The sequence below is a fragment of the Onychomys torridus genome, chromosome 8 (genome assembly GCF_903995425.1).
Source record: "Onychomys torridus chromosome 8, mOncTor1.1, whole genome shotgun sequence".
NCBI lineage: Eukaryota > Metazoa > Chordata > Mammalia > Rodentia > Cricetidae > Onychomys > Onychomys torridus.
Window position 1 is genome coordinate 73,039,611 of NC_050450.1, and position 60,521 is coordinate 73,100,131.

General features: G+C 47.4%; 3 protein-coding genes and 1 pseudogene across 10 annotated transcripts; 2 read left to right on the top strand and 2 right to left on the bottom strand.

The window, feature by feature from the left end:
• Positions 1-4,566: 4,566 nt before the first annotated feature.
• Positions 4,567-8,656, bottom strand: Pigw (phosphatidylinositol glycan anchor biosynthesis class W). 3 transcript variants are annotated; one of them, XM_036195912.1, is made up of 2 exons: positions 8,571-8,656; positions 4,567-6,382 (listed from the first exon to the last, which is right to left on the bottom strand). In XM_036195912.1, the coding sequence occupies exon 2, from the start codon at positions 6,366-6,368 to the stop codon at positions 4,857-4,859; it is 1,512 nt and encodes a 503-aa protein (XP_036051805.1). In that variant the 5' UTR covers positions 6,369-6,382; positions 8,571-8,656; the 3' UTR covers positions 4,567-4,856. The 3 variants fall into 3 exon arrangements, with proteins under 3 accessions (XP_036051805.1, XP_036051803.1, XP_036051804.1); XM_036195910.1 differs by having other exon boundaries at positions 8,119-8,656; XM_036195911.1 differs by having other exon boundaries at positions 7,952-8,656.
• On the top strand, positions 8,283-41,162 carry Myo19 (myosin XIX). 6 transcript variants are annotated; one of them, XM_036195905.1, is made up of 26 exons: positions 8,292-8,869; positions 9,489-9,623; positions 10,902-11,045; positions 13,842-13,980; positions 14,282-14,430; positions 16,516-16,629; positions 21,710-21,842; positions 22,944-23,013; positions 23,582-23,684; positions 24,280-24,376; positions 24,498-24,574; positions 26,462-26,552; positions 26,907-27,078; positions 28,938-29,011; positions 29,728-29,849; positions 30,038-30,151; positions 30,410-30,586; positions 30,828-30,980; positions 32,020-32,127; positions 33,189-33,259; positions 35,892-35,995; positions 37,608-37,774; positions 37,880-38,009; positions 38,550-38,635; positions 39,331-39,630; positions 40,429-41,162. In XM_036195905.1, exons 3-26 carry the CDS (start codon positions 11,031-11,033, stop codon positions 40,555-40,557), a joined length of 2,895 nt encoding a protein of 964 aa, XP_036051798.1. In that variant the 5' UTR covers positions 8,292-8,869; positions 9,489-9,623; positions 10,902-11,030; the 3' UTR covers positions 40,558-41,162. The 6 variants fall into 6 exon arrangements, with proteins under 6 accessions (XP_036051802.1, XP_036051799.1, XP_036051800.1 ...); XM_036195904.1 differs by having other exon boundaries at positions 8,290-8,869; positions 39,331-40,496; XM_036195906.1 differs by lacking the exons at positions 37,880-38,009; positions 38,550-38,635; positions 39,331-39,630; positions 40,429-41,162 and adding an exon at positions 37,227-37,264 and having other exon boundaries at positions 8,288-8,869; positions 37,608-37,741.
• Positions 25,635-25,762, top strand: LOC118590562 (annotated as a pseudogene).
• Positions 41,163-41,287: 125 nt separating the features above from the next.
• Positions 41,288-50,210, bottom strand: Znhit3 (zinc finger HIT-type containing 3). Its single transcript, XM_036198374.1, has 5 exons — positions 50,064-50,210; positions 49,874-49,905; positions 47,155-47,283; positions 45,708-45,788; positions 41,288-41,690 (listed from the first exon to the last, which is right to left on the bottom strand). The coding sequence occupies exons 1-5, from the start codon at positions 50,147-50,149 to the stop codon at positions 41,509-41,511; spliced, it is 510 nt and encodes a 169-aa protein (XP_036054267.1). The 5' UTR covers positions 50,150-50,210; the 3' UTR covers positions 41,288-41,508.
• Positions 50,211-60,521: the final 10,311 nt, after the last annotated feature.

Here is a 60,521-nt window from a genome sequence, read left to right on the forward strand (position 1 = left end):
TTAGGGTAGGTGACATAATAAACTGGAAGAACCATTGTGTGTTCCCAAAGGTGTGATTATCTAGTAAATATGTCTTTGGGCCATACTAAAAGCAGAACAGTGTGATCCTTAGCTTAAATCCAGTAAGCATATGGGGTATGGGGTTTGCATGCACCTGACAGGTGAAAGTACACAGTGAAAATACGGACATTTTTAGAGAATCTTGTGTTTTATGTCTACAACTACTATAATCCATGTACCTGCTTTAGATCATCTGAATTTTAGGTTATGCTTGGTAACTAATATTGAGCCAATACATAGATAGCTGCTAACTTTAATTTTCACTACTAAATACATACCAGGTACTAGCAAAGACCCAAGCTCTGAAGAAAACGGCCGTTGATTAGCTGGAATACCTTCTGCTGTCACTATAAGGATAGGATATACTATTTGATACGGCAGCAAAATCAGTGGCAGACTTACTTAAATTAGTATGTCTGAAAATATGAAAGTTGGATTTTTCTTTCATGATCTGACAATAGGAGATTCTGTTTTAGCAATTAAAAACAGAAACACAAACCCAGTGTGGTAGCACATACCTTCAATCCCAGCACTGGAGAGGCCAAGGGAGGGAGTTTATCATAAATTCATAAATTCAAGGCCAGCTTGGATTGCACAGACCCTACCTCAAAATAATAAAGTAAACAAATATATTAGGTATTTCTTTAAATAAACGTAGGTTAAAATGTAAACTCTTTAAAGGCAGGGACTTTGTCTGTTTGTATTCCTGGCACCTATACCTGACACATTAGAGCTCAGTAAATCATTGTTGAATGATCTTTCTCTTCTGAAAAACAACAATCAAATCAGAGGGAGTTTTGGTAACTAATTCTGATTTTATGAACTCATTAGCCTTGCTTTAGGGCCTTGGGAATTAGAAAATGGAAAAAAGTGTACACTTTGTCCTTTTTAGTTGATACTGTAATTGTCAAAGATAGAAACTTAGACTAGAAAAGAATGGAGAGAAAAGGATACAGTGGTAGAACACTTGGTCTAGCAGGCTCAAAGCCCAAGGTTCGGTCTTCAGTACCACAAAAAGTAAATAAATACCATCAAAATAAATAAGATGCTAGGCAGCGGCGCACACCTTTAATCCCAGCACTCGGGAGACAGAGGCAGGCAGATCTTTGTGACTTTGAGGCCAGCCTGGGCTACAGAGTGAGTTCCAGGAAAGGCTCCAAAGCTACACAGAGAAACCCAGTCTCAAAAAAATAAATAAAATAAAAAAGACAAAATAAGTAAGTGCCAGGTGTGGTGGCACATACCAGCATTCCAGAGGCAGAGGCAGTTATATCTCAGTGAGTTCTAAGCCAGACAGACAGACAGTGACAACATGTCTTTAAAAAAAAAGCAACAGACCAAATGAGACACGTTCATTAAGTCACAGAATAACTACTTTCTCTCAATGACTGTAGTAGCTGAGCTACTCTGCCTTCTGGCAGCTCCAATAGATAAAATGTGGGGTCCTGGTACTGTGACACAGCAGAAAAATTAATCAACTTTCCTAGTCACGTTTAATTTACATACTATAATCTTATTGGTTAAATTTCAAAAGCCTTAGACTTTTTAATTGGAAATATAATCTGATGTAATTGTAGTTAGCAAATACAACATCATCTTAACACAAAATTAGCCATCAAGAAGCTGAAGTAAACACATTTAACATTTAGTATATTTACATTTAAAAAATACATTCTCAGAGTTAGGGGTGTGGCTCAGTACAATGCTTGCCCAGCAAATTTGAAGTTCTGGTTTAATCCCCAGCACCACTAAAAAATAAGAGTCTACAATCTGAAGTCAACTAGTTCCAACAGCAAACCTGTACCAGGAGGCTCCACCTGTTCTAAACTACACAAATAACTTAGATTGTTAGTAAATATCAAACACAAATAACTTAGATTGCTAGTAAATATCAAATATCCCTCACAAGCAAGTATTTCTGATTTGTCCTTGAAACCAGAAAAGCAAACTTTCATTCTCATCCCCCACCACTACACACACACACACACACACACACACACACACACACACACCACACACACACCAGGTCTAGCCTGGCTTCTACCTCCTGATCCTCCCACCTCTATCTCCCAAGTCCTAGGACTACAGATTTATGTCACCACAGCTGGCCAGTATTGTCCCTGCCTTAAAATATATACATTGGCCAAGCATGGTGGTGTCCACCATTTATTCCAGCAATTGGGAGCAGATCGATCTCCATGAGTTGGAGGCCAGACTGGCCTGTATAGTTCCAGACCAGCCAAGATTACATAGACTATCTCAAAAAAACAAAACAAATGACATACACATTGAACATCAGAACTGGAAACTAAAGACCCTGTGATTTTTAAATCTTTAGACTTCACAGCCGATTCAAAGATCTGCTTGAAATTTTTAAATCGTTCCAGTTCTCAGCAGACTATTAAGCCTTAATGTAACCTTATTTTTATTAGACTACATGCTTGAAGATTTCATTTCTCACTGATTTTCTTGATTCTCTTTCCTATAGTTGAGGCTGCCTTATCTGGTCCCTTCCTGTTTCTCCAGCTTACATCCCACACTCCCCTTTTTCTGAGTTACATAGGTTCCCTCCCAACTTACAACTCTTGCTAACAGATTCATCATACACGGGTACTCTCTGCTGTCTGCTCTTCCATCCCCAGAAACACATATCATTCATTAGGATCGCCTCAGAAATATCCATCTGTGGAGAAAACTTGTTTCCTTCCTAGACTGCTTCTTGGTTTGATGCTTGTAACAATCCACGGGTGTTTTTTTTCCCCTGTGACTCAGTATTCATATTCATGTGTTTCCCTTCACTAGACTGAAAGCTCCAAGATACTAGAAATTTGTTTCATCATCTGAGGCAGGATCTATGTAGCCCAGGCTAGCCTTGAGCTCTAGCTCCTTCCACAGCCTCCTGAGTGCTATGATTACAGGATGCGTCCCTTGGCTGTGTTTTATTATTGTATGACCAGCACAGAGTAGGCGGCAATGAATCAGTCTTAAGACTTACATAGCTGGGTTGAGGGTGCACAATCCTAGCATTTGAGAAACTGAGGCTGGATGAACATAAATTCCAGACCAGTTTGAGCTACAGAGAGAGTTCAAAGCTAGTGTGGATTATATAGTAAGATCCTGTATCAAAACTTAAAGATTTAAAAAAAAAAAAAAAAAAGTAAAATGTATCAGGCTCCTGAAAAAAACTTGTTTTAAGTAATATATATATAAGATCATTCAATTCAATCATTATTTATTGCACTTAACTTTTTTCTGGTTTCAAATGTATCTGGTTTTAAACACTTGCTTCTTAGTCCTATGCTTTATTAAAAGATGAAAGTTGAGTAGAAAAGATGTGTTGAGGGCTGGAGAGATGGCTCAGTGGTTAAGAGCCCCGACTGCTCTTCCAGAGGTCCTGAGTTCGATTCCCAGCAACCACATGGTGGCTCATAACCACTTGCAATTAGATCTGGTGCCCTCTTCTGGCCTGCAAGGACACATGCAGAACACTGTATACATAATAAATAAATAAACCTTAAAAAAAAAAAAGATGATGTGTTGAAGGAGCAGGAGAAATGGCTCAAATGGTTAAGGGCACTTATTACTCTTGCAGAGGACCAAGGTTCGATTCCCAGCACCCACATGGTCATTTACAACCATCCATCACTTGATCCAGGAGATCAAATGTTCTTATAATCCTTTAAGACACTAAGCACGCTTGTGGTATACCCACACACATGCAGGCACAACAAAGAAGAAAGAAATAAATCTAATAAAAAGAAAACCTAAAAAAAAAAAAATATATGTATTGAAAAATCTATAATTTTCAGGGCATGGTGGTACATGCTTTTGATCCCAGCTTTCAGGAAGCAAAAGATGACAGATCTGACTTTGAGTTCCAGGTCAGCCAGGGATACATAGTGAGATTCCCAACTAAAAGAAAATAGAGGAACTTGAAAAATGGCTTAGCGATTAAGAGTACTTGCTTCTCTTCCAGAGGCCCCAGGTTCAATTCCTAGCACCCATATGGCAGCTCACAACCATATGTAATTCCAGTCCCAAGGTATCTAACCCCCTCTTCAGGCCTCTGTGGGCATTGCACACCTTGATGTACATTCATGCAGGCAAAATATACACACATAAAAACTTTTGAAATGACAATTCATAAATATCTTAATGCAAACATAATGTAACAAACATAATCATACAATTATATATTCATATAAACCATCACAAATACAATGGCATAATGTTACATGAAAAGTAAGAAAATCTCACCCTCCATCTTGCAGTGTCAAAACTACCAGTAAGCTGGGTGTGGTGGCTCATGCCTGAAACCTCAGTGCTGAGGCTGAGGTATGAGCATCATAGTGAGCTCCAGACAAAAACCGAAATCCTGTAAACAAGTTCTTTAAAATACTGGCATTTTATAAGTTCCAATAAGTCACAAGACTTTGTTTCACTTTTTTTTTTCCTGAGGGTCTCTCTACATACATAGCCCTGGCTGTCCTGAAACTCAACATTAGTAGCAGGCTGGCCTTGCACACACAGCGATTTGCCTGCCCCTGCCTCCCATGCTCTGAGATTAAAGCCACGCACCACTTCTGTTGGCTTGTTTTACATAATGTCGAAATGTATCACACATCCAGGTAGAGTGGCAAGAGTCCTCCTCAAAAAAAGTAGAGTTTAATTTCTGTCAGAGGATTGAACTTGATGATAAAATATGGTGAAGCCTGGATTGCTAAGAGCACATCTCCTTCACACCTACTTTCCTCCCTAAAATAATGCTGTTCAAATATATACAGCCTACCCATTCATCACCAAAACTTTATGGTTTTACCTTGTAAATCAAGGACATATATAACCAAACAGTTGGTAAACATATAAATACCGAGCACAACTAAGGTCCAGGAGGCACTACTGTGTAATGTATCCACCATCAGGTTAATTAGACCAGTTGTTATATTTGACAGTAAGAAAAAAAACAGCTGGTTTCTGTTCAGAGCTGTGATTAAACAAAGGCTGGGTTCTTTTTTGTCAGCTTCTAGGATGAGAGATTCAGAATGTTTTTTATTTGTAGCAGGAAACTGTATAAGTTTCCAAGAACATGGTACTAGAGCCCCTTTAATTAGAAATTTGGCAAAACTCAAAATTATATCACTCAGTAACAGACAGCTAAGAAGCAGCAGGCTAGAAGCAACCACCCACATACAAAAGGCTAAATTGGCCATTCTTCGAGATACGGCTTCTATATTTACTTGAACTATATAAAGGGAAATGAAGGAGCTAACAGCCACGACAAGAATACAACAAGCAACTTTTATGCAGTCTCTAACATGTGTTCTGTTCTGAAGCACATACAACCCTGTCTGCACGCCAGCCATGTGGATTGTCACGTACCCCAGAGTGGAAATGATTCCTTCTCGGTTGGCGTTAAAGAAACCAAGTCTCGAACCACTGCCGTCAGTGCCGTACAAAATGACCCTCTTGAGTGGGGTCAAGTCCAGAGCTAGCTGGTACAACACGGCAATGCCGACAGCCACGATCCACGACTTATTTAAAGGGAAGATAACCAAAAGAAGGGAGGTTATTAATTTCACAACTACGATGGTAAAGAAAAAATTCCAGTGAACGCCATACTCAGTTAAATGCTCCTGATAGCCTATGGACTTTATAACGACTAACCGTCCCATTCCTAAGAAGACGAGCGGCCAGACAGAATACAGTGATTTGCTAAGGTAGTTAAACCTGGACCCTTCTACAGATTTCCTTCTAAGCTCTGGACAAACCATTGCAGCCCCAAAAATAAAACCACCTACTCCATAATCCATGGCCCCTGTCCCATAAAGCTCCGTTTTGGCAAATCTTCTAGGGAAAAGTGGGAAGTCCACAGCCAAAATGGCAATAGCCGTGAATACACTGTTAATGACCCGGTAACAGGTGATGGCTGGATTGTACTCTGACTCTAGGCCGATGTTCAAGAAGTTTGCAAAGACCTTCTGGACAGGCACTTTGGCACAGCAAGTCCTCCTCTGGTATATCTGATACAACAGCCACGAGCCGCAGGCGATCACCGCGAGACTCTCAAGGAGAATAAAGGAAGACAGTATAGTCAGAGTGACCACCAGGGGCACTATGAGAACAACGAAGTCCATGAAGAATCGGGAGCGCCGGTGGTGTGAGAACGCACACAAGTGCTCTGAGAAAATGATCAAAAGGCCTCTGCACAGGATACAGAATGCAGGAAAGCACAAGCCCTGGGTCACTTCCAGCACGCTGGTTCCATTGAGGTTACTGACAAAAGCTTCCTTCATCTGCTTTTGAGACATTTTTTTTTTCCTTCCTGTGAAAACAAGACCAAAAAAAAAAAAAAAAATGGATTTGAGGAAAACAACATTGCTGTAAAGTTGGTAAACAGCTACCTACCTCACTTGAATTTACATATTTCTCAGTTTCAAAACAAAAGTTTAGGGGCCGGAGAGCTGGCTCAGAAGTTAAGAGCCCTGTCTGCTCTTCAGAGGATCCGGGTTCAATCACCAGCACCCACACGGCAGCTCACAACTATCTGTAATATCCAGATACCCTCACACGGACATACAAGAGGCCAGAACAGAAGTTTAGGACCACCAGGAGGTGGTAGCACACGTCTTTAATCCCAGCACTCAGGAGGCAGAGGCAGGAGGATCTCTGTGAGTACAAGGCCAGCCTGGTCAACAGAGTGAGTTCCAGGACAGCCAGAGCTACACAGAAAAAGAGGTAGGCATTTAGGCCCTAGTGATTTCAATTCCGGGCAGAATTCCCCTCCGACCCTACTAAATGCTAAGATTCTAGGGGAAAAGTCAACATTGATACAAAGTTGCATCTTCACTATAAGGCAAACGCAAAAAGGAAAGTTGGAGGCTGGGTGTGGTGAAGCATACATATAATCCCATCCCTTAACACACAAGATGGTCCTTGCTTACATACTGAGTTCCCAGTCAACCTGGCTTACATGAAACCTTTTTTTTTTTAAGCCTGGAACTCAATATGTTGGCCTTGAACTCAAGAAATCCACCCACCTCTGCTGGCTGCACCACCCCTCCTCCCCCACAAATGCTTAGATTAAAGGCATGTGCTACACATCCAGCCAGACCTGTTTTTTTGGGTTTTTTTCTTCAGTTTTTTTTCTTTATTTTATGTGCATTGGTGTTTTGCCATGGGTGTTGGGTCCCCTGGAACTGGAATTACAGACATTTGTGAGCTGCCATGTGGGTGCTGGGAATTGAACCCAGGTCTTTTAGAAGAGCAGCCAGTACTCTTAACCACTGAGCCATCTGTCCAGCCCCCTAGACATGGTCTTTAAGAAAGTAAATTTGGGGGGGGTGGGGATTTAGCTCAGTGGTAGAGCGCTTGCCTAGCAAGCGCAAGGCCCTGGGTTCGATTCTCAGCTCCAGAAGAAAACAAAAAAACAAACAAACAAACAAGAAAGTAAATTTGGGATATGAATCCAAATGGCATCACAGTCAGGACTTTCTATTGCGAAGCATAATTTCTGTCTCTGTCTCTCTCCATATATATGTGTGTGTGTATGCATATATATAATTACATAGAATTAGTTATATGTGTATTGTGATATAGACTGATGTTATGAAAAACTTCATGAAAGCTGCACACACATTGCCAAGAACTTTAAGACTTCAGGAAGGAAGAGAAATTCTAAGTGTATTTTAAAGTCAGGGTCCTTGGTTTCTGTTCAGAGCCTCAAAACCTACTACAACACTGGACACCTACAGGTGAATGCATGAGACCCAGGTTGTTCTTTTCCTCCTATACACACACACACACACACACACACACACACACACACACACACACGGCCGTATTTTCAGACTGAGGAGCAGGTGGACGGAATGGATGCATACATAGCACATACCGGAGCTAATGGCTTCTTTTTACGCAGCCTACAACCTCCTGTCACAAACATGTCTGAAAAGTTGCACACTGAGAGAACACATCCGTCGATCAGATATGACACATAGTGTATAATGCCCCCGAAGGTAGACCATTATGGTCCGTTTGGCCCCTGCATCAGCATCTCACCGTCAAGCGGCCCTGCTCTTTTGGCCTTTAAGTCCTTTGCCTGACAGACTTGACAGCCACAATCACGTCCTGCCCCAGATCAGGGTCTCCGGCGTTGACAGAACAGGCTCCCGCCGCACCTGCCGGCTCCCTCCGCTTCCGCCTCGCGAGCAACGCTTCCGGCCGGCGCGGCGCAGCCTGTTCTTCCGGGCTGGCAGATTCCGCGCGCCCCCACCGGGGATGGCGACAGTCCCCGCCCCGCCGGCTCCCCACGCCCTTCAGTGTGTTGGGCTGGGTTCTGGAGACCGAGCCGTGCGACCTCGGGCCCACGGCGAGGCGGGTCAGGTAGAGGGTCCGAGGAGCCCGCGCCAGACTCGGCCACGGCGACCTGCAAGGAGATCAGCCCCCGGGGCCCCCGGAAGCCGCGCTTTCCCACCCCGAACTCGGGAGGCCACGGAAACACCACACCTTACCCCCGAGTCTCAAAACATCGCACCTCCGGCGTAGCCCGCCGGCCAGAGGCAGCGACCCGGGACCGGCCACGTGCGTCCAGCGCCGCGTGTGCGCGCCCCGCCCCTGGGGAGGAGCCGGCGGGCCCCGGGCCACTCCGCCAGAGCTGCTGCGGGCGGCGGGCCACCCGGAGTTGCGGGCTTTCTTTTCCAGCCGCTCCCGCTCCCTCTGCTCTCTTCCCTCCCCGGGTTCTTCCCATCTTCTCACCTTGCCCACCCGCCCGGGCCAGGACTGCACGCTGGGCGCCCAGGTCGTGGGACCGGTGAGTGCCACTCCCCGTCTAGATCCGAAACCCTGCACGGCCCGAGGGGTTAGGGAGGTCAGAAGAGCCAAAGTAGAAGGGAGCATTTCTAATTCAGCATTTCTCTTTCTTCCCTCTTGGAGGTAGCACAGCTTTTGCCCAGGACAAGGACCTTCACGGTCACTTTCCAGCTTGCCAGCAGGGGGCCACAAGGGGGTGTTTCTGGCTGCCCGGGGCTAGACGCCTGTCCCTTTCCTTTTCTCCGTCCAAAGGACGGAGAAAGAGGCATAAGGAAACTGCGCCCTTGACTAGGGTCATATCCACCTTCCCGGGAAGGACGTAGTCTCTCAGTACCAGGTGCTTCCGGAGTGGCATCCCAGCCTTGGGCACCGTGGGCGCGTTGCCAGTGCTGGGAAGTACTGGTTCCCGCCAGGAATCTGGAGAAAAGAGGGCTGGACCCTCAGGACCCTGACCCAGCTCTTTCCCGCATAGCCCTCCGGTCGTCCTTCCTGCCAAAAAAAAAAAAAAAGAAGCAGAGTTGGAAGAGGAGGGGGTTGTGATCTGGTTGTCACTTGCTTTGGACTTGGTCTTTCACCTATTCATTACTCTCTTCTGCCCACTGTGGTCACACCCTTTCCAGAAATTCTTGGTGGTAACCGCGAGAGGAGGGTGCAAGAGAGCCCGGAGAACTGGAGAAAACTGCTCTGATCTGACTTGACTTCAACCAGGAGCTGACACCACATAGTCATAACCAGCATTTACTAAGCTCTCGCAGGTACTTGCCCATACGAGCCATAATTTTGCACTTTGTGCTATAGTATTATACCATTGGCAGTTGTTTGAAAACGAGGCTTGGAGAGCTCCTGCCATGTGTTCTAGGAGGGTTGTGAGCTTTGGATTCTAACTTAACCCTGCTGCGGTCTCCCTGTTGGCCTTCTTAAGGTGAGCTTCCAGCTGAGTCACCAGAGACCCTTGGATGATGGGTAGGTACAGTGTACAGAGTGAGAGTGTCTAGCACAGTCCTGATACTCTTTTCTGCTTGGTTTTTTCCTCTTCCTGTTTCCATGGAAGTCCCTGGTCCTGGTTCTTCAAAGACTAGGTGTGTTCAGAGCCTCGGAAAGTCTATATCAGGATTAATGCATCAGTCCCATATAGATGCCCCTCATCCTCTTCCCTCATTGCTCGGAAGGGATTGAGGCCTGGGAAATTACAAGTCTGAGTGAGGCTCACCATTTTTGAGCTCCTGCCCAAACCCTGCCTCTCCTCCCAGATGGATTCCTCTCTCCTGGTCTCACCTTGTTTGTTTGAAGCCCAGACAGGCCTCAAACTGAGATCCTCCTGCCTCGGCCTCCTGAGTGTTGAGATGACAGGCAGGTGCTACTAATCTGAATCTCACCGTTTGGGTCTTCCCCACCTGAATAGTGTCCCCGGATGGCTTATCCACTCTATAGTTAATGCTAGTGTTCATGCTCAGTGATATTCAGATTTGTACTGTGCTTTTAAACCTCGACCTCATTGGCCTTCATAGCCTCTCAAAATAAGGTAGCTTTAACTATCCCTGCTTTCAAGGTGAGGATTTGGGATGATAGGGTTGCCCTGGGGTTACATACCCATCCAGTGACTGAAGTATGATTCCCTTCTCATACAGTAGCTTCCCAGGAACTTTAGGCCTACTTGCCATCAGCTGCTGACTACATTTACATATTTCTTTCTAGCGGTGATGAGTGGGCCAAGGTTATCCCCTCTGAGTATCTTCATCCTCCATAGCATACTGACCCAGAAGCTTTTGAAAACCTAGCCCTTCACTTACGTACCTTAAAACTGCCCTTGGTTTACTGTAAGAGAAACGTCAGAAAGTGTCCTGGGTAATCTCTGGAGGCTCTCACCAACGTTTCCTTACTTCCTAATTGGCAAGGGAAAGCACAGACTCACTCTCTGCCCAGGCCTGCCTGTTTCTCATTTGGGTTCCTCCTGCTTGGTGGGAGGAGTAGATGTGAGTCACCCGAGAGATGCCCTCACCCGTGTGGCCCTTGTCTTCTGTCTCACGCTACAGGTTCCGAGATGACTTGGCTGAGATTCCGACACACCTGAGTCTGCTACTGAAGCAGTGGTCTCATGACCAAGTTGATAGACAGTACTGCTTGTGTCTATGACACAGAACTCTGGCTGCCCACACTAACGCATGATGCTTCGGCAGGTAAAGCTGATGTAATAACCAAGCACCAGAGACACTTTTGTGTTTGCCTGTCTGAATGAAGACTGCAGTTCTTTTAGCTGGAAGGACAGGAAAGACCCCCTTCTTCGATAGTCTTTCCAGTGCTCTTCAGATACCTAACTGGAATGTCTTCCCTTTTTGTGCTTTTGTGGCTTGGAGTGGATAAATTAAGCTAGGTAAAGGAGTCTAGGTCTCTTTGATGACCTTAAATGGAGCATATCCTCACAGAAGTCCTCGCTGGGCTGTTTTATTGAAGCACAGTGGAAGTTTGGGCCTTCCAAGAATGTTCACTGAAGCTGAGCCTTTAAGAATAATAAAGAACCAGGCGGTGGTGGCGCACACCTGTAATCCCAGCACTTGGGAGGCAGAGGCAGGCGGATCTCTGTGAGTTCAAGGCCAGCCAGGTCTACAAGAGCTAGTCCAGGACAGGCTCCAAAGCTACAGAGAAACCCTGTCTCGAAAAACCAAAAAAAAAAAAAAAAAAGAAGAAGAATAAAGAATTAGCTAAGTAAGCCAGGCATGGTGGCACATACCTTTAGCCCCAGCACTTGGGAGACAGAGGCTCGCAAATCTCTGTGAGGTCAAGGCCAGCCTGGTCTACATATTGAGTTCTAGGACAGCTTGAGAAGGATCATAAGCAGTCCAGACAAAAGATGTCTGCCTGTGCAAAAATGCAGGAGAAGGTAGCTTATGTGGGAGTCCAGCATTCTGCCTCTGAAAAGGCTAGTATCCCTGGCCTGCAAGATGGGACCACCTTTCACTGTGGAGCTCCGCCTCATACACCTGGTAGCATCCTTCACAAGTAGCTGAGATCCCTTGAGCACAATGGAATGTCTTTGCTGGAATTTGATTTTTCTAATTTTGTCCCACACTAAGTGCTCAGGGAGTTTGTGCTCTGGTGAGCTCTAGCAGGATAACCAAGGTGGGATTTACCAGGCTCAAGAAAGCCATGGCGGATGCTCCTGGACCATCCTGCTGTTTCATAGGAAATGAACTTTTACGCTACAAAAAAGCAGGCATGCAGGACAATTGTCTACTCTGAGGTTTTTTGTTTTTTTGTTTTGTTTTGTTTTGTTTTGTTTTTTTTTTGTTCTTTCTTTTTCTTTTCCTTATTCCAAAAGCGATTATTTTTACGGCCGCCATCCTCGTGACTGCTCTGCCCAGCCCTTGTTATGTAGTAGGCACTACGTTTGAGTATTTTGTTTCATCTTCACATTGCAGTGAAAAAAAAAATAGTAGTATGTACTATACAGTGCTGTTATATCCCGTTCTGGAGATAAGAACCAGGTGAGTTAAATGGCTGACTCAAGGTCACATTCATTATCAGGAATTTGGAAAAATAAAGGCAATCAAAAAGGTCATTAAAGTTATCTAGTCATCATGTCTTAACACAACATTTTAAAGAGTGTTTAGAATTTTTCGCCCTAATTTTTTTTTTCTATTTTTTTCTTTTTTGGTTTTTCGAGACAGGGTTTCTATGTGTAGCCCTGGCTGTCCTAGAACTCACTCTGTAGACCAGGCTGGCCTCAAACTCGGAGATATACTTCCTGAGTGCTGGGATTAAAGGCATGCACCATTACACCCTAGTTCTTGTTTTGTTTTTTGAGATCTTTCTGAGTAGCCCAGGCTAAGCTTAAACTCATGGCAGTCCCCTACTTATCCTCCTGAGTGCTGGGATTACAGGTGTATATCACCATACCCAGCAATAACTACTTTTTGGGGAGGGGTTATTCCACATACCTTCCTAAACCCTTTGTATTTTTAATGAGTACCTAAGGGGTAGGCAAGTCACCATTCCCATCTTAGTGTTAATGAAAACTGAGATAAAGTCACTTAAATAAATACAGGTGTAGTGACATGACTTCTCCATGGAGCCCTGGCTGTCCTGGATCTCACTCTGTAGCCCAGGCTGGCCTCGAACTCAGAGATCCGCCTGCCTCTGCCTCTGAGTGCTGGGATTACAGGCGTGCGCCACCACTGCCCGGCATATTCTAGCTTTCTAACCCAAGCTCTTGGTCACTATACTCAACTCCCAATTGATCAAAACTGTTCCTAAATTGCAGCTGGTTTTGTGAGTGGTCCCTTCCGCCTCTCCTTCCCCTCCTCCACTCTTTCCCTCCTCTTTCCTTTTTCCGTTTTTCCCTCGGTCCTTGCCCTTCCATAGATTCAGCTGTAGGCTGTAGCAGGTGCCCTCGAGAATGAGAGCCTGCTCTGTATATTATGATGGGCCTGAGCCTCACGATATTTAAGAGAAACTCGTTTCTGTGCTCCTACATTGGCTTGTTCCTGAGGGACGTATTCGTTGAGGGTTCACCAGTCCCATTAGAAACAAAAGCCATACCAAGACTTTAGCCTCCTATGCTGATTCCAGCTAGACGCCTGTCTTCTCTTCTCATTCCGTCCTGTGCTGTACAGACAGCAGCTCTGTAAGGCTGGTAGCCTGTAGCCTAAAAACTGCCTTAGCTGGAGCTCACAGCAGAGGAGAAAGGAGGCTATTGATTATTAATACGTACTATCAAGGCCTTGACTAAAGTGCTCTGTGTGATTTTTTTCCCCTATAACCTGGGAGTTGAGTTTACCCCCACCCCCAAACAACAAACCAACACGGCTCATAGAGGTGACTTACCCAGGCGCTCACACTAATAAGTAGCGGAGCTGAACCGTGAGCCACCCGGATCTTGTGGAAACCTGTTCTTTGGCCTGTGCAGGCTCCCCCCTCGTTAGCTGCCAACTGGTCTGAGATCCAGGTCTCATGGCTCTTGTGGTATTCCCCTGCAGGTGAATGGCCACACTTCAGGCTCTGATGCCCAAGGCAGGGCATCCCTCAAGGGAGACCTACAGGAGTTCCTGGGTGGGGAGGCTCCACTCTACCAGCTGGATGACCTCACCAAGGTGAATCCTGTGACACTGGAAACAGGTACGAGCCTTCATCTCCTCCACACTGCTGCTCCAGAACTGTTTGCCCAGTTCAGACCAAGCACGGAGACTCCTGACCGGGCCTCTGCCCCAAGGAACCTGCCATTGCACCTGGGCTCCCCAGGGCAGGCTTTGCTCTAGGTTTGGGACTCGTCTTAATTAGATCTTCTATCTATTCATCAGGGAGCTACAGGATTCTAATGGCACTTAGCTAATTACAGAGGGAGGGCTGCTTAGCAGATGTGTGTCTGGGTTTCTGTCTGCATTTGAGCCAGACTTGGCTAACAGCATCTTTGCCTCAGTCCTGAGGTGCCTGCAGGCCCGGTACACAGAGGACATATTCTATACCAATGCTGGCTGTACCCTGGTAGCTCTGAACCCCTTCAAGCCCATCCCTCACCTCTACGCAGCAGAGCTGATGCAGGAGTACCATGCTGCACCTCAGCCTCAGGTAAGGCTCTCTGGCTTCTGCCTAAGCCTCCCTGTGGCTTCACCCTCCTTCTTCATCTCTGCCCCAGTAATACAGTCATTCAAAGCCTGCTGGTGTCGTGTCCCTGCCCAACAGGAACTCTCAGAAATTGGACCCATCACTGAGGTGCAATGTGGATGATAAATATTTAACCGAGATTGAAACCTAAATTAGAAACATAGAACAAAGGTTTTGATTATTATTATGAGAAAGGATTTACAGGTGTGGTTGTGTCTCTATCTTTTCAGACAAGAATAAAAGTATATACAGTAGGGATTGCCCTTGAGCAGTCAGCACGTGTCCTTCTGTACTGAGACTAAATTATTTGAGGGATGGGAAGTAGTGATGCAGGCTGGAAATGGACATGTGTTCAGGGAGAGGCAAGAACAAGCTGGCTAGCAGGAGGAAGCCTGGGGCGAGAGGTGGTGGACAGGGGTCTAAAGATGAGCACAGTCCCACCGCAGGCTCTTCCTGAGGTCCTGAGTTCAATTCCCAGCAACCACATGGTGGCTCACACCATCTATAGTGAAATCTGGTGCCCTCTTCTGGCCTGCAGGCAAACACGCAGGCAGAACACTGTGTACATAATAAATAAATAAATATTTTTTAAAAAGAAAGAAAGAAAGATCGTGCTGGAGAGATGACTCAGAGGTTAAGAGCACTGACTGCTCTTCCTGAGATTCTGAGTTCAATTCCCAGCACCCACATGGTGGCTCGCAACCATCTGTAATGAGATCTGATGCCCTTTTCTGGCATACAGGTGTACATGCAGAGCACACACATAAAATATAAATAAATGAAATTTTTTTAAAAATCAAAATTGTGCTGTGGGCAAACCTGTAGAGTACTGTAGGGTATTTTCTTAACTAGTGATTAATGTGGGAGGGCCCAGCCCATTGTGGGTGGTGCCATCCCTAGGCTGGTCCTGGGTGCTATAAGAAAGCAGTCTGAGCAAGCCAGTAGGTGGCACTCCTCCAAGGCCTCTGCATCTGCTTCTGCTTGGGGTTCTTGCTTCCCTAACTTCCTGCTCTGACTGCCTTCGGTGATGAAGGGTGATGTAAGCAAAATAACCCTTTCCTCCCCAAGTTGCTTTTTGGTCATGGTGCTTTGTCACAGCAGTAGAAATGAACTAATACAGGCAGTAACTTAAGAAGAAATTTCCTTCCAAATTCTAAAGTATAATAAAATAAGCAGCAGACTCAGACCATTAGAGAAAAAGGCACAGGCAGCTCAGTTGGTCATGTGTTCACCTAGCATACATAGATATGAGTTCCAACCCTAGAACCAAGTGTGGTGGCACTTTGGAGGAACAGGCAGAAGGAACAGAAGTTCAGTGATATCCTCAGCTACATGGCAAGTTCTAGACCAGGCTACAGGAAAACCTGGTGGGGGAGGGTAGGTGGAGAGATAGCGGCCTTGAAGGCTAGAGAGATAGTTCAGTGGTTAAGAGCAGAGCACTTTCTACTCTTCCAGAGAACCAGGATCCATTTCCTAGCACCAATATGTTGGCTCACAGCCATCTTTAACTTCAGTCCCAGGGAATCTGACCTCCTGTTCTGGCTTCCAAGGACACTGCACACATGATACAGACACACATGCAAGCAAAACATCCATACACATAAGATAATTTTTTTTTAACTTAAATACAATCAGAGTCGGACAGTGATGGTGGACACCTTTCCAGCACTCAGGAGGCACAGGCAAGTGGATCCCTGTAAGTTCAAGGCCAGCCTGGTCTACAGAGCAAGTTCCAGTACAGCCAGGGCTACACAGAGAAACCCTGTATCAAGAAAACAAAAAAAAAGAAGAAAAAGAAAATCAGATGAGAGCATAAAGTATTAAGTTCACAGAGTGCTGGAATCTAGCTGCATGCATGCTGAGAGAACCTTGGTGGATGAATCAACCATAAGAGTTTTGCAGTTGGGTCTTAACTCTGTGACATCCGGGCAAGGTTTTTTGGAGGAAGCATGCTAGCACCACTTCTGGTAGCCTCCCAATCTAGGCTGTCACTGGATCAGCCACTCTTGAAAACAGCTGCTCATGTGACCATCCACTCTGATATTTCAGAAATTGAAACCCCACATCTTCACAGTGGGTGAACAGACCTACAGGAATGTCAAGAGCCTAATTGAGCCAATCAACCAATCCATTGTGGTCAGTGGAGAGAGTGGAGCCGGAAAGGTAAGAGCACCAGTTTTTTTTTTTTTAAATCTGGAGCTGAGGACCGAACCCAGGGCCTTGCGCTTGCTAGGCAAGCACTCTACCACTGAGCTAAATCCCCAACCCCGAGTGCCAGTTTCTTATCCTATCCCTCATTCCTGGCTAAGTGAGCAGAAAGGCGAGGGCCATTGCCTGTGGCATCATTGGCTGCCTAGTCATTCACAGAGAGGCTGCCTGACTGAACCAGGGTGTCTGTGCTGTGGTCAGCAAGCACCACACTGGGAGACTGGGCTCTGGGGCAGCCCCCACTGCTGGCTCTGCTGCCGCCCCGGTGAGATGCTTTTCCCTTGCACCTTTACTTCCTCACTGAAGGTGCTTGGGATCTCTAGAGACAACAGTCAGATGTTGGGGAACCCAACATAATGTCCATCAGGTAGAATACCTCAGTCCTTTCACTTGTGAAATGGAAGGGAGTGGAAGGCCAGCACCTGCGTGGGACTTCGGTGTGAGCATACAGGAGCCTGTGTTGTTTGACATGACACACCTGTAATCCCAGGACTTAGGAGAATCACAAGCCAGCCTGGACCACGTAGTAAGACTCTTATCTACAAATAAATGAAGTAAACATAATGTAAAATAGGAGCTAGTGCACATAAGGCATTTGGTAGCATGCTTGGCACATGCCTTATGTGCACTAGCTCCTCTCCTCCGAAAGTAGCTGGGTTTACTATATGGGAAAGAGACCAGAGCCTGCTGGAATTGAAGCTGGAGGAACAGCTCAGCTGTTTAAGAGCACTTGTTGCACTTAACAGGGGATCAAGTTCAATTTCCAGCCACAATGTGATGGTTAATAACCATCTAAAACTAGTTCCAGAAGATCCGATGCCCTCTTCTGACCTCTGTGGACATTGCACACATGTGATGCAGACATACATTCAGGCAAACACCCACATACGTAAAATAAAAAATAATAATAAATATTTTTTAAAAATTAAAACCCTATTGGGGTTGTCAGTGATAGCAAGGGCAGTGTATGAGAAGCTCTGGGATAGCCAGAGGGCCTTATAGATAGCGGGACCTCAGCAGGTGAGACATGCTGCATAACAAGGCCTTTCACCTTGAGTGAGAGGACGCCTCACTCAGGCCTCACCCAGGCCTCACCCAGCTGCCTCTCCCTTTCCACAGCACAATATGAGGGATTCTTCAGACTATAAGCCCCTTTTGCCTATAGTCACTCACCTATCCAAGAGATACTGAGCATTAAGTACCTCCTGGGTGCTAGACCGAAGGCTAGGAGTAGACAGATGTCATGAGAAGCAGCCCAGGTGAGAAATGCAGTGTGGGCACTAGACAGCAGGCTAGGAGCAGACAGATGTCATGGAAGAAACGCAGGTGAGAAATGCAGTGTCTAGTTCTGACCTTAGTATCTAAGCAAACAAAGGAAGACAGGAAATTGGGTAGAGAGGCCATAGGTCAGCAAAGTGCCTGAAAACTCAGCTCCTGGACAAAGAGAATTGTTGACCAGAGAGTACTCTGGGGACTGGGGCAGAACCTGGCTTAAGACCAACACAAGCAGAGCTCAGTAACCCTTCACTGAGTAGCCATTATGGCCATTTGACTAGGCCTGCTTTTTGTTTTTATTTCTTTTTCTAACATTCAATTAGTTAGTTGTGGGTGGGGCAGCACATGTACACAGTGCATGTGTAGAGGTCAGAGGACAACCCTTGAGAGCTGGGTCTCCTCCACCATGTGGATCCAGGGGTAGAGCTCAGATCATCATCAGGCTTGGCAGCAAGAGCCTTGACCTTTGACCTTATTGGGCTTTTTGTATTTTTTTCTGTACTGGGGATTAAACCTAGAGCCCTGAATGTGCTGTACAGGCATGCTACCAGTGAACTATAATTTATCCTCAGGCCTTACTTTATTTTTCAATTTTGAGACAAGGTCTAGTAAGTTGACCAGAATGGCCTCGAACTCACTTACATAATTCAGCTCTCTTCTGGCTTCCATGGGCACCAGACATACCTGCAACCAAAACCCGTATACACATAATAAAGTAAAATATAACTTTTAAAAAGACCTACTTTTCTGTGGACAGGATGTAAAATAAATAAATAAATAATTTTTTTGCAAAAAAAAAAAAAAGTAAATAAATAAAAAAGGACATATTTCCAGGTATAGTCACAATGGGGAAGAGGTCATTTCTCTCCCTATGCCTCCATATTAATTGGGTGAAATATTTCAGGCCAAAGTATACCTTAAACAAAAGGGAAAAATAAGTTGCCTGGGTTTGGTCCCCAGCACTGGAAACTGAACTTGCTTGCATATTGGGCTGGGGGTATGACTATGTGGTAGACTGCTTGCCTGGCATTCATTCACAAGGCCCTCGGTTCAGTTCTTAGCACCACCAAAGTTAAATAACTAATCAAACCCAAAGCCAATAGTGAAAGATAATAAAGTAGAAAACAGAATTAAAAAAAAAAAAAAAATGAGTGAGTTCCAGGATTCTTTTGTTTTTGAGGTGTGGGGAGTGAGCTGCAGACAGACCATGTATATGTGAGTCTGAATTTGTTAAGAGAAAGGGGTGGGGCAGGTGCAGGAATGCAGCTGAGCTGTAAAGTGATTGCCTGGCATGAGGGGGTAGAAGTAAACTGTGTTATAGGTGGCCCACACCTATAATAGAGCACTGGGGAGGCGGAGACAGGAAGAACAGAAGTTAAAGGTCATCCTTAAATTCTAAGTTTGAGGCCAGCCTGAGCTACAGGAGACATTGTCTCAAAACAAAGGGGAGGGAAAGTGGTAGAGTAATTTATCAAGGTGACAGGACACGAAGTCCATGTGTAAAGATCCAGCTGTGTTCTTTCCCTAAGGAGACTAAAAGACAGAGATTTGAGTTCAAGGCCATAAAAAAAGGTCTCAAAAAAAAAAAAGAGTAGAGAGAGGCATAATGGAGAGCTGGAAGGAAGAAATGATGTGATTATAGAGGCAGGCAATCTCTGAGTTCCAGGACAGCCAGGGCTACACAGAGAAACCTGTGTTGGGATGGGGGGCGGGAGGAGCGTGGAGATAGATATAGTTGGGCATGGTGATGTAAGTTGTTGTTGTTGTTGTTTTTAATGGGGGTATTTGGTTTTTTTCAAGTCTTTTTTTTTCTTTTAATTTTTAAAAAATACTTTATGGTAAGAGTGTTTTATGTTTTGCTTGCCTGCATATATGTCTGTGCAGCACATGCATAATTTGCCTTGGGGGTGGGGGAACATAAGAGGGTGTTGGATCCTCTGGAACTGTAGTATTGATTGTGAGCCACCATGTGGGGCTGGGAATTGATCTCTGATCCTTCAAACCACAGAGCCATCTCTCCAGCCTCTCAGATCTGCTTCTAATATACTCCAAATACCTTCTTTTCTGGGTATGGAGGCACAAGCATTTAATCCAAGCATTTAGGAGGAAGAGGCTAGTATATCTCTGTGAGTTCAAGGCCAGCATGGTCTCCATAGCTAGTTTCAGGCTAGCCAGGCCTACATAAGTGTGATCCTGTGTAGACACACACAGAGATACAACCAAACATACACACAATCTAAATACTTTCTTTAGTCATTATTTGCTTGTTTTTTGTTTTTGTTTTTTTGACAGGGTTTGTAGTTCTTACTAGCCTGAAACTCACTATAGAAACCAACCCTGGCTTTGAATTTACAACAATCCTTTGGCTTCTACCTCCCAAGTGATAGGATTATACCTGGTTCCAAAACTCAATTTTTGTTCTGCTATTCTTTGAGAAAGGGTCTTTCTATGTAGCCTTGGCTGATTGGAACTTGCTAGATAGACATGCCTGATGGAGAATTTACAGAGTCTCTGCCTCACAAGTACTAGAATTAAAGGCATGGGTCATGATTGGCCAGCATTCAGTTTGTTTTTATTCATTTTCTTTTTTACACTTATTTTGTAGTCATGGGTGAACATGCAGGGGTACATGGATATAGAGGTCAGATGACAGTTCTAGGTGTCTGTTCTCATCTCCATGTGGTCCTAGGGATTGAAATCAGATACTCACCTAGATAGATGTAGCTGGCCATGGTGATGTAAGTTGTTGTTGTTGTTGTTGTTGTTGTTGTTGTTGTTGAGGCAGGGTTTTTCCATGTAACAGCTCTGGCTGTCCTGGAACTTGCTCTGTAGACCAGGCTAGCCTTGAACTCACAGAGATCCTCCTGCCTCTGCCACCCGAGTGCTAGGATTAAAAGTGTGGGCCACCACCTCCAAGCTAGGATAGTATGTCTTTAAGTCACTGGGGAGTCAGAAGCAAGATTTCTGTAAGCTCAAGGCCAGCCTGGTCTACAAAGAAAGTTCCAGGCTAACAAGGAGTAAGATTCTGTCTCAAAAATAAAGAGCTGGGCATGGTGGTGCATGCCTTTGATCCCAGAACTCAGGAGGCAGAGGCAACCTGTTCTACAGAGCGAGTTATAGGACAGGCTGCAAAGCTACACAGAGAAACCCCATCCCTAGCTGGTTGGTGGTGGCACGCGCCTTTAATCCCAGCAGTCGGGAGGCAGAGGCAGGCGGATCTTTATGAGTTTGAGGCCAGCCTGGGCTACCAAGTGAGTTCCAGGAAAGGCACAAAGCTACACAGAGAAACCTTGTCTTGAAAAAAAAAAAAAAAAAAAAAAAAAGAAAGAAAGAAAAGAAAAAAGAAAAAAAAAATATATATATATATATATATATAAACTAGATATGATAAAGAAATAAAAACAAATATAAACCCTGCATATCCAGGGTTTGTAAAACAAAAACAAACAAAAAAAAATGTACAAAAACCTATTCTAGGATAACAGCTGTGAGGGTCTCAGAGATGCCAAGTAGCCTGTCAGGCCTGGGCTTGGGGTGTGGGGAGGGTGTTCCTCCTGAGTTCCAGCCTCTTTCCTTAGTGCGTCTCCTGAGCTGAGAGAAACAGGAAATGCCTGGCCCAAGGCCACAGCTGAATTGAGCATCCTTCAGGAATTTGGGCGGGCAGCAGCAGGAGATGGAGGAGAGTACTGTAGAACGCATCTCTCTGCAGTGGGAGGGGTGAGGAGGAGGACACTTGTCTACACAGCCGTTTTTGCTACAGACGTGGACATCCCGCTGCCTGATGAAGTTCTATGCTGTGGTGGCTGCCTCACCTGCTTCCTGTGAGAGCCACAAGATGGCAGAGAGGATTGAACAGCGGATCCTGAACTCTAACCCTGTCATGGAAGCCTTTGGTGAGCTTGGTGTCCTTTGCACTGTACTCCGGCCCCATTTCCTCTGGGATTCGCCATCTTCTGGGAGAGAGGTAGAATGACTGTCCTTCACTACCTGATCCCAGCCTCTTCCCAGATTTCCTCAGCTCCCTTCCATCAAAGGTGCTATCACATGGGGATATAACTTGTTGGTAGAGCCTAGCCTCTGCAAGACCCACTGCCCCTAGAGCTGGTGTCATTTGGTTCATACAAAATAGTCAGAGAGTGTCTTGGGCTCATCTAGTCCAAATCTTATCTCTCCATTCAGTTTCCTAATGTTCCAAAAAGGAAATCTGTCAAAGGTAGCATAGCTTTGGGGCAGGGGGTAGGGGTAGGGGGGTTGGAGGGCATGTTTTGGTTTTTTATTTATTTTTTGTTTTGGTTTGTTTGTTTTTGAGACAGGGTCTTGATATGTAGCCCTGGCTGTCCTGGAATTCACTATGTAGATCAGGCTAGCCTCGAACTCACAGATGTCTGCCAGCCTCTGCTTCTGATTAAAGAAGTATGCCACTATCCCTGGCTTATGGTGGCATAGCTATTAGTGTCCATGTTGGGCCTGGAGTCCACATGTTGTGTCTGTGTCTAAAACCAATAGTGACAGCTTGCTTTTACCACCTCTTCTTATCAAAGCAGAAAGTCCCTGACTAGGGCTGGAAAAATGACTCAGTGGTTAAAAGCAGTTGTTGTCCTTGCCCAGGACCTGAGTTCGGTTCCCAGCACCCACATGGTGACTCACAACCTCCTATAACTCCAGTCCCAAGGGATCAGCCACCTCTTTGACCTCTTGCAGGCACAGACATACATGTGGTACACATACATGAATGTAAACAGAACACTCATACACATAAAAGAAAAAACGCCCCTCACTGCCCAGGCTTTCTCATTCCTGTTTCTGGTTGGGAAAAACTTGTGAATCTCTTGAACCCCATGTGCCAAAGCCCGCGAGCCCATTCCTCAGTCCTGACACCCTGACATGGGAATCAGCAGAGGGACTTTGGGTGACCTGGGACGGGAACATAACCACAGCAGCTGGTGAGAGCTGTGCCAACCTGGGAGTGGGCGTAAACATGGTGTGGTCTCTAGGGAACGCGTGCACACTTCGGAATAACAACAGCAGTCGCTTTGGGAAGTTCATCCAGCTCCAGCTGAACAGGTAATAGCTCCTGCCATCCAGCACATGGCATAGCAGAGATGGGGACTGGAGGCAGCTGGGGCAGTCACCCGCCTGGGTCATCCCCATGGGCAAAACTCTGCTCATAGCTTTTATGTTGGATGTATGGTTTTCTTGAGCTCAGTGAACTCTGGGGGTGTCCTTTTCTAGCTCAGAAAGCCATCGCTACTGTGACCTTGAGCTAGTGCTCTTATGGTTCAGAAATGTCTTGTTAAAATGCCTCTTTGGGATATAACCCTGAACTAGGGCATCAAATCCTACCTTGAGATGGGCCAAATGATAATGCTGAGGTGTTTGCCATGCATATCTGATCTACATGCAAGAGAATATCCCAGAATACTCAAACACATTTTGAGTTTTGTTATTTGAGACAAAGTCTCATAGAACCCAAGTTAACCTTGAACTCCTGGCTTCCCAAGGACATTGTGAATGTTCCCAATCCAAGAAGAGCTTGGAAGGGATTTGCTAGGTGGCAGTCTGTTGTAAGCTAGTGCTAATAAATGGCCATGGGATGAAGGGATAATAATGGGGCTCTGCCTCTGTGTGCCAGAGCCCAGCAGATGACGGGAGCTGCAGTCCAGACCTACCTCCTAGAGAAAACGCGTGTGGCTTGTCAGGCCTCCAGTGAGAGGAACTTCCACATCTTCTACCAGGTCTGTGCCAGGTGGAATGCACTGTGCCGCAAGCAGGACTGGGTGGCGCCCCTTCACTCCAGCATGCTCCACACCTGGTCTCTTCCCTTGCTCTCAAGCAGAGCTGCTCACCAGGCACAGTTTGGGCCTAGAAGTATGATTTTCTGCCTCTTTCCGATCAGAAGGTCCTCTAGGCAGGCACTCTGTCTTCTAAATGGAAACTGTCACCTGCATTAGACTGAGGAGCCTTCTAGGGTGGAAACTATTTCCCACAACAGCATGATGGTTGCTCTGGGATTGTGTTCCTTCCTTGGACTGGGCTTCCCCAGGGCATTGGTAGGGCCCAGACTAGGAGCTTCTTTAGGTAAGGGGATGTACCTCTCTAATCCAGACAAGGACTCCCAGCAAGAGTCTGCATTCTGCTTCAGACCAGACGGTTTTTGTCCATCAGGCTGGAGACACTCTGGACAGTGATGTTTCTTTCATTCCGTTCCCTGTGCTTACTTTGGGGGGCCTCTCAGCCTTGCAATGTTGCTGCCATTTCTCTCTCCTCATTTGAACCTCAGGCCTGAAGGCCCTCCCAACCCAAACTCATCCTCCTACACCCCTTCCACAGATTTGCAAAGGAGCCACCAAGGATGAGAGGCTCCAGTGGTACCTCCCTGAAGGAGCTGCCTTCGCCTGGCTACCCAATCCAGAAAACAATTTGGAAGGTAGGAGGAGCCTCCTTAGTACCCTAGACTGCCCCAAAGCCCCACCCATCCTGCCCAGGGCCTGTCTCCCCTCCTCCACTGATGCTGCTGACCACTGGGCTGTGACATGGATTCTTTTCAGAGGATTGTTTCGAGTTGACCAGAGAGGCCATGCTCCATTTGGGCATCGACACCCCCACCCAGAACAACATCTTTAAGGTCAGAAGAAAAGCCATGCTACTTGCACTTAGAGGTGATGGTAGCCCTTCTCACAGACTGCTCCTGGACTTGGGACTCTCTCCGTGAGTGTCTAGGACTTCAGGCCTCACAGGACAGGACCAAGGAGCTGGCCGGCACTGTGGGGAGCCTGGAGACAGGTGCTGGACTGGGCCATAGGGTCATTGACACGCCATAACAGTACCTAGCAATGAACCTGGCACAGTGACTTGCACACCCAGAGCACAAGGACTTTAGGGCAGGTTTTTGGTGTTTTGTTTGTTTGTTTGTTTGTTTGTTTTAAGATTTATTTATTTATTATGTATACAGCATGTATGACTGCAGGCCAGAAGAGGGCGCCAGATCTCATTACAGATGGTTGTGAGCCACCATGTGGGTGCTGGGAATTGAACTCAGGACCTCTGGAAGAGCAGTCAGTGCTTTTCACCTCTGAGCCATCTCTCCAGCCCCCGGGGACAGGTTTTATTACAGTGACAATAATAGAGAAATAATCTTTCCTGTTTGTCTTAACACTTTAAAGCTTAGAAATTATGTTCACACCTCTTTGGTCACTTGATTTTTATCAACAGTCTCTTATGCACGGAGATTATTTCCATTTTATACTTGAGAAAATCAGAGGTAAAGAAACCTACCCAAGACACCACTATATGATAAAGTTGCTTCCAGGCGTTGTTATTCCAGATGCCCACCTCTTCCTCCACTCTGTCCTCTGCCTCTCGCCCTGGGAGCCCAGTGAGCTAGCCTTCGCTTGGTCCCTGCCTTTCTGCCTTTGCTGAAGGCCAGCTGCTTCCATTACTTCCTCATCTCCTAGAGCAACAGCATGTAATGTACAGGGCGGGCTGGGGACAGAGACAGGGAAGCCACCAAAGGAAGATGGGGATATTGATAGCCTCCGCGTGGTGTTTAGGAAGCTAAGGTGTCACACCCAGTATGGACCTTGCTAGGTAAGAGTTTGTGCAGAAGAACAGTACATGGAGACAGGCTAGAGGAATGGACAACCCCAGGAGTCTTGGCGTGGGTGCTGGTTTGAAGGTGTTAGGACATACTTATCTGGCGGGGAAGACATCATGATCAGAAAGGTGGTTTTCCCAGGGCAAGGCTCATCCATTCCACTGAAAGTGTTATGACCCTATGCCACAGCCATGCTGCCCATTGGGCACAGGTGCCCTCTCCTGGGGTAGTTTGGGGCCAGAAGACTGGTAGCATATGGAGATTATCTGTCTGGGACCAGACAATAGCAGGAGAGGCTCTGTTCTCTTAATAGGAGGTCCAAGGGTTTCCAAACTTACTGGGTCTACCAAGTGTTCTGCTTGCCATCATACTGGAAGTTACCACTATAGGTCACTGAAGGCAAAGGCAGAAGGATAGTATCTACTGTAGAGACCAAGGTCACATTTCCTCCCCGAGACTGGACTATCACAGCCCAGTAATGCCAAGAAAGGGTTCCAGGAAGCCATGACCAAGCCCCATCAGGCAGAAATGACACTGGCCCATAACTAAGGGAGCAAGCAGTACTCCACAGGGACTGTTCCTGAAGGTGAGGAATGGGGACCGAGGATGAGTGGGTAAGGTCTACTGGCTGTTCTGGGAGGCATCTGAAGTCTTGATGACTAGACTCTAATCTTGCCTTTCTCCTAGGCTCGACATTAACCTCTCCCATCTCTGTGATGGGCATCATCATGGCATGTGCCTCATAGGATGTGGAAGAGATTGTCTTGGGATGCTCTAACTTACATGAAATCTTGTCTGACAGAGGTAGACAGTGGGACAATCTCCAGGAGCTCCTTTCTTCCTCTGTTGTTGTGACATCAGCATAAGAACTCATCTTCTTCAAGCTCCTGATTCCTGACCATCCCTTCTGCCCCTCAGATCCTGGCTGGACTGCTGCACCTTGGCAATGTCCATTTTGCTGACTCAGAAGATGAAGCCCAGCCCTGCCAACTGATGGGTGGTACCAAGGGTGAGAGACAAAGATGCGGGGAATGTACCTTGCAGGAAAGTGACTAGTGTTATTGAGGTGTGGTGGGAAATTGCAGGGTGAACTTTTCAATCTGGCACCCTTGGATTAACTATCTGCTGTAGGGCTTCAGCCTCTGGTGAAGCCAACACTATTGTCTCCATCTTACAATGAGAAAATTAGTCAAGTGGTTTAGAAAGTTATTTGTCCAGTTGTAACACTGGCTTCAAGTCCTGCCCCTGCCACGTAACTGGGGGAGGCCTTTGGCAAGCCTCTTCACCCATCAGTACCTGTGTTTCCTCCATCCACTCAGTTCCAATGGAGGGTGTTTGCCTAAGGAGGACTCTCCTCTCCCAGTCTCTGTCAGGACCTCAGCCTCACTGCTGCAGCTCGCAGAGGACATGCTGCTGGAGACTATTCAGATTCGAACCATCAAGGCAGGCAAGCAGCAGCAGGTGTTCCGGAAGCCGTGCTCCCGAGCCGAGTGTGACACCCGAAGAGACTGTCTGGCCAAACTGATCTATGCACGGTGAGCAATTTACTCTGGGCCTTCATTTCCTGGTGGGTTCTTAACAGGTCTGAGGTTGGACTAAACACTTGTCAGGCAGTAGATGGAGGCCCAAGATGGAGGTACTGAATACAGCAGACCAGTTGCTGGGACTCCAGGAGATGGCAGGGCATGGCTCCCAGGTTTTCCCTAAACACTACCTGTATTGAATGGAGAAGTTGCCACATTCCTGACCTAGATTCAGCTTGTACAAGAGCCTGCTTTGATCTTGGCCATAGGTGAGGAAAGCCTTCTCAGCTCTCTGTTGGCAAACAGGCCCCAAAGGTGATCTTCGCCTTTACAGTTCTGGTTCAGACTATTGAGTAGTGGATAGGCTCCTGTCTCCTGTACCCTGGTTCCTAAGGTCGTTCACCTGGGGAGTTGGAGAGACAGCAGTGGAGCCAGAAGCTCAGCTCAGCGTCAGTGCCAGCAAAGCCTGCAGCAGGCAAGGCAGCACGCAGGGAAGGTGGGTCCTGACCTTGCTTGGGACGTGACGTGGGCACCTCCATCCTCTGAACCACACGGTCAATGGTTATCTCAAGTTCTGAGAACCTTCAGAGTACCTTGTAAAGGCTGTCAGGGGCTCAAATTATGACCTGAGAGTATCAGTGACCACTGTATATGTGTGTGCGTGTGAGATCCTGGATACATGTTCAGAGCCAAGAATCTGAAGTCTGCCTGAGCCCATGGCAACTAGAGACAGAGATACTACTGCCTCAAAGCAGGTTTTAGGTCAGAAGTTGGGGGATTTTTGTTTTGCGGGGGTTGAGACAGGGTCTCACTATGTAGCTCTGGCTGGCCTGGAACTCACTATGAGTACCGTGACTAAAGGTGTGTGTGACTACACCCAGCAGTCAAAAGATTTCTAATTCTTTGCTATAAGTTACTGCAAAACAAAGAGTTACAGATAGAATGAGCTTCTAGCCATAGGCCATTTTACACCTGGAAACAGTCATGTTACACTAGTTCATTCATTTTACTATCTTACCTGAGTGTTTTTAAAAAAAGTCTGAATTAAACTGGTTGTAGAGTAATTACTTAAAGAGAAACTGAGGTGGCCCCCTGTGGCCCCAGCACTTTTTTTGGCTGAAGCAGTGGTTTCTGGTTCCATCCCAGTCTTTCTGTAGGCCCTGTTTCCAGAACTGGGACAGGCAGGAGAAGACAGTGTGTAGGAAAGAAGGCCCTCAACAGTGTCGTGCTGGGTGCTCCTTGTATAGAAGTTTCATTTTCCATGGGCTAATGACAGTTCAGAGTAGAGCATGCCATTATTCTTGTGACTTGGGACCACTTGTTTGGGACTGATTAGGCTGTGGCAGCTCCTTAAGACTTTTTTTGGGATTCAATGCACTCAGCTCCTTTCTAACCTAACTGGGACCTGCCAATAGTCTCTTCTGGTCACAGCATCAGCTGGCGATGGGCTACATGACTAATGTAGAGCCAGGAGCTAACCTAGCTACCCTGTGCTGTCCTGTATGAGGACAGGTCAGGGCTGTGTATACCTGGAAATGTATATACCCAGAGTCTGCCTCTGCAGTAGGTCAAGAGTGCATAGGCCAGGTGGTGGTGGCGCACACCTTTAATCCCAGCACTTGGGAGGCAGAGGCAAGTGGATCTCTGTGAGTTACAAGGCCAGCCTGGTCTACAGAGTGAGTTCTAGGATAGCCAGGGCTGTTACACAAAGAAACCCTGTCTCAAAAAAACCGAAATGAAAAAGAAATTGCATAGGCCAGAAACGAGAGACTAGCCTTGGGCCTGGTAGGTTCAGAACACAGGACCTTCTAGCATGTAGCATCCTTCCTGGGAGAGCAGTTTCCCCACATTCCCCTCTTTCCCATCAACAGGCTGTTCGACTGGCTGGTATCAGTGATCAACAGCAGCATCTGTGCAGACTCCAGCTCATGGACTGCCTTCATAGGTAATAAGGTTCACCCTGCCAGGACCCCTCCTGGGTGGAGGGAGGGTCCCTGAGTCACCTGTGTGCCTCTGAGCAGCTCCTTTCTCTTCTCGGCCGGTGTCCTCGTCCATCCATCCAGGAGTTTGGTGATTTGATTGCCCACATATGACATATCCATGGCTCTCTAGACAGACCAGTTTATGCCATGTCCCTAATGGTGCTTTTTCTCCGAGACTTAGCTCCAATCCCAGAAGGGTAGTCAGAGCTGGATGGGGAGACACAGTTGAGATCAGCATTGTTGTAACCTTGGGTTAGGGGGAGAAAGTAAAGCCTAGGGGTGCTAACACAGTTTGCTTAAAGAGGGGCATCAGCTAGGCTGGTGAGATAGAGGTCCCTGAAATCGGTTGTTTTAGAGAACATTTCCTGGTATCACACAAAAAAACAGGACCTGATGTCCTCAAGGAGGAGCCTGTTGGGGCCAAGGATTCAGACTCAAGAGTGTACTGATGCCTGGGCTGCCCTTCGTTCACATTTTTGGCTTTCTGCCTGCTCTGATGTGGGATGGGGCGGGGAAGAGGTCCTGGGTCCCACCCTAAGTGGGTGATGGGAGCAGGCAGTCACTCAATCTCATCTCAAGGCTTCTAAGTGAGGCCTCAGCAAGGGTCCAGCCACTGGGGCCCCTGGAGTTGTCATCTCTGCCACCTGTGGTAGCCTCGTGGTCTCTCCTGTCTTCGAAGGTCTGCTGGATGTGTATGGGTTTGAGTCCTTCCCTGACAACAGCTTGGAGCAGCTGTGCATCAACTACGCCAATGAGAAGCTGCAGCAGCACTTTGTGGCTCACTACCTGAGGGCACAGCAGGTGAGGTGTGGGCAAGACAGGTTGTCCTTCCAGGTCCTCCGCCTCTTCCTAACTCCGCCCAGCCGTGACTAGGCACCTTTGTTCCTTGTCTTATTAATTGATAAGTAATAACTCCATAAGAAAGAATTTTGTCCCTTCCTTAATGCTATTCTGGAACTTGCTTTCTCCCACTGCGCCCCTGCTCCTAGGAGGAATATGCAGTTGAGGGCCTGGAGTGGTCATTTGTCAACTACCAGGACAACCAGACCTGTTTAGATCTCCTCGAGGGGAGCCCCATCAGCATCTGCTCCCTCATAAATGAGGTAGGGGAGGTTCAACCAGCGAGCCAAGCAGCAGAGTTGGTCCCCAGGCTTTTCTGGTGTCTTGGTGACTGTTTTGTGTGCTCTTTAGTCTGTCTCTCTCCCACATCTGCAAATAAGTGTGCTAACCCCTGTGCTGTCTCCCCGGAGTTGCTGTAGTGACTGTGTCACAACTCTGCGGCCATGGGGGCCCGACAGTGAGGACACTGAAGATATGGTGAGACCTCGTCATTGTGGTGACTACCTGCTCCCACCCCACAGGAATGCCGCCTTAATCGGCCAAGCAGTGCAGCGCAGCTACAGACACGCATCGAGAGTGCACTGGCAGGCAAGCCCTGCCTGGGCCATAATAAGCTCAGCCGGGAGCCCAGCTTTGTGGTCGTGCACTTCGCAGGACCCGTACGATACCTCACAGAAGGCCTGGTGGAAAAGAACAAGGTGCGCCTGGGCCATAGCATGTAGGTCCTGGGTAAGAAAGCTGAGTCCCTGCTGTACACACAAAGTAGTTCATAACTGGCATCCTCTCTCCTAAGTCTCCTCAAAATCCAGGCTCACCTCTTGAGCCCTGCCTGAGATCTTTGCTAATCCATCCTGACCTGTGCTTGGGTAGGGGTGCCAGAGCAGTGGCCAGCACTAGGAAGCAGCTCACCTGTCTGCCACCCTTGCCCTTTCCCAACAGGACCCTGTTCCCCCTGAGCTGACTGGGCTCCTGCAGCAGTCCCAAGACCCTCTGCTCATGATGCTATTTCCTGCTAACCCTGAAGAGAAGACCCAGGAGGAGCTGTCTAGCCAGAGCAGGGCTCCTGCGTTGACTGTGGTGTCCAAGTTCAAGGTGGGTCTGGTGGTGCTGATAGGAAGTGCTCAGTTCACCCTAAGTGTCTGTTGAGCACCCCTCGGGGTTAGAGCTGTTCACTCGGGGTCAGTAGTGTGCCATGCAGGAATGGTCCTGGTCCCTTCAAGTTTATGCTCGAAGACCATAGGAAACAAATGACACACGGGATATGACAGGACGGGGGCTCTCACCCTGCCAGTGGGCTGGTCACGGAAGAGTAGCACTTTCTATGGAGCTCTGACTGCCCTGTTCTAACCCTGTGGTGGCCGGCCCCCAACTGCCACCTCCTGGCTGTTACTGCTTCCTTTCTGCTATGTGGAACTTGCATGGGCTGCTCACCTTCCGGGGATCTCTTGACCACTGCCCTTCAGCAGCTTGGTCACCCACCCTGCCACTTTTTTATTTGTCCCTGTCCCTATGTTAACCCCTACTTTACCATCGCTTGAGAGGGCACCCTGGGAAACCCAGGTTTATTGTCTGAGGAGCATGCTCCAGCCACAGCGTCAGACACTCCTGACAATACCTGCACAGCATGGGTGTGGTCAGGCTGAGCTGTGACATAAGTAGACTGTCTGAGTCACATCTCTGGCATATAGTAGAACAGCAGCAGTGGTGTGCAGCTGTTCTGTAGGAAAGAAGTGGGGAAGAGGAAAGGGACAAGCCCCAGACCAGAGGGTCAGCCAGTGAGAGCCACTGGTCCCGAAGCATCCCTGGAGAAAGGGTGAGAAGTAATGGGTGGTTAAACTCTGCTTTGCACATGTTCTTTAAAAAGCCTCCAAGCCACCTGGTGGTGGTGCACAACTCTAGTCCCAGCACTCAGGAGGCAGAGGCAGGCGGATCTCTGTATGTTCGAGGCCAGCGTGGTCTACAATGCAAGTTCTAGGACAGCCAGTGCTGTTTTACAGAGTCCAGGGTATGTGTGGGTCCTGTTCTCAAGGCTGGGAGGACCACCAAGGTCATAATATACTCACTAACCAGATCCAGCTTATGACCCGGAGCTGCCCCAATCCTGCCTTACCCCAGGTTTCTCCGTCTGCAGGCCTCACTGGAACAGCTCCTGCGGGTCCTACATAGCACAACACCCCACTACATTCGCTGTATCAAGCCCAACAGCCAGAGTCAGCCACAGACCTTCCTCCAGGAAGAGGTAACTAACCCTGAGTTACAGACACCTAGCATCAAACCCCATCTGGCAAGGCCTAAGGGGAGAGCATCTCCAGATGGAGTTATCACAGGTAGTCTGTCGGGCTGGGCCTGACATTAAGGAGGGCTTATTTCCCTGCTCTGGCTGGGCAAGCATGTGTTGTATGTTCTGTACACTGCACCAAGGCCTCACCAAGGTGCCACATGGGGCCTCTAGAACATCTTGCTCCCTGCTCACCTATCCTATCTGACAAGAGACTGAACCTGCTCAGGACAATGGGTGTTTTGTGATTTAACATCTCTACAGTCCATGCAGTACCTGTCTCTGGATTGTTAATCTCTTTTTCTAGTTTACACAAAATCATTCCTCAAGGTTTCAGGTTCTGAGACTGTTATAGATGATGTTGAGTGCTGGACAGCACTGAAGAATGTCCAACAGTCACCTGGTAAATGTAGCTGTGTAGCCAAGATAACTTGGCTGTGTGGTAAAGTTCTGGGCGCACGCCTTTAATCCGAGCACTCGGGAGGCAGAGCCAGGCAGATCTCTGTGAGTTTGAGGCCAGCCTGTTCTACAGAGTGAAGTCCAGGACAGGCACCAAAACTACACAGAGAAACCCTGTCTCAAAAAACAAAACAAACAAATATATATATATATATATATTTATCTCAAGAGCTGTCACTATTTTGGGCAAGAGATAGCAAGCAAGTTCTGGGTTCAAATCAAGTAAGCATTTTCGCAGTGTAACCTTCCTTGCCTGAGCAGCTCTGACACCGGAAGAGAATAAACAGTTCTGTATTGTCAAGTGGTATCAGCCCTGGACAGGTGAGAGACAGCCCAGATCATTGCAGACCTTAGCTATAGAAGGAGCCAGGTACCAGACAGGGCCTTTGCGGCTCCCATCTTCCAGCAGGGAGATCTTCAGCCCCCTTGGTTTCTCATGGTCCCTCGGAGACAGACATCTCTGTCAGCCAACCCTGCCTGTCACTGAAGGTCAGGACCAGAGATGTGCAAAAGAAAAGACTTTTCTAGTTTGTAGGTGCTTTCTCTGTCTTGCACCCCTGCAGGTCCTGAGTCAATTGGAGGCCTGTGGCCTTGTAGAGACCATCCACATCAGTGCTGCTGGCTTTCCCATCCGGTAAGTAAGCCACAGTGCGGTAGGGCCAGAGCCTGGTGGCACTCAGAACTTGGGCCAGACAGAGGGAGGTAGGGCTGAGGAGAATGGCAGGTCTGTGGCAGTCCACCCGGAAGGCAAAGGGATGGCACCTGTCCATCTACTCAGTCACTCATATAATCTCTGCCTGTGTAGGGCTTACGTTCTGTAGAAACAAGAAAATTAAGTATGAGCCTATGACCCCAGCACTTGAGATGCTGAGACAGGAAGAGCAACACAAGTCTGAGGCCAGCCTGAGCTGTGCAGTGAGTCTGAGGCCAGCCTGGGCTAGAGTGAGGCCCTGTTTCAAAAATCAACAAGAGGGCTGGGTGGGTGCCAGAGAAATGGATGACTGAGCTTAAGAGTACATACCCCTCTTGCAGAGGACCCAAGTTTGGCTCCCAGCATCTACAACGTAAGCAGATCACAAGTGCCTGTAAGTCCAGCTCCAGGACAGTCCAACCCCTCTGGCCTCCACTGACACCTGCACTTACAGGCACATATCCACACACACCCACCCGCTCACCCCCACCCAGACACAATTAAATATAATAAAAATAAATCTTTTTTTATTTTCCTTTTAGAAAGGGTCTGGGCCTTGAGAGATGATTCAGGGTTAAGAGCACCAGCTGCTCTCCAGAGGACTGGGGTTCAGTTCCAGCTCCTCCGTGGCAGCTTACAACCATCTGTAAGCTCCTCTGTGGCAGCTCACAACCATCTATAACTCCAGTTCCAGGGCCTCTGAAGCCTCCTCTGGCCTCCACAGGCACCAGGCATACACATGGTACACAGACATACATGCAGGCAAACTCTCATACACATAAAATAAAGTTTGTAAAAATCTACAGATAAAGTAGGGTGTGGTGGCACATGCCTTTAATCCCAGCACTAGGGAGGCAGAGACAAGCAGATCTCTGGGTTCAAGGCCAGCCTGGTCTACAGAGTGAGTTCTGAGACAGCCAGAGCTGTTACACAGAGAAACCCTGCCTTGGGGGGAAAAAAACCAATAAGCAAAAATAAGTGCTTGCTGAGGATCCAAGTTTGGATCTCCAACACCCCTGTTAAAAGCTAGGTATGGGGCTGGAGAGATGGCTCAGAGGTTAAGAGCACTGACTGCTCTTCCAGAGGTCCTGAGTTCAATTCCCAGCAACTATGAGTTGGCTCACAAACCATCTGTAGTGAGATCTGGTGCCCTCTTTTGGCCAGCAGGCATACATGCAGGCAGAATACTGTATACATAATAAATTTAAAAACAAACAAACAAACTAGGTACGGCCCGGACTGGAGAGATGATGACTCAGTGGTTAAGAGCACTGTGGGTTCAGTTCCCAGCACCCAGGCTGCCCATAGCTCCAGTTCCAGGGGATCTGGCACTTTACAAACATATGTACAGGCTAAACACCAACGCACATAAAATAAATAAAAATCTTTAAAAAAAAAAAAAATATATATGGCAACAAGCACCTGTAATCTCAGCACTGGGGAGTAGACACAGGATTCCATGGGCTTGCTGGCCAGCCAGCTTAACCAGTCAATAAGTTCCAGGTTCAATGAGAGACTCTGTCTCGAAAAAGAAGGTGGAGAGCTATAGAGGAAGGTTTCCAATGTCAAATTAAGGCCTCTACCTGTGCAAGCACACACTTCCACAGATAACACACACAAGTGCTAGGAAAGAAACAGAATTTGTTGTTGCAGGGAAAATGTGTGGTCTGGTTATCAGTGCAGGCCCAGAGAAAAGGAAGGGCCAGCCTGGAGGACTTAGAACAGAGAACAACCATAGTGCTGTCAGGAAGTGAGACACCTGGGACTGGGCCACAAAGAAGCAGCAACAGGGAATGGAAGGAGCCAGACACAGCTGGCCATGGAAAGCCTTGACTGTTTGCCCTGGTGTGAGAAGGAAGCGAGAATTCTTGCACTGCTCACTGGAGGTTGGATGCAGGATGCAGGCTTAGGACAGAAGGATGGGTGATGTTGCAGATGTCTAGGAGGCAGGATTAGCCGGGAAAACTGGAAAGCAACATGGCAGACTGAGATCTGTAGCTCACAGTAAAAAGAGAACTGGATGGTTTGCAGGGTCAGGTGAGGGCTCAGGGAGCAGTCAGCTTCCAGACTGTAGAAGTCACTGTTTTCTGGGGCAGATGGTTGAATCAGGACAGTTCACCAAAATGACTAGTCTGGGGGAGGCCAGAGTTGGAGTGTGAAGGAGAAGGAAGGTGAGAGTCAGGAATTCTCCTGTGGCTTTGTCAGATTTGAGAAGTTTTAGAGACAAGCCTCAGAGTTTTAAGAGCTGCACAGGAACATGGTGTCCTTCCTCAGTGGCTTTGAGCCCCCCAAAACCAGCAAGGAGATGTGCCACACCACTTGAAGTCAGTTCTCCCCTTCCACCACGTGGGTCTTGAGGATGAAACTCGGGTTGTCAGCCTTGACTACAGGCACTTTTATCTGCTGAGTCATCTTGCCAGCCACAGGCTTGATTTAAATGATATCTGCAGGCTTCCCACTGAGTGGCCCTTGGCACCTCTAGAACACACCGTCCTCCATTCAGTGGGGATGTCGGGCAGCACCGGCTAGACACCCGGCTCACAGTCATTCTCTTTCTGCCTACCTTGGTTTCCAGGGTCTCTCACCAAAACTTCGTGGAACGATATAAATTGCTGAGAAGGCTCGGACCTCACACATCCTCTGGCCTCTGGGGCCTGTGTTCTGCCAAAGGGCCCACTGGTGAGTGAGGCCCATTTTTTTGTCATTTGTCCAACCATAGATTACTGAGGACTTAGTTGAACCTACTCAGAGGGTGAGGGTCCAGAGACTAAATGGTTGTTGGTACAATGTGGGGACAAACCCCAGCTGACGATGATACAGAAAGGCAGAGAGCTTACTCTGATGCCAGGGGCGATGTGGACATGGGAAAACATTTTAGAGGAGGTAGTATGTGGGTATAGACTGGATTAGCCAGTTGACAACCACTGCACGTGACAGGTAATCTGAACAAAAGCTTCCAGGCATGAGACAGAAGGTAGATGGGACAGGTAAGGCTAGGGTGCCAGGTAGGCCCTAATCAAGAAACATGGACTTCATTTCCTGGGTAGATGAGAGGGCCCCTTCACGGGAGAGAGCCAATGCTCCATCCACCTCATGCTCTCATCCACTCTAGGGGCTTCGTGGAAGGTTTTGGGGGTGAGGCTGTGGAGCCACCCAAGGAGAAGCCAGAGCTGTGGGCAGCTGAGTAACAAGTGGGCAAAACTGGTCAGTGTTGGTAGGCATGGCTCCATACAGATACAGAGGGAGACGAAAACAGAGGGTGAACTCGGCCTTGCCAGTGGGACGAGCAGGCAGGGAAATCTGAGGAGTCTGGACCAGCCCTGCACAGCCAGCTTGAGCTCCAGATTGCAGGAGGCATCAAGGGGGGTTGGGGGGTGGTATGTGCAAAGCACTTAGGCAAAAGTCTAGCCTTGTTGGCGCAGTGTAGCTGTCCATAACTAATAAGGATGTGTTGGGGCTGGAGAGATGGCTCAGAGGTTAAGAGCACTGGCTACTCTACCAGAGGACCTGAGTTCAATTCCCAGCAACCACATGGTGGCTCACAACCATCTATACAATGAGATCTGGTGCCCTCTTCTGGCCTGCAGGCATACAGTCAGGCAGAACACTGTATACATAATTGAAAAAAAAGAATGTGGGGATGCAGAGGTTGAGGGGCTGGTGGAAGGACAGACAGGAGACTAGGGCAGATGGCAGCCCAAGCACAGCTGCTCTCCAGCCTCCTTCTGGCCCACCAGCCAGCTTTCTCCTGGGGTTGTGTCACTCTCCTCCTCCTCCTCTCCTCCTCCTCTCCTCCTCCTCCATGGTTTGCTCTCCTCTCTTACCAACAAGCCCTCTGGGCCCTGGTCCATTCTGTGGATGTCTCTCATCTCTCGTCTCCTGCATCTGCTTTGGTGGCTTCTGTCTCCAGAGAGGCGCTGGGCCGCTAACTGCGGTCAGAGCCCTCAGGTAAACCCTCCCACACAGAGGCAGCCGGGCAAGCTTGGGAGGGCTTTCCCACAGCTGGGTAGAGCTTCCTTTTCTCCACGTGGCAGACTGTAAGGGGTAAGGGCTGGGGCTGAGGGAGTGGCCAGGGAGACATGGGGCAGTGGGGGCTTCAGAACACTCCCAGACAGCCAGGACTGTGAGGTTCATCAGGACTACCTCTACCCAGGAAAGGGGGGAAGGAACAAATGACTAGATCCAGAACAGAAGAACGAGGCTTAGAGAGTTCTAGGGAGATGAGCCTCTTCAGGCTACAGAAGCATGTGGGAACAAGCAGGCACTGATGAAGCCTTTCTCCCACCCCCAGAGCAGCCTCTGTGTGCCAGGGAGGCCACACTGCAGCCTCTACTGCAGGACATTCTCCATGCTCTGCCAGCTTTAATTCAGACAGCGAGCGCTCCCGGTGACCCAGCCAAGGCCACACAAGTCCCACTGTACTGTGGCAGGACAAAGATTTTCATGACTGACTCCATGGTAAAGGGGCTGGGGGACGAGGCTCCAGGCTCCAGCTGCAAGTGTGGACCATCCTGGGGTAAGGGAAGAGGGCCCAAGGACCTCACGGGATTCCTCTTCTCTCAGTTAGAGCTTCTGGAGTGTGGGCGTGCCCAGATGCTGGAGCAGTGTGCCCGCTGCATCCAGTGTGGCTGGAGGCGACACCGTCTCCAAAAGCAGGAGAAACAGAGGCAGGCTGCGGTGCTCATTCAGGCAGGTAGGTGGGGCCAAGCCACCTATTAGTGAGGCTGATAACATATGATGGGCGTGACTAACACAGTCCTGACAAGCTTATTTTCAAAATGAAAATAATTTGTCTTTTTTCAGTGCCATGGATTAAACCCAGGGCTTCACTCATGCTAGGCAAGTGCCAAAATACATTTTATAAGGCACAGATAATCCAGATCGTTCTTGTTCCTTGGGCACTGTTGAGGACTGAGTCTGAGATCAGTGGTAGCCTGGGTCCTTGCCAGTTAGAGCTCCCAGGTGCCCTTCAATGTAGGTATCTACAAGATTGTGGGCAATATAACGTGTGTGTGTGTGTGTGTGTGTGTGTGTGTGTGTGTGTGTGTGTGTGTGCCTGCCATATGTGTGTGGGTGCCCTTTGTGTGTGTATGCACACACATGTACATGTGACTCTGTATGTATGCCATATGTGTGTGGGTGCCCTTGGAGGTCAGAAGGGCATCAAATCTAGAACTAGAGTCAATGACTAACAGCTCTAACAATGGTTTTGCTGTCTCTGCTGTCTCTTCAGCTGTCCGGTCCTGGCTAACTCGGAAACACATCAAAAGGTTACACATAGCTGCCACGGTCATCAAGCGTGCGTGGCACAAGTGGAGAGTGAGTATGACCGAGGCCAGGGTGGGCAGTACTTGGAGACTGGGCTCCAGACAGGCCAATGTCTGGCCAGGTGTGTCTGGCACGGTGGTACGGCATGCTGGCAGGCCATGCAGCCTGTAAGCCATGTGTCCCCTGTATGGTGAGATGGACACAGCTCCAGTCCAGGCAGCTGTGAAAGTAGTGTGGAATGAGCAACTCTAGGGACAAACTGCCAACAGAATTGCACTTTCCTCACGGTCTGCCACGTGGAGCCAGTGGAGTCAGGGCATCACGGCCAAGGCCTTCAGTTCACCTCATCAAGCTGATCTTTCCAGTAAGAGTGCGGCAAAGAGCTAGTCAGAGGGCTCAGCAGGTAGAGGTGCTTGCTGCCAAGCCTCACCAACTGAGCTTGAGCCCAAGGACCCTATGGTAGGAACAAACTCTCAAAATCATTTTCTGACCTCCACAAGCATACCCTGGCATGCTCATGCCCACACACATGCATGAAACATGCATACGCACAAAAATAAACTTACTTGGTTTTTTGGGGCAAGATTTCTCTGTGTAACCCTGGCTATCCTAGAACTTGCTTTACAGACCTGGCCTTGAACTCACAGAGATCCACCTGCCTCTGTCTCCCTATTGCTGGGAAATAATTTTTTTTAGAAAGAAGGCTGGACAAACCTAAAGCTATAAAAGAATGTTTTCTCTTTAAGATCAGAATGGCCTGTCTTGCCTCTAAAGAACTGGATGGTATGGAGGAGAAACCCATGCCACGGGCTCCCAGCTCCCTGAGCTCCTCGCTGCCCCCAGCACATACTAAACTACTGGGGGCAATAATCCACCTCTGGCCCCTGGGACTGGTGCTAGCCAACTCAGCTGTGGGTGTGCGAGGCTTTCAGAGGAAACTGGTGGCCCATGCCTGCCTCCGGCTTCCCACGGGCAGCCCCAGCAACAAGTTCCAGACACCACAACAAGATCAGGCTGGTATTACGTCCATCAGAGCACTGCCTCGGGTATGTTCTCGTTCTGTGATACCGTGTTGTCCTTCCCTCGGCTCCAGGTTGTTCACTGAGCAAGGCAGTGAACAAAGCTTGCCCTCTAGGGGGGTGGGGAGGTTAGCACAAAGCCCTAACCTGCTGAGTAAGCCAAAATCTACAGGTGTGGATTTCTGCCATTGTTTCAGCTAAAAACCGGGACTCTTGAGAGCCCTTCATGACTGCTTCTAAGCATTTGGCCTCTGAGTGTTTGGCTCTTCCTCAGTTAGACATGTACCTCAGCCCTGTCTCCTCTACCAGATGGTTAGCTGTAAGGAATTAAAGAGTGGCATAGTTAACTGTTGGACATTAGTCCCCCTTCTAAGAAATGAGCGTGGCCATTAATTTGTCACCTCAGATGATACTGCATTTGGCAGTCTCCTCAAATCGTATCACTTGGGAAATGTATGGCGGGTCCTGTGTGTTATTTATACCACTGTCTCATTGGAAAGCAGACCCACAGCCTGTCTTAGCTCAGCCCCTGCCCTGGATAACCTTGGTGTGGTAGATGATCTCAGAACCTCCACTGTTCTCCTCTGGAAGACTGGGTTAATACCCAGCCTGGTACAAAGGACCAGAGGACAGAAATGGAGTCAACAAGAAGCTACATACATAATCTGTACAGAATCTCCCTAAAATTGACAAGGGGTAAAGAGAACCGTTCTGATCTTCCTTCCTACGATTTCCTGTCACGCTGAGTGGATATGACATTTTATTCCTGATTTCTCTCTCTGGGCTGTCTTTGGGCCCTACCACTCATAATCTCTTTCTCCCTAGGGCTCAATAAAGTTCCACTGCAGGAAGTCTCCACTTCAGTACGCTGACATCTGCCCTGAACCTTCAGACTCTAGTGTTACTGGTTTTAATCAGATTCTGCTAGAAAGACACAGGCCAGTCCAAGTGTGACTCTTCTGCCCCACCTGCCTACGTGATCTTTAGTGCCTTTGTTCCACGGGGCCTTTTCCTGCCAGCTGCCTTGCCAAAGACATCTGATCAACGTGTAGCTGCCGAGCTGTTCCCACAGGACTCCAACTGCACGTGCAAGCAGCAGTTCCTGTCTGTGAGCCAGGGCTTCTGGTCAGAGTGCCAACCAGCCAGGACTGTGGCCTCAGCACTGGCAGGATCTGGGGGTGCTCGTTACCAAGCCACGTCCCAGCTTACTGTCTTCAGATTCAGCAGATGTGACTATCTGTCCAGAATGTTGTCCCTACAGCAGGATAGATACTGGGTCATCCACAAGCACTTTAAAAAGGGCCAAATCACCTGAAATTGGCTCTAGAATTTTGGCTAGGGAAAAACTTACATATATAGTTCATTAAGGAACAATACTATTTAATAAATTGATTTATTTAATGTTACCAAGAACAATGAGCAATGCAATGTACAACAGAATCACATCTTAAATTTATTCAGTAACACTCAGTTTTTAATTCAAATGGATAAACTTGGTATTTAAGATTTACATCTGAACTGTACCAGAAATAAATTTAAAACCACCATGTAAATATAAATAGCCTTTTCCCTTTATTTTTAATGTATGTGTGAGTTTTGCCTGCCTGTATGGCTGTGTACCACATGCTTACAGTACCATCAGAGGCCAGAAGAGGGGGGTCAGATCCTCTGGAACTGTAATTCTGATGGTTTGCAGTCATGTGGGTGCTGAAGATTGGTCCTCTGGAAGAGCTGAGCCAGCACTCCAGGGCTACAAGTTTCTCTTCACAAGGGCTCTGCACCTTGAGTTATCCGACTTGTCTGCAGAAGCAGGCCGTGCGATGAAGACCTACATGTCCTCCAGTGGCATTGGAGACCGCTCCTCCCAGGAGCAGCAGTGGGCTTGAGCATGGAGCTCGTGCAGTGTCAGGAATCCCTGCTGCGTGACGGCTCCACGATTCCTAAGCAGCAGTCGGCAAACTCCACGAACAAGGGCTCCTGCATGCAGGCTTTCATCAGCTCCGCCTTGTCCTCCCCCTGGTCCAGGTTGACCATCAGCTGTCTCAGGTGTGGGTTGAGCAGTAAGCTGCTTAAAGTTGCAGATTCACCTTAAAAATCAATGCCAGCTTTTAAGTTCAAGGGGAACCCAGGGCAGAGGCTGAAAGCTAAGTGTTTCCAGTGTGATCAACTCTGAGGGGCTTGTGTATCTCCTCAACCATTACGCTGTCGCCCCCATGTCCTCAGGCTATACAACCAACCACACATCTAAACCATTCAACAAATGCCCTTAACCCCAGCACTTAGGAGACAAAGGCAGACAGATGTCTGTGAGTTGGAGGCCAGCCTAGTCTACAGGGCGAGTTCTCGGACAACCAGGGCCACACAGAAACCTTGTCTGAAAAAAAAAAAAAAACACCAACTTTTAACATCTGTACCAAATATGAACTTTTTTCCTCATTATAACTACACATTGTTTGCATCAAATTAAGTTAGATGATTTCAAGTGCATCAGTTATTATATGTATTCCACCATTTTATAAAAGGGACTTGACCATCGTTGAGAAACACGTCCTAGAACCAAGCTGCCTTGAACATCAGATGACTCCTCACAAATGGACGTTCAGAATACACGTGAACAAAGCTCTGAGAGGGAAAGATGACTAGATAGGAGTGCTAGCTGTACAAAGCATGAGGCCCAGTCTTCCTGTCTCGGCACCCACTTAAAAGCATGGTCCTAGGCACACCTGTGACCCAACACTGAGCAAGAGAGACAGGCGGACCGCAGATTTGTGAGCTGCCAGCCTAGCCAAGGTGTGAGCTCCTGGTTCAGTGAGGGACTCCACCTCAAAGGAATAAGGTAGAGAATGATGAGGCTCTCGATGCCTCCTCTGCCTGTGTGCACATACACACAAAAATGAGATTAGCACCAATAACGGAGGTCTTATTACAAGCACCAAAGAAGCGGTGCTACAGAAATGTGTATGACTAAGCTAGAGAGACGCTCAGTGGTTAAGAACACATACATACTGCTCTTTAAGAGGACCCAAGTCCACAGTGGCGTACGCCTTTAATCCCAGCACTCGGGAGGCAGAGGTAGGTGAATCTGTGAGTTCGAGGCCAGCCTGGGCTACAGAGTGAGTTCCAGGAAAGGCGCAAAGCTACACAGAGAAACCCTATCTTGAGGGGAAAAAAAAGGACCCAAGTTCAATTCCCAGTACCCAATCAGACAGCCTACAACCACCTGTACCCCAGCTCCAAGAGGATGCGACTCCTCTGCTTCTGTGGCACCCACACTTGTACACATAATTAAAATGTGGTGAGCACTACCCTCTCTCTGGTGATTACCCAGTCTATTTATGACTAGACTGTAAAGTGAGCATGGGAGACAGGCTGCTGTAAGAGGCACAAATCACTCCTGTCAAATGTGTTGAGAGGTAAATTACTAGAGAGATCAAGGCACTAAGGGAAGCTAGAAAAGTGCCTAATCTGGGCCTGAAGGTTGAGAAAGGCTTAGGTAAGCAAAGAAAATGAACTATATTTTTAAGGCAAAATTATGCCAACCTGGGCTGGAGAGATGGCTCAGAGGTTAAGAGCACCGACTGTTCTTCCAGAGATCCTGAGTTCAATTCCCAGCAACCACATGGTGGCTCACAACCATCTGTAATGAGGTCTGGTGCCCTCTTCTGGCCTGCAGGCATACATGCTGTCTACAAAATAAATAAATAAATCTTTAAAAAAGAGTTGTTTAAGAAAAAAGTTATGCCAACCTGCAAAATCTGTAGGATTCCAATAGAACACCTGGCATGTGCAAGGTGGGAGATCTGCTGACAGAACCCTATGACTGGACAGGAGAGACCCTGCACACCATATTACATAGTAATCTTACAAACAAGCAAAGTAGGGGCTGGAGCAATGGCTCAGCAGTTAAGAGCACTGGCTGCTCTTTTAGAGGTCCTGAGTTCAACCTCCCAACAGCCACATGGTGGCTCATAACCATCTGTAATGGGATCTAATGCCCACTTCTGGCCTGCAGCCACACAAGCAGAATAGAGCACTCATACACATATAAAAACAAAACAAACAAAAACAACCTGTGATTACACCAGACCCACCCAGGAGAAAAAACAAACAAGTAGCTTTAGAAACAAAAGAGGCAGAAGTGGACAGATCTGAGTTTGAGGCCAGCTCCGTCTAACATTCAAATTCCAAGCCAGCCAGAACTACATGATGAGATGTCCCAAATCCCATTTTATGTACATATGGAGGTCCACACTGGGTGTCTTCCTCCATTGCAACTGTTCTCTCCCTCCACACCCCCGAGACAGGCTCTCTCATTATGTAGCCATGGCCGGGAGTGCTGGGATTAAAGATCACCCCACCACACTCGGCCTCCACCTTATTTTCTTCATGCAGGGTCCTTTACCAATTCCGACACATCGGCTGGACTGGCCAACAAGACACTGAGATCCTCCTGCCTCTACCTCCCTAATGCTAGGGTTACAGACTCAGCTTGTTGCCTTGTTTTAAATAAGCAGAGATGCTGGAGATGAAAGTCAGGCCATAAATCTTACACAGTAAGCACTGTCAATTAAGCCATCTCTCCAGCCCTAAAAATAAAAATAATAATAATAATAATAATAATAATAATAATAATAATAATAATTGGGCTGGAGAGATGGCTCAGTGGTTGAGAGCACTGGCTGTTCCTCCAGAGGTCCTGAGTTCAATTCCCAGCAACCACATGATGGCTCACAGCCATCTACAACGATATCTGGTGCCCTCTTCTGGCGGGCAAGCATGCATGGAGGCAGAATGTTGTATACATAATAAATAAATAAATCTTTTTTTAAAAAAATAATAATTTTTTTAAAAGCCCATCTTAAAAAAGGGCTGACAAAATGGTTCAGCAGGTAAAGATGCTTACCCGGCAGGCCTGCTGATCTGAGTTCAGTACTCGTGACAAGAGTTGTCCTCTGACTTCTATGTGTGCCTGCTGAGGAGGGTTCAAGAGATGGCTCGGGGTGACATGCACTTGCTACTCTTGCAGAGGACCTGTGTTCAGTTCCCGCACCCGTGTTGAGGCTCACAGCCACCTAGAACTATAGCTCCAGAACCCAACAGCCTCTCCTGGCCTCCACCAGAGAGAAAAAGGGGCAAGTGAGGGGGCTCCACAGGTACAAGAACCTGCTGTGCAGGCCTAGTGGCCTGAGTATGATCCCCAGGACCCAGGCAAAGGAGAGAAAGCCTCCTAGAAGGCTGTCCTTGGAACTGCACTCAAGCACTCCCCCACATCACACGCCAGCACAGCGATTCTTCTGAGCACGGAAATAGAGCATCAGGAGGCAGAGACAGGAGGGTAAAGTCTGAGACCAGTGTGGTTTACCATGAGTGCTAGGCCAGCCAAGACTACACAGTAAGATTCTGTCCAAAAAAAAAGCTGAATGTATCACCCAGAAGCAGAGCACTTGCCTCAGGATTCCCGAGGTATCTCAGCCTCCTGCCAATACAGCTCAGAGACCCACGACATCCTATACAAGGAAATGGTATTGGAACACTCCAAGAATGAGTCGTGCAGAGGGAATTCTGAGTGCTTGTGAGAAAATGCCAAAAACAAGAGTCATGTGACCTGTGTTTCTTCAGAAACGGAAATTATTCTTGGAATGTGCTTTCTTGCCCTTCCCAGGTGTGGCGGACAGGAGTTTACTTTGGAGAACTTATGACAACTGGCTAGTGTCTTATTTCTTTATATGCCTCTATGGAAAAACACGCTTCTGCCTCACGCAGCTCGTCTTTGCAATTGTACACTTTACTCAGGTAATTATTATTTTTGTTTGTTTGTTTGTTTGTTTTGAGACAGGATTTCTCTGTGTAGCTTTGCGACTTTCCTGGATCTCACAGAGATCCGCCTGGCTCTGCCTCCCGAGTGCTGGGATTAAAGGCGTGCACCACCACCGCCCAGCCAGGTGATTATTCTTAACACTCAGGGTATAAACTGTCTAATGTTACGAATAAAGTTGGCTATTGCATGAGATTTTGGTCCACCTCATTTTTAGGCTCCCAGGTTCCACTGCCTTTACAGCAGTAAACAAACCGGTTAACAAAAAACAAGCCCAGCCAAGACTTACCTAAGTTCTTTAAACTCTGCAGAGACACTCTGTCTTCTTCCTCATCACTGTTGAGGAAATCAGCTACAGAGTCATCATCATCTGAGGAGTGCAGAGCATAAGCAACTGGTCAGGTCTCAGAAAGCCAGGACAGCCCTGCGGACGTGTGTGCGGACAACGTGTGTGCGTATGTGTGATAGGAAGGGGCGCACCAGTAGTCACAGTCAAATAAAAGGAACAGCCTGCTTCTCTGATTTCACAACGAAACACCCCATCTTGCCAGGCAGTGGTGGCACACACCTTGAATCCCAGCACTCAGAGGGCAGAGTCAGGTGGATCTCTGAGTTCAAGGCCAGCCTGGTCTACAGGGTGAGATCCAGGACAGGCTCCAAAGCTACACAGAGAAACTCTGTCTCAAAAAAACAAAAAATAAAAATGAAACACATAAAAACCAGGAAAACAAAACCCAAACACCCCTCTTGCAGGACAGGGAAGTTGGCAGAATGGAGACTGTGCTTAACAAGTGTGTGATGGTTCACGTTTCCTGGGGGTCTACAGAAGAAGTCTGGTTTTGCAGGTTTTTTAAAAATGTGTTTATCATACAATAATAAATATTATTATTCATATTTTATTTATTTATTATGTATGCCTGCAGGCCAGAAGAGGGCGCCAGATCTCATTACAGATGGTTGTGAGCCACCATGTGGGTGCTGAGAATTGAACTCAGGACCTCTGAAAGAGCAGTCAGTGCTCTTAACCTCCCAGCCATCTCTCCAGCCCAGTTTTGTGGAGTTTTGTGTTTTTTTGTTGTTTGTGGGTTGTTGTTTTTTTTTTTTTCAGATGGTTTCTCTGGGCAGTTTTGGTGCCTGTCCTGGATCTCGCTCTGTAGACCAACCAGGTGAGCCTCGAACTCACAGAGATCCACCTGGCTCTGCCTCCCAAGTGCTGGGATTAAAGGTGTGCGCCACCACCACCCGGCCAGTTTTACAGTTCTTAACACCCTACCTGCCCTGTCACGACTCCAGGCCTATGATGGGCCAGTGAACTAGGCCCCGTACAACCCTGCCAAACACGATCCCCGTGCTTTCAGCAGGGGAGTGATGCCCAGGCCCACACTAGAAGTTTCTCGAAGGACAAAAGGCCCATCCCCTTTCTGTGACCTCTGTGATACAAGAGGAGCTGCTGTGGAAAGATGAATACATGGACGCGTGAACCTTGAGTGGAATGACAGACAGCCCATGACTGCTCTAAACTCTAAGGAGACTCCAGCAGTTCAAAGGAGGCCTCCCACATGCACCTACTGGGCTCAACACAAACCTCAGGCCCCGGCCCCTTCTGGAACCGTGTTTCAAGATGCTCTCAGCATCACCGGTGACAACCTGTGACCCGCCCTGACACTAGGGCTGCCACTCCAAGTCCATCCTTCTGCACCCTGCCCTTCCACCTCTCTCCTCTCCTTTCCACTTACTCTCTTTGAAATCCCTTGTAGCTTGCTTGTTTAAATCGACCGCGTCACCTTTGTTCTCCTCAGGCTCTGTATTTTCAGGAGCCACTGTTCTTCTGTTCTCAACAGGACGGATTTCCGGGTTGCACTGCTCTGAGAGAGAGATAAATTTCAGGCATACACAAACACAACCTCTCCGTGCCAGCAGCAAGGCTGCAACTCTCCATCAAGCCAGGGAGAGGCATGTGTCTGAGGTAGAGATGGAGAGGGAGGGCAGGTCACATGGAGCGATGGGCCAAAGAAAACCATGGGTAACAGAAGGACAAACATGGTATGTACTCACTCCTAAGTGGATTCTAGATAGAAAGCAAAGAACTATCAGACTGCAACCCACAGAACCGTGGAGGCTGTATATATAGCAGGGGGGGGCCCTAGGATGACTGTGGCTTATAATAAGTTTCAGTTTTACTCAATTACTGGGCAAGCCTCAGTGAAACATTTCACTATTAGGATAAGAACTCGTACTGTATCAAGCTGATAATAGGAAAGAATAGATAAATAGATAGATAGATAGATAAAATTAAAATTAAAAAAAAAAAGGAAACCATGGGTAACTCTGAGTCGGGCAGAAGGGCTATGGGAAGCTGACTGCACTCAGGTGGCCGTGTGCCCCCACACTAGTTTCACAGGACGTTCCCCAGGATTAATGGCGGCAGTGACTTCTACAGCATCACATTTTCTCGGCAGTTTCATGTATGCTACCATGTGCAATGAGGAGTACAGATGACTCCCACATGGGAGGAGTTTAGTCTTGGAAGAAGCTATAGAGATGATAAGGTAAAAAGCGTATGGCCTGGGTCCACCTGAGGAAGCCCAGAGACTTAGAGAAAGCTTTGGCAGGCAGAGAAGGAGCATTTTTGGGCAGGGAGAGGTCTGTGCCTGGGATGGGGAAAAATAGAGTAACAAAGACAGAGAGAATACGCTACATGTGCACCAGTGCCTATGGAGGTCAGAAGAGGGAGTCAGGGTCCCTGATGTGGAGTTACAGGTGTTTGGGAACCCCTGAACACGTGTGCTGTGAGCCAAACCAGGTCCTCTGGAAGAGCACCAAGCACACTTAACTGTTCAACCATCCCTCCAGTCCTAGAACTTCTTTTACTGCAAACAAAATAGACCAAAAAAAAAATAAAGAAAGAGAGAGAGAGAGAGAGAGAGAGAAAGAAAGTAGGTAAGTAAGTTAGTTAAGAGTTCCGGGACAGCCAGGGCTACACAGAGATACCTGTCTTGAAAAACAAAACAAAAAAAAAAAGTGTTAAATTCTTGTTAGAAATAACTGAGGCCACTTGGGGCAGAAAAAGCAGACACATGTTGCCAACAAGACCCAGAGCCTAGTGCACGCCAGGCAAATGCTACTGATGACCAAAATTAACAGCTGATTTTTTTGGGGGGGGGTGTTGTTGTTATCTTTTTTGAGACAAGATCTCTCTGTGTAGTCCTGGCTCTCCTGGAACCAGGCTGTCCTCAAACTCGAGATCCAGCTTCCTCTGCTTCCTGAATGCTGATATTAAGAAACGGAAAAATCTAAACCAGGTGGGATGACATACCTGTAAACCCAGCCCTAGAGGGATCTACAGCAGGAAGATGGGAGAATTAAGTAAATCCAGGGCCGGCCTGGAATACACAAGACCCTATTACCAAAAAAAGTAAGGGGGGGGGGGTCACCCAAATAAAAAGAAGTAACTAAAAAGCCAAAATTAAACTTTCTAGTCACATAGCATAATGACAAATCCTAAAGATACATACTTAAGGACCTATTAAGCACACATAATGTATTTGTGGATGTATATGCACAAGTAAACACTTTTACTAGACACAAAGTGTGCTCACATCATACACATAAACTTACCAGGTGTCAGTCTTTCTCAGCAGTCTCAATATGAAGCCAAACTGGCCTGAAACTTGTAGGGATCCTCCTGCCTCAGCTTCCCCGATGCTGGAGTTACAACCACATGTCTGCACCATCACTCCCAAATGCTCCCTGCCCTCCAACCCCCACCCCCCCCCTCCACCCCCACCCCGTTTTAAAGGTTTTGTTTTTATTTGTGTGTATATGCAGCAGTGCACAGGTGCCGCTGAGGCCAGACAGGAGCGTCAGATACCCTGGTAATGGACCTACAGGTTGCCTAAATAGTAGGTGGGTGCTAGGAACCAAACTCAGATCTAGAAAAGCAACAAGAGGCCCTTAACGGCAGAGCCATTTCTCCATCTCCAGGTTTTTCTCAATAAGTCAGTAACTTGTCTTAGCCAGACCTGGTGGCATAGGTCTGTACTCCTATAATCATTTGGGGTAGAGGAAGCAAGATCATGGTAAGTTTGAGGGCAGCCTGGACAATATAAAAAAGAACCTGTCTCAAAATACTACACACAGAGAAAGAAAACTTCTCTCTGTAAACAATAAACAGCCGTTATTTTAAAGACAGAAACGCTGCTGGTTAATCCACTTCGGCCAGGCAGCTTCTGCAATAGCGAAGAACTACAATAGAATGCTAAAACGGGAAAAACAACAACAACAAAAACCCACAGCGAGGACTGACTTTTTCCAACAAAGCAGTGGACATGCTTGGTTTGAGACAGGATCTCAGTCTGTAGCCCAGGCTGGCCTTAACCTCATGGATTACTGGGCATGGGGCCCTGTCGAGTGCAAGGAAGGGCCAAGGGCTGCGACAGTGGTCAAGGGTCTTACCTTTGTGCTTCTGGAAACAAGTCACCGAGCAGCTGTAACAAGAAAGACAGGCGCCGTCAGCCCTGGCGGCCGCAGCACGCCCCTCTCGGTGCCGGCAGCCCCCGGCCGCAGTGCGAGCCTCCCGCCCGCAGCCCGGGCCTCCCTCCTGGCCCGGTGCTCGCGTCCCCAACCGCCACGAGCCCCGGCTTACTAGGGCACGCGGCAAACCGGGCAGCGGTATTTCGGCTTCTCCAAACAGATGACGCAGACCACAGTTTTACAGTTCAGCGACGCCATGGCTTCCCAGAAGACGCCACGCTGGGACCCCGGGCTCTCCCTTTTAACCAAGCAAGGACCAATCACAGCGCTCCGCACTCCTTGGCAGTCAAAAGCAGTGGCTTGATCCTGTTCGCTGTTCCAGGCCTCATAAGTAGAGAGTCGATACATTCGATACCCATTTAGGCAACTGCCTCCGAGTTTTCTCAAACCATGGAACTCACGAACCTTCTGACTCTTTATCCCTAGCGCTGCCATCACAAGTGTGTACCGCCATGCCCAGCCAAAGACATTCTTTTTAAATTAGATGTTTACGTGTGCGCCTGTGTCAGATCTTCTGGAACAGCAGCATGCGCTCCTTCTTCCAGCCCAGAAGACCTTTCTTTCTTTCTTTCTTTCTTTCTTTCTTTCTTTCTTTCTTTCTTTCTTTCTTTCTTTCTTCCTTCCTTCCTTCCTTCCTTCCTTTCTTCCTTTCTTCCTTCCTTCCTTCCTTCCTTTCTTCCTTTCTTTCTTTCTTTTTAAATTTATTTATTTTGGGTTTTTCGAAACAGGGTTTCTCTGTGTAGCTTTGCACCTTTTTCCTGGAACTCACTCTGTAGCCCAGGCTGGCCTCGAACTCACAGAGCTCCTTCTGGCTCTGCCTCCCGAGTGCTGGGATTAAAGGTGTGCGCTACCACTGCCCGGCAGAAGACATTTCTTGAGGTTGGGCCGCTGGCAAATGTTTATTGAACTTCGGCCGTGAGTCCTAAAATGTCCAGATACTGGGGGATGGTTAGAAAATGGTCTCTTCCCTAGAAGCATAAGGTTTGAAATGAAGACAGAAGAGAGAAAGGACAAAGAACGACTCGTTTTTAGGGTCAAGCCCTGTATTTGCATGGCTCTGAGAATGAGTGCTCTTTAACGATCACCCCCCAGGTTCATCTCAATTCACTCCACTACCAGCAGGGTAGACTGACCACAGAGCAGATCAGTGGCCTCTAGGCTAAAGGGATGCCAGCTAATGAGTCAGGATAGATGAGCTATGAGTACTCTTGAAGGCCATTATAGACTTTAGGTATAGACAGTGTCACGGTTGTTTTGTTTTGTTTTTTGAGACAGGGTCCTGGCTGGCCTTGAACTCAGAGATCTCCCAGTCTCTGCCTGCCAAGTGCTGAAATTAAAGGTGTGTGTCATCACACCCTGCTCAGAATCCTGTTTTTTAAGAACGTTGCTCCTCCTTGAAGCTCTAAGTGTGGCCCAACCTAACCTCTGCTCCCAGGACCTTAAATCATGCTCCTCCAAAATGCCTTCTCTTTATGTTGTCTGTCCAGGCTCTACGGTCCCTTTCTTTGTTTGTTTTGCTTTTTGGGACAGGGCTTCTCTGTGTAACAGCCCTGGCTATCCTGGAACTCGATGTGTAGACCAGACTACAGAGATCCACCTGCCTCTGCCTCCCAAGTGTTAGGATTAAAGGTGTGCACCACCACTGCCCAGCCTTTAGGGTCCTTTGTAATAATGGTGCCCATGAGCATCTGAGCTTCCTGAGATGTGTTGGTTTTTGTTTTTTGCTCTTTTGGGGGGCCACTACCCAGCTCCCAAATAAATCACACATGGAGGCTTATTCTTAATTATCAATGCCCAGCCTTAGCTTGGCTTGTTTCTAGCCAGCTTTTCTTAACCTTAAAATATCCCCTTTACCCTTTGCCTCTGGACTTTTCCCATTCTCTTGCTTCTGTCAATCTTATTCTTACTCCGTGGCTTGTTGTGTAGCTGGGTGGCTGGCCCTGGAGTCCTCCTCCTTCTCTGCCTACTTCTTTACTCCTCCATCTCTATTCTTGCTCCTCCCAGATTTCTCCTTCTATTTATTCCCTCTGCCTGCCAGCCCCACCTATTTTTCTCTCCTGCCTCACTATTGGCCCTTCATCTCTTTATTAGCCCATCAGGTGTTTTAGACAGGCACAGTAACACAGCTTCACTGAGTTTAGCAAATGCAACATAAACAAAAGGTACACACCTTAAAATAATATTCCACAGAGATAATCTGCTACAACATAGGTGATGCCTGGAGTCCTGACTCGTGCTCCCTGAGAATGTGTCTTAGAGACTTGGTTGCCACTGCTGAGACCTTTCACCAATCAGCCCAGGCCTGAGTTCTTCAGCTATTGAAAGACAAAAGGAAAACATACATAAAAGGATTTGTAATCTGTAGCTGGCAAAAGGGTTGTTTCTATTATATTTGGAAGGACTCTAATCTGGATTTGTGCTACTGACTCCACCAGCACAGGCTGCTAAGTCTTGGGTCCAAAGGTCCAGACAGTCCAGTACAATTCTGTGTCTGCCTCAACAGGAAGTAGGGGAAATGAGCGAGAATCCTTTGGTATTACTTCTTGACCATGGGAATGCTGTCCAGGCCCAGGCGCCAAAGAGGAAGGGCCCTTGGGCCATCTTTCTTTGCTTCCATCAGCTGCCTGTTGCTTAGGATCCAATTCTCATCCACACTGACCCACTAACCCTTCACATTACTATTCTTCAACATTTGTCCCCCTCTGGTTTGAACCTGAATCTTCCCAGAAGGTCTAAATTAGTGTGGCACAACCAGAGAAGGCCAGCGACCCATCCATGACCACATTTGAATCTGTGTCCTATGTGGCGAGGGTAGAAATTGTCACTGACCACTCCAGTTTTTTTTTTTTTTAAAGATTTATTTATTTATTATTTATACAGAAGAGGGTGCCAGATCTCATTACAGATGGTTGTGAGCCACCATGTGGTTGCTGGGAATTGAACTCAGGATCTCTGGAAGAGCAGTCGGTACTCTTAACCTCTGAGCCATCTCTCCAGCCCCCCACTCCAGATTTTTACTGTGCGTTGTGTATAAAGGCTGAGGCTGGGAATCTCTCCTAAGCACACTTCCTGTGGAAGAGATGCTGCTCCCTCTATTCTGGAGCTTCGAGGATCACTGTCAGTCATTCTTCAATGCCCAGGGCAGAAAAGGAAGTGTGATGGGGACCAGGTTGGGGAATACCAAGAAGACCGAACTGTATGACTCCAGCCAGACCCATCATCTAGCACTGCCCTGGCGGCGGGTCCAGAGACGCTCACGGTGTTGCGGGCCAGCATCAGGCACCGCCAGGGGGCGCTGCAGGTCGCTTTTGGAACTGGTGTAGTGAGTACTCTTGGAGCCTAGCTCACACCCCACTTTATCCAGCAGATTAAACTGGCAGCATGGAAAAATGCCAGACCGGTGAGGCGATGAAAACAGGATCTCCTGGGGGGAAAAGCAGGACACGCGCCAACCTAGGGCTCCAAATGCTCAAAGCTGTCCAAGGCCAGTTCCCTTTGTCTCTTAGCTACGAACTCAGGTACAACTCAAGGATAGTGGCGGTCCATCTGGAAGCTGGCCACCTGTATTAGCCTAATGAAAATTTAGCGGTACTTCGGGGAACATTGGAGTTACTAACTAGAGTAGTGTTTCTTAACTACTACTGTGGGTCAAGACCCATTTTGGGGAGACAAACAACGCTTACACAGGGGTGGAGTATGACCATCAGAAAACACAGATATTTACATAATGTAGCAACAAAAATAATTTTATGGCTGGGGGTCACCACAACATGAGGAACTGTATCAAAGGGTCACAGCATTAGGAAAGTTGAGGACCACTGAACTAGATAGAACATGATCCATTGCCATGTGCATTTCTTAGTTATCCTGATAGGATCAGCAGATTAACCTGTCTTGGGGGCTGGGGATCTAGTTTCATTCACTATACATGCAGGAGGTCGTGGGTTCCATGCACAAATCTAACATGCATGCCTGCAATCCCAGAATTGCAGGTAAAGACAGGAGGATCAGGAATTCAAGAATATGTGGTAAGTTTGGGATACTGAGAGCATCTCAATATATATTCTCCTCACATGCACCACATATGCTCTTAGCAGAGGCCTGAGGTTAATAAAGCTGTGCTTTGCTGTATTCTAGCTCCTCTCTGCATTTCTAACATATCTGTTCCATCCCAGCACTGAAAACTGACCACCATTGGTCCTCAGAAGACTATTTCCACATCCTCACCGGTATCCATTTCCATCCTAGGACATAAAGGCAGGGCCCACGAAATGGCTCCACTGGTATAGGTGCCAAGCCTGAAGACTTGAACTCCGTCTTCAAGATCCCAACCTGGTAGGAGAGGTCTGGTTCTGGCCAGTTATCCTCTGACTGCTCACATGTGCCTCCCCTCCACACACAATAAGCAAATAGACAAATGTTCTCATGTTAAGGTGAAGGAGGATGCCCCTTCAAGGTGAGGGCATTTGTTTGTTTGTTCACTTAAAAACAGGGTCTCCTAGAGTCCAAGATGACCTCAAATTGAAAATTCACAGAAAGGGGATGGACCTTTGTTCGTTGAGAAACTTCTGGAGCAGGGTTAGGCTGGTCACGTCTGCCCTTGTGGGGATTCTATTCAGCAAGGTTCCACAGAACCTAATTCTCTGGCCCATCCACAGGGCTGGAGACTGACATGTGAATGAGTCAGAAGGAACCTTGTTGACTTTAGGCTCCAATCCCAAGGACGAGTGGAAACACATAATGTTCAGACCTAAACATCAAACAACTGTTACTTCCTTTTCCTTTCCCTGAAAAGTAGTTAACAGAGTCTAGATTCTCCACATCAGCCCCTGGGGTGCATTTCATTTGTTGTGCCAAGTATGACCCTGTATTTTATTTATTTTTTCCGTGCTCAGAACCCAACTCAAGCTATGTTAGTGTGTAGCTGATAAGTTAAACCCTCAGCCTATGATAGCTAGCAAACATGCTAGCCGGTCAAGCTGTCTTAGTCATCCTGAGTGCTCAGCTTTCCAGGCAAGGCCTCCTGCTCATGCCAGGTTTCCAACTCTTACTTCAGGGCCCTCTCCGATCTTCCTGGAATTATCTCATGGGGCAGTACACTTCTGCCCCTCCTTTATTTCTCAGTAAAATGTTTCACTTCTTTGGAGAAATGTGTCCCATCGGGCAAAAGTAAGCACACATGTTCTCTATTCCGAATACTTGCAAATCCACACCACTCGGAATTTGCCAGTAGTTTGTATCTGCCCCTACTAGCTACACCTCATCCCTTCTACCTCGTCCCTGGTACTCATCTCAGCGGAGGTCTGTAAGTAGAGGTTTTGATGTTTTTTTAGGGAGGATGGCTTTCTGGGGTTTTGTTTTGTCTTTTGACACAGTCTTGCTACGTAGTCTTGAACTCGTGATCTTGCCTCTGTCTCCAAGTGCTGAGACTGCAGGTCTGCACCACCACATCCAGCTTCGAAATGCATGGTAATACTGTTTAACCTACACAGTCCATTTTATCACAGTGCCTTTTGGCACGTACTCAGTGGGCTGAGGTAGTTTATAAAAATGAACATGATCTCATGAAAATGAGACAGTGAGCATGACTTCCATGGAAATGAGAGAGTTTAAAAAAAAAAAAAAAAGCATGGTTTCATGGAAATGAGGCAGCTTATAAAAATGAGCATGAGGTCATGGTAACAGAGACAGCTTTACCCTGGATCCTGGTAGTGATCACTCATTAACAATGTGGCCCTCAAACTGTAAGACGTACAATGGCTTACAAATGTAGTGAGTGCAGCTAGAGTCAGGGTCCAATGGTTAAGAGCACTGGCTGCTCTTGCAGAAGACCCAGGTTTGGATCCCAGCACCCACACAGCAGCTTACAAACATCTGTAACTCCAGTTCCGAAAGACCTGATGCCCTATTCTGACCTCCCTGAACACCAGGCATGTACATGGTGCACTCACATGCATGCAAGCAAAACATTCATACACATAAAAATTAAATAAATAGGGGCTGGAGAGATGGCTCAGTGGTTAAGAGCACTGACTGCTCTTCCGGAGAACCCAGGTTCAATTCCCAGCATCCACATGGCAGCTCACAACTGTCTGTAACTCTAGTTCCAGGGGACCTGACACCCCGACACAGACATACATGGAGGCCAAACACGAATGCTCATTTTGAAAAGTTTTAAAAATTAAAATAAAAAAATTTAATTAAATAAATAAATCCTTTTTAAGTAAAAATGTACAGCGAGGGGTAACCCTACCTCAGAGCCTCTCCTACTTAGGGGTTTTCCTCACTTCCCTTTAATAGATCTACATTCTTGTCTCACACCTTTAATCCCAGAACTCAGGAGGCAGAGGCAGGCAGATCTCTGTGAGTTCATGGCCAGCCTGGTCTACAACTGAGTTCCAGGACAGTCAAAGCTATTTATTACACAGAGAAACCTGGTCTCAAGCCTGCCCCCCTAAAAAAAAAAAAAAAAAAAAAAAGGAAAAAAAAAAAAAAGACATCTACAAGTACTGAGAAGTTTCTGGTTCAAAGTATACCACAAGGTGGCGAGTCTCCAGCTGGTGACAGCTGCAGAGCTCAGGCAGGCCCACCCAGCATCCCAGAACCCGCTCCTCTCTCACTGTTTCCTTCTTCCTAGGAGCCCAGCATGGTCGGGAAGGTTTAAGGGGCCTTTGCAAGAAAGGTTTGTTTCCAGGTCGTGAACAGGCTGACACAGGTAGTTTGGACCTCCCCTCTTAACTGCAAAGATAGTGAGCGTTTCAAACTCAAGTGTTAACTTCCTTCTGGAAAGAAAACAGGACTTATCTACTGCTAACTATTTTAAATGGTTTGTTTTTGGATATCATTAAGAAAGACATCAAGGGTCTGGAGAGATGGCTTAGTGCTTAAGGACCTGGGTTCAATTCCTAGCACCTACATGGTAGCTCACAACCATCTGTAACTCTAGGTGTCCTAGGAAATCCAACCCCCTCTTCTGACCTCCAAGAACACCAGATACTCATGTGCACATATATACATACAGGCAAAACACTCATTCATACACAGGAAAATAAATAAACTTGGCCGGGTGGTGGTGGCACACGCCTTTAATCCCAGCACTCGGAAGGCAGAGCCAGGTGGATCTCTGTGAGTTAGAGGCCAGCCTGGGCTACTAAGTGAGTTCCAGGAAAAAGGCACAAAGCTACACAGAGAAACCCTGTCTCGAAAAACAAAACAAAACAAAGCAAAACAAAACAAAACTATATTTTAAAAAGAAAAAGAGGAAGACATTAAGCTAGGCATGGTGGTACACATTTGTAATCTCAGGACTCAGGAAGTTGAGGCAGGAGAATCACCAGTTAGAGGTAAGACCATGTCTTGAAAAGAGGGGGAGATGCAAAATGGCTCAGCAGATGAAGGCACTTGCCACCAAGCCTGATGACCTGAGTTCAATCCCTGGGACCCAGATGATGGAAGGAGAGAACTGACTCCAGAAAGAACTTCCAAATGTGAGTCATGACAAGTACACACACACACACACACACACACACACACACACACACACGCGCGCGCGCATTATTTTGGTTTTGGAAGCATTGGTTAATGAATTGCATGGCTCTTGCCTACGGTGGGCTTGGAAGGAGCCACATCCTTGGGCATTCCTGGAGGGCCACAGTTCAATAGTAAGCATCTGAGGCAAAGAGACAGTTAATGAGGTCAGGGGAGCTAGGTGGAGTATCGGGGTCTACAGAGACACTGAGGGAGGCTCTTAGACACGTTGTCCATTCATGGGGATTTGGCAGGGACAGATACAGTGAGGAGCAGACCTGCCGCCCCTTGGCTGACTGCTTAGTCACAGGAAGCTCTAGGATGAGGTCTAAAATTAGTCACAGGCTCCAGGACCTTCCTCAGCAAACATGAGTAGCTGAGATGTAGGACTGAGCAGGCCCAACAGACAAGACCAAGCCAGAAACCCCTTCCCTCCTTCTCTACTTTCTTTCTCTGTTTAGTTTTGACAGGGTCTTACTGTGTGTTTTTGGCTACTTTGAAACTATACAGGCCAGGCTGACCTCAAACTCACAAAGATCCGCCTGCCTCTGCCTCCTGCATGCTGGAATTAAAGGCATGCGCCACCGCTGCCTGGATGCTTTTTTCTCTGTATTCTTCCTTTCTCCATTCTTTTCCTCTGCTGTTCTAATAAGAAGCACGGCTCTCACCTCAAAGGGAAAAAGGATAATTTATTCTGGAGCCAAATATGAGTGACTATGACCCAGGAACACAGATTCTGGTTATGGTGTTCCAACATGGTCTGACCCGTCCTGCAGGCCAGGTTACTAGGTGGGACCCGAGGAGGCACCACCTGAAAGACCAATGGGGGCGAGAGAGGAAGGAGACCAGGCGCATAAAGAAAGACAGAGTCAGTCTGAGTCACGTCAAGGTCTCATTTATTGCAAAGGGAAGCAAGCTTATATACTGGTGGATATGAGGGGAAGGGAGGGAGATGAAAAAATTGTTAGAAAAGGGTTCAGGACGAGGTCTCTTTGGTCCAGTACTCAAGCAACTGATCAATCAATTAGAAAAGGGTTAGGGAGAGGTCTCTTTGGTCCAGTGCTTGAACAACCGATCAATCAATTAGAAAAGGGTTAGGGAGAGGTCTCTTTGGTCCGATGCTTTGAACAACTGATCAATCAAACATACTCCAGGAAGTTAATCTAAAAGTACACTTTGTGGTTTTTCCGGGAATGATTGTTTTGAAAGTCAATGGGTGCAGTTATGCCAGATCATCCAAGCAAGAAAAGTCAAGGCACAGCTATCCAAATTTTGGTTCCCAACAATTCCCCCTTTTTTCTTTAAAATGGCCAAAGCAGGCTTTGGTCATGACTCGAGAGGGCCCCTGTCTTAGGCTATATGGGGTGCATCCCGTGTCTGGCAATGTGCCATGTTGAGCCAGTCTCGACGACCTCTGTACATTGTGCCTCCAGCACAAGCCCCATATGAATCCCATCATTGAGTACCCTCTAGTCTTTAGTTGTAAAGGGTTTTTAGGTTTGTAGGGTGCTGAACCTTAGCCTTTCACCTGTTCTGATAGTTTGATCTGGAGTCTCTAAACGATGATAGTGTACTGAGACAGTTTTTGATAGAGCCAAATCGATCTGATTTTTTATGAATTGCGTTAACCGTTGAAAAGCCCGAGGACCAAAGGTGAGGAGGAGAAGGAAAATGATCAGGGGGGTCCCAATCTCCCCCCACTATATTACAAAGATCTACATATAGGTCTGGGAACCATGCCCCTTTTGGGAATGTGCTGGAGGTGGAATTGGCAATGGTTCCAGTATTGGGGTTCAAACAAGCCAGGTCTGTTGAACTGAGAGATGAGGGCTGGAGTTGGTGTCAACGGCAGGCATCAGCGTGAGCCACATGATAAGGCAGGTAAGGGCAGAATCCCTCATTCTGTAGGAGGCTTCAACCACACCTGAAGAGAGAGAGAGAGAAATCTTTGTCTCAGGGTTAAGGCCTGGATATCATAAACAGTGATGATCATTAATCTTGGCCATCAATTTTAGATTGGGTTTTCGGGGCAGTATATGGCTTGACCAGTCTCTCAGGTAGCCAGTGAGCCCCATTCTCCTTGGAATCATAGATACATGCATAGATACCCTTTTCCCCAAATAATAACTGGATCAGGGCTGCCCCATTTTCCAGTGATTGGGTCTTTCCAAAGGGACTGAGCATACCCTTGTTTGGTCTCTGGGTGCCAGTGTCGCTCAGCCGCAGATTCTCCAAAAATATCCAATGTCAAAAAATTTAACACAAAAAGGGCATGAGAAAGCAGAGCCTTTTGGTTCCCCTTAAAGGGAAACAGTGTCTCTTGTGAGCTGAGTTTGCTAAGAGTATTTTTTAAAGTTTGGTGAGCTCTCTCCACGATACCTTGGCCTTGAGGGTTATAGGGTATTCCAGTGATGTGTTTAATTCCTAATTGTAAACAAAATTGTTTAAATTTATTACTAGTATATCCCGGGCCATTATCAGTTTTTATACATTTTGGCTGGCCCAGCACTGTGAAGACATGTAACATATGATTGATAAGATCTCTGGTGGCTTCTCCACTGTGAGCGGAGGCACAAATAATTACAGAGAAGGTATCTACAGTAACAGGTATGAACTTTAATTTACCAAAAGAGGGAACATGGGTGACATCCATCTGCCATATTTGTCCAAGTATAAGCCCTCTGAGGTTTACTCCATAATGGGGTTCAGGTAGGAGCATCAGGCAATTTTTACAGCTTTTTACAATTTCCCTAGCCTGCTCCCTGGTAATTGAGAACCTTTGTCTCAAAGTTTGAGCATTGAAATGATGAAGGCGGTGAGCCTCACGAGCGGCTGCTATCTGGTCACGTTCCAGATGAGAAATTAAGATAGAACGTGTAGCAGAATCAGCAAGCTCATTTCCCTGAGCCAAAGGTCCAGGCAGGCCTGTGTGGGCACAAATATGGCCAACATAAAAGGGTAATGACTTCTCTCGGATTAATTTTTTCAATTCAGAAAACATTTGGAAGGTGGAAGTAATAGGTTGAATTACTGGGACCATTTC

Coding starts and splice junctions, on each gene's coding strand:
- Znhit3 (XM_036198374.1), bottom strand. CDS start 50,149: ATGGCGTCGCTGAACTGTAAAACTGTGGTCTGCGTCATCTGTTTGGAG. Junction 49,906..50,063: donor CCGGTTTGCCGCGTGCCCTA/GTAAGCCGGGGC, acceptor TTCTTGTTACAG/CTGCTCGGTGACTTGTTTCC. Junction 45,789..47,154: donor TACAAGGGATTTCAAAGAGA/GTAAGTGGAAAG, acceptor TGCACTCCTCAG/ATGATGATGACTCTGTAGCT.
- Myo19 (XM_036195904.1), top strand. Junction 26,553..26,906: donor ACTGATGGGTGGTACCAAGG/GTGAGAGACAAA, acceptor CTCCTCTCCCAG/TCTCTGTCAGGACCTCAGCC. Junction 27,079..28,937: donor GCCAAACTGATCTATGCACG/GTGAGCAATTTA, acceptor TCCCATCAACAG/GCTGTTCGACTGGCTGGTAT.
- Pigw (XM_036195912.1), bottom strand. CDS start 6,368: ATGTCTCAAAAGCAGATGAAGGAAGCTTTTGTCAGTAACCTCAATGGA.